The sequence below is a fragment of the Lytechinus pictus genome, chromosome 17, assembly GCF_037042905.1.
Source record: "Lytechinus pictus isolate F3 Inbred chromosome 17, Lp3.0, whole genome shotgun sequence".
In the NCBI taxonomy this organism is placed as follows: Eukaryota; Metazoa; Echinodermata; class Echinoidea; order Temnopleuroida; family Toxopneustidae; genus Lytechinus; species Lytechinus pictus.
In genome coordinates this window covers 4,000,856-4,072,944 of record NC_087261.1, presented here as the reverse complement: position 1 = coordinate 4,072,944, position 72,089 = coordinate 4,000,856, and the positions used below count along the sequence as shown (strand labels likewise).

The 72,089-nt window shown below is 35.7% G+C and overlaps 1 protein-coding gene across 2 annotated transcripts; it reads left to right on the top strand.

Moving 5' to 3' along the window:
• The first annotated feature begins 23,396 nt into the window (after positions 1 to 23,396).
• On the top strand, positions 23,397 to 71,334 carry LOC129279933 (serine/threonine-protein phosphatase 6 regulatory ankyrin repeat subunit A-like). Of its 2 annotated transcripts, XM_054915994.2 has the most exons (26): positions 23,397 to 23,492; positions 26,608 to 26,721; positions 35,098 to 35,301; positions 36,472 to 36,573; positions 37,262 to 37,462; positions 44,957 to 45,055; positions 45,754 to 45,855; positions 46,825 to 46,926; positions 48,031 to 48,129; positions 48,632 to 48,760; positions 50,719 to 50,847; positions 52,206 to 52,322; positions 53,915 to 54,013; positions 54,705 to 54,905; positions 56,018 to 56,116; positions 56,973 to 56,990; positions 58,550 to 58,651; positions 59,516 to 59,620; positions 60,080 to 60,181; positions 61,065 to 61,304; positions 61,989 to 62,096; positions 62,933 to 63,130; positions 63,766 to 63,972; positions 65,361 to 66,711; positions 67,291 to 67,440; positions 67,833 to 71,334. In XM_054915994.2, the coding sequence occupies exons 1-26, from the start codon at positions 23,442 to 23,444 to the stop codon at positions 68,054 to 68,056; spliced, it is 4,653 nt and encodes a 1,550-aa protein (XP_054771969.2). In that variant the 5' UTR covers positions 23,397 to 23,441; the 3' UTR covers positions 68,057 to 71,334. The 2 variants fall into 2 exon arrangements, with proteins under 2 accessions (XP_054771969.2, XP_063968080.1); XM_064112010.1 differs by lacking the exon at positions 56,973 to 56,990 and having other exon boundaries at positions 23,400 to 23,492.
• The last annotated feature ends 755 nt before the right edge of the window (positions 71,335 to 72,089 follow it).

Genomic DNA, 72,089 nt, shown 5'->3' with positions numbered 1-72,089 from the left:
AATTTTGTTCTCTATAGCAAGCTAAGCGTCATCCATGCCACAACTGATTAAGAAGTTATACTTCAAAGGTGTCAAGGTCTTAGCTTGAATATGATCATGAATACGATGAAGCAATAATTACTTTTGATTGTAACTATAACAATAATGTTAGTACTTCAGTCTATAATGTAATATATATATGTTTAATTCGTAGATAATGAGAGATAACCATAACAACGTAGTATACTGTCCTTTCCGAATCAAATACACAACGGCAGAGCGATGTTTTAATTTAATTTTGATTGAAAATTACGCGCGTATAAAGCGATTTGACCCTAATCGAATAAAATCGACCAGATAGCAAAGGCTTATCTGACCGACGGGTCGAGCCCCGACATTTCTTCTATAATTGAAGTTTAATTATCTAACATATTTCAATTTATGAGCGAGCAAGTCTCTTAATTTCTCTTTATGGTGTTAAACATATTAAAGGGAATATTCAGATTGGAAATTTGATGAAAAAATTACTTGAAATTAGAAGATTTTTTGGGGAAAGATCTTCATAGTTCTTAAAGGGCAAGCCCACCCCAACAAAATTTGATTTGGATACAAAGAGGAAAATCAAACAAGCATAATATGCACTGAAAAGTTCATAAAAAATATATAAGAATATTATGACACAAACTAATTCTACTAAAAGGTTATGTACCCCATAGTCTGTATACATATGAGGGGACCGATGAGATCACCCACTCACTTTTTATTCATATTTCATCATATGATTTATTTAATTATTTCATTTGATAAAATATAAAATATTTTTTTAAATCTCGTTTTCATGTGAGGCAATTTATTTTTCTTCCCTGAATATCATGAATGCATATAATTACCATAATACGGGAGATATAAGCTTTTAAACTATTATTATTTCAACAATTGAACTTTTCTTGAAATATGTTTACCAAGTAATCTGAGGACATACGTTTATATGACGGCGACGATGACGTTTTTATCAAGAGATTCAAGTAGTCTGTACAGAGGTCGGGCCCCCGTATGTTTGCAAGCAGTCTTTTGCCACATATTTTACTATCCTAATTTTATGTATGTTCCGCATATTTAAATAAAAAAATCAAATTTTTCATTTTATATTTCATCCTTAAATGTTAACTTTAATAATGAAAACAATTAATGATCATAAATGCTTCATTTCAATCTAAATTGTTACGTATAAGGTCCCATTGGAGATAAGCATATATTGGTGCCATAATCATGTCTACATGTATATCCAGCCTGTGAAACCAGCTGCAAAACTGTGTCGACTCAGAGTATTCTTGATTTTAATTCTCGTTTCCATGGTTACACCAAGCCGTCTGCTCGTTCGGCAGTCATCCTGCACGGGCTTGCATGACGTAGAGAGCGAGAGACTCATTAAATCTTAATTATCCCTCCTTTTTTTCTTTTGATAGTCACAGTGTTTGCTTGTTAATTAAAACACTGACCGTAGTATCGGCGCTTTTCGTGATTTTGCGAGAATATTTTCTTGTTGAGTTAGAATCATGCAAAGACTGCAAAGCTAGAAACTATATTTTTGGATATTCTCGTCCGAATGAGTGACTAAACTTGTTTTCTAACTTATGTCTACATTTTGCATGTCCTCCAAACGCTTTTGTTTCTGCTGACCAATCTATGCTTGGAATACATTGAAGTTTAAATGTGAAAACTCAAAGATCTGAGAAGGATTTAGTGCCCTGGCCATCAATTACAATAATGTTTTTGCCAACTTTTAAAAGATACCTCGGATCATGGATTGTTTATAAATTCATTCTTTGAACCCATTAACACCGTCGCCCCTGAAAGCACACAAACAAGCAAAAAAAAAAAAACAGAACTGAGAAAATAAACTCCATCTCTAGGCCTATAAAATATAGGCTTATTTCTTTAAGAAAATCGACTTGGGAATGAATGGACACATTCTCATTTCTCAATGTTTGTTCGGTGGATTGCATATATCATTATTTAAAGTTGAGGCCAAAAGTTTACATACAACCATGGAATTCAGGGAAATTTGTTCGCTTGTCAAACATCGTAAAATTCACTATATCTTCAGAAATACAAATACTACACTGTAAAAACTGGTATTAAAACTGACACCAGTTGGTGTTGATAGAGGACCACACCCTGAGGTGTTAAAATTACACACTATAGATTGAACATAACACCTAGAAGAGTGTAAATGTAACAACCGAAGGTGTTGTAATAACACCTATATAGGTAGTAACACTGTCAAGTTAACACCGATGTAAAATAACTGGTGTGGTCCTCTATGTACACCGGTTGACACCACAGTTTATGCTGTGTACCATAACGAATTTGGTATCAAATGAAAGAGCGTATATTAAGCTCTTTCACATGGTTTGGGATGCCGTTGGGATTGAAGCATATTTCAGGTGAAATTTTCTTTGTATAGGAAAAAAGGAATATTCGTGCCAAATGTATTATATTGTTTATTATATTTTCAAACACCGTTTCATAGAAATATATGTCAAATCTATGATTTATATTACATTTTCTGTCATTATATGTCACCACTTAACAAAAAAGTGTAATCTGAAATGTCTGTGTTAAAAAGTTGCTTGCACAGATACGAAATGTTTTTGTCAAGTTTTTATTTTCAATTTAATATGAAGAAGTTTTGGGGGAAAATGACACCTAAATATTTGTCAGCTCCTGATGACAAAACAATGTGATGAAGGGGTATGACATACTCATTATTTTGTTTGATATCAAATTTGTCATGATAGCACAAATATATTGTAAGATACAGTAAATTTTATGATGTTTGGCAAGCGTCAACTTTTCTTTGAATTTCCTGGGTGTATGTAAACTTCTGGTCTCAACTGTATAGGCTATACTGTAATTTTGTAGCAAATCTAATGATGCCCTTATATACTCAGGCAAATATGCTTACTGCTATATTGGGCAATCGATGGGATCTGTGGCATCATTCCGTGTTTATAAAATTGCATCCGGTAAAAAAATAAACATAATGTATTTTGGGAACACTGTTGGCGTTTGGTCCAAAATCTATTAACGTCAATAAAAAGCAGAAAGGCGCGAAACGCGGTTTGGCTGCAAAATATTGGAAACTTTTATTCGGATCTAAAAATGTCCGTTCCTATGATCCATCTGGCCAGAAAGTCGCTTTACATTACCATGGTAACGAAACTTATCAAATTCCCTGGTGATCTCAGAAGCGGTTCTGAATGAGGGATCGCTCATCGCGCCGTGATTGCAATCAAAAGTTCGCATACTTGAAAGCACCATATTTTGCCCCACGCATCGCGCCGTCTAAACCACAAGATAACCTTCCCTGCGTGCGCCGTACAAGGTCGATCCATCACAATACAACTTAAAAACCTAAACTTGTCGCAAACTGGTATATTGGTACTGAAATCGTGCAGTTGAACGTCGGGGATTTTCAAGCTCTGTGAAGCTGTTCCAGAAACATCTTTTGCAACAGTTTAACTTTCTTAAAACTTTTAGCACAACAATTTTGGAGTTGCGACGTTAATGATGGCCTAATATGTGATGCAAGAAGGGGCGCGTCGAGCTGGAGTTCGAAACAAATGAGGTGTCAATGGATGGAAGTTTTGGTACAATGAAAAGGAGTGCTTACGCCTAGAAAGCCAAGATGTTTATGTGCTGTTATCGTAAGCCAACGTTCTTCTCCACTGAAATGATCAAGGAACTCTGACAAGACTTGTTGTTTGCGATTATCTTTAATTTACTTTGCAGGACCACAGGAAATATCGGATACACAGCAACATGTCTGATTCTGCATCGGTGAATTCGAGTGGTAGCAGCGGTGGTGGAGGGCTATCGCAGCCTACGCCGACGTACAGCCGTCTGTTAGCCCTAAGCCTTCGGGGAGAATGGGGCAGTGTAGAGTCCCTGCTACGGGCCGTGGAGAAGGGTGACCCTGAAATAACAATAACGGATGAGGTAGGTCTCATGCAGAGAAAATAATTCTTTCTTTACCCCCTGGTCTGGGAAAGAAAATGTGGAAAGTTTCTATGGAGGAAAATGGGAGAAATGAATCCAAGAATATTTCAACTGTTTGGGAACAAACTAAGTTGTTTCCTACAGAAATCTTTAAGATTCTTACAGTACCATTTTCGCTTGATCTCCATCCTAATTAAAGAAAATGTATTCTTTTTTTTATGTAGATCAGTCATCAAATCATGAATTATTTTTTTGATTCAAATTCCTTTTTATTCTGTCATAAATATAAAGTTGGTGACCTGAGAACAAGTGAATTATTTTGTAATGACTTGTTTTCTACCGGTTTGTTTTTAATTTTAAATTTTTATTTTGCATATTTCACATTCTTTTAAAAATCCTAACTTGTCTTCTTTCGTCTTATTAGCACTAGTCAAAGTAGAAACAGATCTAATCTATGCTTAAATTACAAATCTTTGGAAATCAGAAAATGTCAATCAATATCAAAGTGATTGATTTGAGTTATTCTGCACAGCTCAACACCTCGACTGAATGGGAGTTATCTGTGATATCAGCAAGGGACATCCATTAATTGACCTCACAAACTTTAATAAAATGGGATTGAAAATATGAACTGTGCTTTAACTTTTGGCTGAACGGGGAAACGATTTGCTAGATCTCATTATTTATGTTTTTTATGTATTTTTTCATTCAACTGAATCTGTTTGTGCATCAAGTCATCGTGCATTCAACAAGTTCTTGTGTAAATTGCTCTTGAAATATCTTGGGATCAATGGGATGAACCATAGTAGTTCATATACACTTAAAAATTTACTTTCTACCTCAATCCACACTGCTGAAAACCCAACTTGTATGCCCACTGGAAGTCCACTGCCATGCAACATGGAAAGCATGTATTCAACTTTTAATAAAAATGTATATAGGCCTATATAAAAAGTAACAATAGTCCCTGTCCCCTGAAAAATGTGTTTGTTGATCAATCAATTTAGATTTATGTAGACTTGGAGCAAAGTTCATTTTCATAAAAAAATAATCAAACATATATGTCAACAAAGTGAACTAACTTTGGGTGTGTTTATGCTTCCATTGCGAGGACAGAATCAGCGTTTTCAAACGGTGTTTCAAAACACCGATCGTAAACATGGTTCTGGGAGTGCTGTTTATGCTTAACTTTTCAGAGGTGAAATCACAAACTCCAGCTGACTTCGCATGGTAATTTTCGTTGAGTAGGAAAGCGAGGTCAAATTGGGCGCGCCCTTTTTCGAAAGTTTTTTTTACGAGTGTTGTTATGGGGAATGTACGTCGACTGTTATTTAAACAATTTCCGATATTTTAGTCATTGCATGGAGCTACTTGACATAGCCATATAATTTCCACCATGGTGAGGATAATAGTGAGAAAAAATAAAGAATATGAAAGTATACATAATAAATTAATAAAACATATATTTGTTTATGCTACTGGGGCATCTGGCGATGTTTCCTCATTTTAAGTCATGTTCCAGGTTTTTTTTGTAAATCCCTCAACATTCATCATGGTGACAAATTGGAAGAGTAATGCTAGTGATACTTAAATCAATTATCACACATGCAAATGTAACAAGGGAGATGAGAGGTAACATGCGACCATGGAGCAATGCGACTGTATTTGCCCACGGATTTTCATCTCACCGGAAGCATACATGTATCAAATGACGTCATTTAAACACGTTTACGATCGTGGTTCTGTTTATACTTCCCCAGAAAGCCTGATTCTGGTCAAACAATGTTTACAAACGCACCTTTTTGTGAGTTTACGATCAGCATTTTGAAACGTCGTTTAAATGAAAGTAAGCATGGATTCAACCGTGTTTTGGACTAATCACGTATGGAAACGCTGATTCTGGCCTGAAAAGTGGAAGCATAAACACGGCCTTTACCTGATTTCTTTTGAGAAATTCCAATTGTATCATAGGCCAATAATTGATCTCTGTTAAATTGTGTTTGCTCATGAATTATTTATGTACACGTACATGTATTTGGTTATTCTTCCTGTATTCTTACAAATTTGCATGCCATCATTAGGTGGTTTCAAACCGCCTCGATCACAAGAATCCCCGTTAAATTACGAGGACTTTTTTAGTCTGGAAAATACCCATTAATTATTCCTGCATTCACACCGCCCTGAAACATACCCTTCGGGATAAGTTCCTGAAGTTACGAGCATGCGCAGTATGGTCTGATAAGCAGCAAGGCGCGAAATTCAAAATCACTAGCCCAGCAGCAACCCAACGACACGCTGGGCTAAAAGTTCCCGTAATTTGCTTTCAGACCGCCAAAATACCCACGACCTTGGAAAAATCCCCGCGAAAGTTCTCGTAATTTCGCCAAGTACCTACTATTTATCGGGTATTTTCTTTCGGGGATATTACGCGTAGTTTGCTTTCACACCGCCAAAATACCTGGTATTTTCTGATCGGGGTAAATTTCCCGATCAGAGAATACCTGGAACTGGCGAACTTCGAGGCGGTCTGAAACCACCTACTCTCTAACTTTCACATCTCATTTTCATTTCTGAAGCCATCTGAAGCTGTCATTAGATTGTTGGTAATGTTTTATTAATCTCTTATGCGATTCACAGGTGTTTACCAAGTTAAGGTCTGTTATGGTCTACCTACACCTACCCCACCTTTTGTATTTCATTTTTGATGATCTTGTTTTGTACCCTGTGGAATAATTTACAGGCTACATGTATCAATCATATTTATTGCGTTATGAAATATGAATAATATTTCAACCTGCATGCTCTTCAATTTCAATTCAGTTTCATAGGAAAAAGAAATTTATGAACACTTGATTCCGAATGATTCGTCATCATCATCATCATCATCATCATCATCATCTTCATCATCATCATCATCATCATCATCATCATCATCATCATCATCATCATCATCATCATCTTCATCATCATCATCATCATCATCATCATCATCATCATCTTCATCATCATCATCATCATCATCATCTTCATCTTCATCTTCATCATCATCATCATCTTCATCTTCATCTTCATCTTCATCTTCATCATCATCATCACCATCACCACCATCATCAGCATCATCACCATCACCACCATCATCATCATCACCATCACCACCCTCATCATCATCATCATCATCATCATCATCATCATCATCATCATCATCATCATCATCATCACCACCATCACCACCACCATCATCATCATCACGGTCACCATCACCACCATCATCATCATCATCATCATCATCATCATCATCATCATCATCATCATCATCATCATCATCATCACCACCATCATCATCATCATCATCATCATCATCATCATCATCATCATCAGTATTGTTATCACTTACAGTATCATCATAACTATCAACATGATGATCATCATGATCATGATCATGATCATCATCTTGGTTTTGGTATTAATTTAGCCATGTTAACAGGATCCTCTGGGCATCTCCTCTCCTCTCCTCTAGTCTTTCACACTTGTCATTTCATTTCCATGAAATCATCATTGCATGATTACATTAAAAAAAAGAAACATGCTGACAGCACTGATGAATAAATTACTGCATGAACTTTACCAAAATTAATGTATTTAAAGAATAAAGTCGAAACAAAAGAGTGATCTTGCTGTTGGGATCAAATCAGAAAGTCAGTTTAGAAGAGTAAGCCTAGGCTAGATGCCTATTATTGTTTTAATTTGCAGTTTCAGAATTCAGACTTTCACAAAGAATCAACAGTTGAAATAGCTTCAATGACCACAATTTAACTTAAAGATTTGAATGTTTTAGTATTTTTACATTGCTAGAATTGATGATAGAGTAATAAAAACCGCATTATCGGCACTATACCAAAGTTTTCTAGGGATTTAAAACCATGATTCTAGATTCTGGAACGAAAATCGTCGCTTGAAAAGTCTGCCCCAGTTTTTTGTAATGGGAACCTGTGAATGCTGGTATTCCCTTGGTGCTAGTCACACAGTCCTGGTGGTAAATTAAATTATGAATTTGATCTTGAACAGAGCTAGCAAGGAGCATAAAAGGCAATGATTTATATACCCCCCACTCTGCGTTAAAGAGGTAGATGTTGCTAGCAAGACTTCCCCCAGAACAAGCTGGTGTTCGGGATTTGTTGAGGAGGAGGATGTCTAAGATTTAATCTTTTGAAAACTTGAGAAAACCTGAGAGATTTCCATAGTTAGCCCAAGTTAGCCCATAGCCTACTGGAACCTGTTATTCCCTGTTCAAAGTCTATGGGAATCATAGATTTCAGTCATCAGTGGGTTAAAAAGATAACAGGTGTACATGTTAACTTGTAGATCAGTATGTTAAATAACATTAAAAATGTTTTTGGTTCGTTCTGTATAAACTTGAGGTCCTAGGCCTACTTCAAACATTGATAACACATTCCCTCCTAAGGCTGAAGTAACAACTAACAGCGGCGACCAACCGATTAAGCCCCCATCACACTTATTCCGAATCAAGCAGAATTGGCCTGAATGAAAGGACTATTGTTTGACCACCAGTTGGTCATTTAAATCTACTTCGAACACCGTTCGAAAATATCCCTCGAATGTTTGAACATGACCAAAACCTTCGGGACGGCCAAAAGAAATGACAAAAATATTTCGAATGCACTCAGAATGCAGTCAGGATTTTTAGAATGCCCCTAGAATGTCCAAGAACGTAGCACGAATTATCAATCTGACTCCATTGCGGTTCATTTTGACTAGTGTATGATGATACACATGGTCAATTTACTGAATTTCAACTCCAGTTTGGTGAATTCATAAGTTCCTCCCAAAAATTTATAGATTTTTTGAATATTTTTTTCTTTCCAGCTTCTGCTTGATTCCTGCTGATTCCGAATAAGTGTGATGGGGGCTTTAGTAGCCTGCTCGGGTGCCGCTGGAATTTAGGCATCGCCCAACGATTTTTGTAGAAGTCGAGCGTGCTGTAAAAACACTTATCGGTGGCCGAGCAGTGCCTTGTCGATTACCCGTTACTCAAGGCCAAATCTAGGTCAGGGGAACTTTTCTGTTTAGAGTCCGAGCAGTGACCGGCTGATGACCTACCGATTCCCGGGGGCAGTCTCCCACTGGCTACCGGCCTATTTTTAAGTATTCACCTGGCCAATCTTGAATTCGGCGCAATATCATCGACTGATCTCTGAGTGGCCAGCGGCCAGTGACTGCTCAACAGTCTTTGATCCAACGAGTTCAATGTTTTACCTAAATTGTTCGACGGCGACCGCTCGATTACATTGGCGCCCAGACGGTGACCACCCTGCCAGGCACCGAGCGTATTTAGGGCGGTGAGCGCTAAATCTTGAACAGCGACTGAGCGATGCCCCCAAAACCAGTGGTGCCCGGATGGCCGCCGCTCGGTGCCCAGGCGAAATTGGCTAAAAACTTGTCACCCAGTCACCAAGCAGGCTAATTTTGGGGGTTGTGACCTTTATACATGTAGCCTAATCAAGGACTTCTTGGTCACTAAAAATCCAGACCAATATCCAGTGAAAGAACACTTTAATCTTAGGAGGGAGTAACTGACCAAATTTTTTTTTTATATAGGGTTTAAACTTGGTTTGGAAATTCTGGACATTATGTTTAATGTAATGTTTAAAATAAACCACAAAAACACTGAATTTTTACTTTAAAGCTTACATGTATGTTGATAAATAGACTAATCTTTATATCGTCTAATGCTAGCCTTATATTCCAGTGTTCATTTGTTCTTTTACAGAATATATTGCTGTCTGGTGTTTTTCTTTGTATATTATGAGGAAACCCAGTTATTGTATTACTATGACAGATCAATAGGCATTGGCTGGTCAGTGAAGCTGTGGTCAGTCAGGCTGACCAGCTTTGGTTATCCAGGCTATCATATTGATTTTATTTGATTCCTTTCAAATTCTATTGTTCTTCGATACAATGGATCTTCTTGTGGTCTTACATAACTGTTATGGAGGTTTATGCATCCTTAACTTGTGGTTAAAGATATGGTGTTTTGAAGGTCTGTGAATATATTCACTATGAAATTTGATTGGCAGAGAATTGAACGTCGAATATGAAATGTCTTTAGGTGGTTTCAGACCGCCTCGAAGTTTGTCAGTTCCAGGTATTCTCTGATCGGGAAATTTACCCTGATCAGAAAATACCAGGTATTTTGGTAATGTGAAAGCAAACTACGCGTAATTTCCCCGAAAGAAAATACCCGCTAAATAGTAGGTACTTGGCGAAATTACAAGAACTTTTGCAGGGATTTTTCCAAGGTCGCAGGTATTTTGGCAATGTGAAAGCAATTTACGGGAATTTTTAGCCCAGCGTGGCGTTGGGCGCGGGCGCCGTGGGTGGCTGCTGGGCTATATATAGTGGTTTTGAATCTTGCGCCTTGCCTGCTTACTAGACCATACTGCGCATGCTCCTAACTTCAGGAATTTATCCCGAATGGTATGTTTCGGGGCGGTATGAATGCAGGAATAATTAATGGGTATTTTTTAGCCTAAAAATGTTCTCGTAATTTAACGGGGATTCTTGTGATCGAGGCGGTTTGAAACCACCTTTTGACGACTGATGAGTGTTTAAAATCTTAGACAACAAAGTTTAAATTTTTATATTTCATTCTTAATAAATTGAGCATGGTTGTTTAAACTATTAAACACCTACTGTAATGTTCATATAGATATACATGTAGTGAGCAGCATTGTATTAAACAACATTTTTACTGTGTAAATTCTTGTCTGATTTTCTGTATTTGATCAAATCAACAATTGTTGGAGAGAAAGGAATTTCACTTCCAGATCACACCACATACATGTATTTTTGCAGATCTATTCTTAGTTTGATAAAGAAATTTCAATATCGTAATGGATTAATATGCATTGATTGGAAGATTTTTATGTATCAGCTTCTTGGGCATGCCAGTCAATCATATATTTTTTAAAAACATTTAATTTGTTTATTTCATTGCTACCTCAATATTTTGTTTTACAATTTTCATTTATTGATATTTTAATGGTAATGTGAGTATTACAATGTATTTGTGGAAGCATTGCCTTATTCTTTCAGTTATACTCCTTCCATGGAGCTGCAGTATTATAGCTCCACGCTCCTTTCATGCTGATCAGTTGGATTGTAAATATATCATCCTATATTTTTTGTACACCTGTGTTAATTTTTGTTTTCCAAATAAAACTTTCACATAATAATAATAAATAATAGTCAGTTCTTGTATAGCGCATAACACATGATGAATAACGTCTCTATGCGCTTCCAAAGGACTTGAATATTATTACCCTGGCTGTAACTCAAGCAGCTTTTACGCGCTCGGCATTTCAAGGAATAAATTCCTGCCAGGTACCCATTCACCTCACCTGGGTTGAGTGCAGCACAATGTGGATTAATTTCTTGCTGAAGGAAACTACGCCATGGCTGGGATTTGAACCCACGACCCTCTGTTTCAAAGTCCGGAGACTAATCCACTGGGCCACGATGCTCCACACATTCATTGCAAGTACAGTAAAAACTTGCTTTGCATTGAATGCAGTGAATGATTATTGTTTTTCAACATATTTGTTGAAACAGTTCAGTCTTTTTACATTTAACTTTGCCTCTCTCCACCCAGGTGAATATATGTAAATGTCAATCAGAAGAAAACAAATTTGGATGACAGGATGTTTTTGGTTTCAAAATGGATGGGAGATGGGGAAGGGAGGGGGAGCGAGGGAGGGAGGCAGGGGAAGAGGGAGGGAAGGGAAGGGGAAGAGGGAGGGGTATTAAAGGGTTTGTTGTCTTTTCCACTTTCCCCAGCCCCATTCTCACAAGAATTAATGATTTTTTTTATAGCATGTAGTAATTTCTAAAAATGAGATTATCAATGCCAATCTCTCAGTAAACCCATTTTTAAAGTTAAAAAGGTACTTGAAATCTATATGCATCTTCTTTTCTGTTTGGTTTTATGCAAATTAAAGTTGTTGTTGTTGATTAATTTTGAGATGACAAATCTGTATCCAGTGCTCCAATTCTGTGCATTATTATTAATATAGCTGTGCTGTCGCATAACAAATAATGAATTCAAATATTTTTACTGAAATCAATACTATTTAATATTTCAGGAAACTGGTGTGTCTCCGTTGATGCTTGCTGTAAGAGATAATAAACTGGTGGTGGCAGAGAGACTTCTGGAACTTGGAGCTAATATCAATGAAAAAGCTAAAGTAAGTATTGATTTTCATCAATATATTTACATGTATATGTAGGTATATTTAAAAATACATAAAATGAATTGTGTGTAAATGAAAAAGAAACATGATTTTATTTAACCAACAGTTGGTAGGTGTATATTAACAACCTCATAGGTTGGTTAAAAGATTTTAGAAAGTGCAATTACATCAAGGAAAAATATATTTCATGAATGGGAGTTAATTTTCCTACTTTTGTTCATGTTGAAAATTGACACTTTCACTACTTCTCCTCTGTATTTTAAAATAGATATAATGGTAATATTTTGTTTGATAAAGAAAATGAAAGTAAAAAAGGGTGGCTTCACGTTTTAAATGTTAAGTATTTCTGGCCCATGATATATCTTGCTTGGGATGGGATGTACATTGCAACTATCTGAAAAATTATTTCATTAATTTCAAAGAAACAAATTATCACTGAGTTTATATATAAGTCAAGCAAATTCAATAAAAGTGGCAAAGATCCATGAAAACATCTGAGACTTCAGTCAATTACCGATAAGGAAACATTGAGTTAGAGTGTACAATTTATCAAGAGGAGTGCACTATTAATTCACAGTTGCATCAAGAGTGAATCAATTAATCCTGCCCAGGATTGTTTCTAGGGGAAATCGTCAAGCAGAATGTCAAGAGAGTTAATGATAACATTTAAACAGGGCTTGTGTCCCAACCAACCCAGGAGCATCTGCGCAAGCATGAAAATTTCATTAAGAGCCCGCAATCAATATATTAGCAAATCTCAGGAATCAATGGATTGGCGTAGGCTTGTCGTTGCCATGGAGATGCAGTGATTAACACCCCTGCTGCCTGTTGCATAGATTGTGTGATGCCCGGGTTCAGGCAGAAAGAGTCTGAGAGATCACCAAATTGACCAAAATACGACCTGCCTCATTGATATGATTATGATTTAAATTAATCAGACTCTAATTTCTTGCAGTAATATTTGTAATTTAACTTCTGCAGGACCAGGTAGAATATTCTTAAGTATTCCACTTATCTTTTTCGGACAAGAACATTTAGAGTGCACAGTTCAAAACACTACTACCGGTACTTTGAATTCTGCACTCTAAATTTCTGAGATAAACAAAAAATCTAAAACATTTTTATTTTCAAAAAATTAATAAGGACATTTTGATTATTAAGATTGATTTCTTGTGTTTTATTCAATTATGAATCCATATGTAATTAACTAATTATGAATTATTCCTTTGAAATAGTCTCAAGGACATTAAGTGTTCATACAAAAGACCACAAAGGAGCCTAACTTCAATGTCATTCATGCTTCGAAAACACATATTCTTTAGGAATCAATGAGAATGGTGAAATTTTGAAATTTATCTTCCGAATTGATAATGAAAACGGTTCTTTGATTACCTCACATACTAATTCTTGAAATGTTTCTGGGTCATCTCACACCAGTCCATGTTTGAAACAGAAGCACCTTTACTCTTCAAGAATGTGACATGGTCTAGAGATTGGGTAAGGCGATAGCCTCCATGCAGTGACAAGGTTCAAGACCTTTAAATTCAAACCAACTGGATTTCTCACATTGGTAGTTAGTTGCCATGGAAACATGGTATTTCAAGCTGGAAGCTAAGTAGAGTACAAGAGGGTGAGAGTTGATGTGAAGAAGGCAACTTTTTGGGAAAGTAAAGTAAATACTTATAGAAATCAGGAGTCGAACATGTCATTGTGGGAGATGGAGCCATCAAAGTCTCTTTTTTTTTGTTATTATATGTTAATCATTTGTGTCTGCTTTAGACATTCAGAAAACTTGAATTGTGAGTCATTTGTTTGTTATTGAACAGACCTTGCAACAGGTTCAAACTTAGTGTCAGCATTAGATGGTCCACTGTAGATGGTCGTTGGAAATATATTGATAAAAATATTAATGAAAAACACAAAGTTGAATGTGGAAAGTTTCATGTCCAATTTTGCATGGATGAGAATAAAGTCTTGCAATTTGTGAATCAAGACTTGGTCAATGAAAGACTTGGTCAACGTCCAGATCAGAATATATTCATCATTCATTGGTTTCCTTTTTTTAACAATTTGTCTTTAAGAATCACTCCTTCAACTGTTGAGTTGGGGTTTTTTCTCACCAGTAGGCCTAGTAGTACCTGAGAGGCTGACAAATACAGATAAATCTCTACCTAAAATATAATACAGATATAACTCTGCCTACATGTAAGTCAACCTTCTATGAGTCGAATTGCCAATAGTCAAAGCAATTTTTTTAGACAAGATCATTCAAAACGTGTGATATACAACTTCTAAGTTGAATTTCTCCTGAATCGAACATGTTTCTCTGGTTCCAAGAGGGTTGACTTACACTGTAGGCAGAGTTACCTGTATACCTGTGGGTGCGTCATGGTCTAGTGGTTCTGACTCTTGCCTTTGAAACAGAGGGTCGTGGGTTCAAATCGTAGCCATGGCGTATTTTCCTTCAGCAAGAAATTTATCCACACTGCTGCACTTGACCCAGGTGAGGTGAATGGGTACCCGGCAGGAGTAATTCCTTTCATGCACTGAGCGCCGGTGATGGTAGCTCGAGCTAAAGCCAGGGTAATAATAGCAGCGCTTTGTATCCTCTGGCAAAAAGCGCTTGATAAATCCAGCTATTATTATTATTATACCCGGTAATTCATTATTACAGACCTTCCTTCGATACAGCCCAAATGACTGGATGTATATATAGTCCTTGAATCTTAGCCTTGAAGAAAGTTTCTCATGAAACAGATCACTTGTAGAGATGGTGGGTCAGGACTAAAAACAAAGCCCTTGTGTCTTGTTGCTACAATAATAGAACTGGTCTATTTATAGAACGATTCGCCTGAGACTGTCTTACATTACAGTCTATCGTCTGGTATTTTGGAGTGTGGTCCGCTAAAACAATGAACCAATGTTGTTATCATGAATTCGAGAAAGACCCAACATAATGTATACTACGGTGCATGTGTAAGTAATGGAAGAGTGCCTACATGTAGGCCCTATAACATTACACGATACTGTCACATTAGATCATCTCTTATAATTGATAAGAATAGTTCTGTAGTGTAATGGGAGAAAAAACTACAAGCCCACAATTGGGTAAAAAAATATAAATTTGTTATAATGTTATCGTGGAAAAACTTCCCCAAATGTGGTAAAGTCTAAAGAAAACAACACAACCTTATTTATCATCATAGCGATATTCAAGTGATAGTAAACTTCATGACCTTTAGAACAAAAGGGGAAGGTTTGAGATATTAGTTTAATTTTGATGTTTTAGAGAGAGAAATTCCTTCATGTTTGGGGTGCTTAGTAATGTTATATTCTTTTGTTGGCCTCCTTGGGAGTCAGAGGCTATGTGATTTCATCTTTAAAGGGGACACTCTTGCATCACTATTGTTTTCATTTACGAAAAACTTTTTCTTTCATTTTCACAAAATATCATCTTCAGCATAAATTCATATACATATTTTGTTTTAAAATTTGCCTTGAAGGTCAAGTCCACCCCAGAGAACAGTTGATTTAAATAAATAAAGAAAAATCAAACAAGCATAACACTGAAAATTTAATTAAAATCGGATGTAAATTAAGAAAGTTATGACATTTTAAAGTTTCGCTTAATTTCACAAAACAGTTACATGTATATGCACATCCTGGTCAGTATGCAAATGAGGAGACTGATGACGTCATCCACTCACTATTTCTTTTGTATTTTATTATATGAAATATTATAATTTTCTCCTCATTATCAAATGAAACGATTATTAATTCCTCCCTGAACATGTGGAATAAATTAATACTATATGGTTCAGTCAAGTTTGACCTCATTGTCAAATCTGTAAAAAATGAAATATTGTATAATTCAAACAATAAAAAACAAAAGAAATAGTGAGTGATGGACATCATCAACTGACTCATTTGCATGTCACTGAGTTGTGCATATCACTGTTTTGTAAAAAATAGCAAAACATTAAATACTGCCTTTGACATCAAGCTGGTTTTAAAGCAAAAAATGAGAGAAACCTGTTAATTAAGGTTGATTGAATTATTGACTTAAAATGTAAAATTCCATCCGTTTTATTATTTGATGGATTTACACATAACTTTCATTAATATGTTTCTCAAATTCTCATTTAAAAAAATCACAATTTTCGGTATCAATTGATCAGTTTTCAACAAATCTTCATTGATTTGGTTTTTCTTCTCATTTTCCTGATTTTATTATTTACCAACTTGTAGTAAACTTGAAATTGGGCCAGATTTCTCTTTTGAATTTCAAGTTCATAAAAGTATGTTTAAGTATTGTAGAACATGATCCTCCCTCTCCTCAAATTTTGAAGTTCAGGAAAGTGAACTTGAGACATCATCAATACCATTTTTTCTCACTGAATGTGTATAGGCCTAATAGGTGCCAAAATAAACAATTTTCCCCCTTTTTTTTGCAAAATGGGCGTTAATTGAGATCTTGCCTTTTATACTTTGAACTCAATTAGATTATTGTTATGATTAATTATTATGTTTGTTGTTTTTGTTATTACTATAGCAACAGCAGGAATAATAATTGTAATAAGAATGATAATAATATTAATAATAGTGATTATGATAATGATAATAATAATAATAATGATAATAATAATAATAATGATAATGATAATAATAATAATAATAATAATAATAATAATAATAATAATAATGATGATAGTTATTGCTATTATTATTATTAATATTATAGGCATATCTATTCCCTTTTTTTGGGGGGGGGGGAGGGGTCCACTGGTTCTGACATTAAAAAGGATATTTCATTAAAACAAAACAAAATTTTGAATTTAAGATGATTGGTTTTAAATTTAAGAAAATAGAATGATATATATTATTATGAAATGCAGCCTGTGAATCATTGCGAATCTGCAGGAACATTCTACCAGGGAATACCAACATGAGATAAGTTTGACAGCTCATGGAAACATGTGAAGTATGAGCGACACGGTTGGATATCTACCCCTTGGATAGTTTTTATATCCCCCACGTGGTATGAGAGCCAATCAGACCAGGCAATACTCCCGTGGTCTGGCAAGCCTCAAAGTTCACATCCAACAGAATCTGTACTGTCTATGTAAGAGCTTTTACATTCTATTATGTACACTTACATCACATTCAAATAGAAAAAGCAAATTTGTATTCATACAGATCTGCCTGATACATGAAATACCCAACAAATGATGAGATCGGGGGGGGGGGGGTCAGTCAAATGTATTACTGTACACATGCGGGACCAAATTATTTCCAAACACCCCCTAAATGAGTTTTCTGCTGTGTGCAAAATAGCCCCATAAACAAGTTCTTCGCGGGCTTCATTTACCCATTTTGGCCCCTAAACAAATTGTCGCCAGAATATGACTTCGGGGGAAAAAACATACCCTAAACACGTTTGGCTAGTCTTTTAAAGAAGAAAAAAAATACCTTAAATACGTTTGACCCAGCGATTGACCATTGACCAGTCTTTCAAAACCCCCCTTTTCCTTAAAAAATAAGTGTTTTTGATACCCTTAACGAGTGCACGCACGGCCCGTGTCCAAAACTGAAAAAACACCCCTTTTTAAAATGCGTTTTTTGGTCATGCATGTGTACAGCAATATATTTGACTGCCCCCTCCCCCCCCCGGATGAGATGATAAATACTGACAATTTATGAATTAATATCTAAACTTACTGGGTGGGGGGGGGGGGCATCAAGGTGGAGTCAGACACAGAGTACCCAAATGAAGTGGGGCTATTTTGTAACATTTTCCCCACCCTTAACCCTTTGAACCCTGAATTATTAGGGGCGGTGGTGACCTATACCCTGAATTATTTGCACATATCGACCACATTCACAAACTCCCATGATTCAAGATCCAACGGCATCTTCCCCCCGCTAGTACCCGGACCGAGCCGGCTAACGTTGTTTACCTTCTCGTAGACCTAGTCTACAAACAGAAATATCAACTTTAGTGTCTGTTTTGGGCTCAAAATCACTGTTTTCACCAAAGTCAGATATACCAATTGCTTCCCCATAGTAAGAACGTGACTCGCCGCGTATTACCGCACACACGACATGAGCAACCACAAAAAAGTGGCATATTTGGGCCATTTTTTATGCTAAATCCTTCCGAAATCATCGCCAACCTTGACTGAAATTATCGACTTAATATTCCTACACGTACTAGAAAGATGATGTCATTTTGAAAAGATCACCTGACATTTAGAATCCATGTTTTTGAAGTCACATGGCTGTAGGCGGCCTATCGGGTATATGTGCATTTACTGGTGGGCCGGTATTCCGGCCTATCGGGTTCAAATGGTTAAACAATGTCTCAGATACTCTTTTTATGATAGGGTGAAATCTATAGGCCTGCAATTTCCACACCAAGCTGTTGAAAAAATAGGTCCTTTTTCTGATTTCAGCAGTTTTTATACCCTATTCACTGTAGGTATGTACATGGCCCAATTAATGATGAAAAACTACCCTATTTCAAAGGAAAAAAATGGAAGGGATGTTTCTAATGGCTTCGGATGCAGAGAGGATACTGTAAAACAGAAAAGAATCTCGCCATCCGTTGGAAAACGCTAAGTATCCGTTGTGTTCTCTGTGCATACGTGTTTCATACACTCTATATCCATCGAGAATCCGTCCACTGTGACTTAATTGTTCACCCATTTTGTCCATTGTCTGGAGCAGATGAAAATGGATGGAGCCACCCCAAAGTTTTGCTTGTCCGCTGTATCTGTTACGAATATGTTTTGTGTCCGTCGGCCAGTGGGACCAGGGGCCCGTTTCATAAACAGTTACAACTGATGTAACTTTGCCATTATGGCAACTACCATGGTATGGTAGCCTTGATTTTGATTGGCTGCTGGGCCCTGTTGCCATGGTAGTTGCCATAATGACACAGTTACATCAGTTGTAACTCTTTATGAAACGGTCCCCAGGCCTTTAGATATTTCATATGAGAGACCCAGGGGTCCAGTTTACCTTTTATCTTTAAGGATTGTGGAGAGGTAATAACACCATTAAAAACTAAATTACACATTTCGTCACCCATGTATTTTTGAAAGCAATATTTTTCAAAGTGTGATTATGTTAAAGTCAAGTTATGATCGAACAGTTAAGATCTGAAGTTGTGATCAAAGTTTGGAACATGGCCAAATGAACCCAACCTACTTCTTCACTTCATCACCTGCCTGCCTACCTACCTCCCCAAAATGATGTCCCAGGTGTGCTCATATCTGTGATGAAAATGCTGTTAAGACTGGTACAAGTTCTTAGGCGCTAAATCAGTAGCATGAAGATTATTATGTTGCACAAGAAAGGTTCACCAGTCGTGTGGTTTAAGTCATTCGGAACTAATAGCTTTATGAAACATCTACCAAGCCTGAAAACCTGATTCTTTCCCACTCAAACCAGACCCTTTCAGAATGACAAGTTCTCACAGTTATGATCATGTGCAATATGGTCATAGTTGTAGCAAGCTATCATGGCTTCCATAGCCCAATTACCATGGTCTAACTCTGTGCTAAAATTATTGGGAGCCAGAAATAAAATAAAATTCTGTTTATTTTGTATATTTCTTATGTTTACTATTTCAGTTATGATCATTCCCATACAATTATATATGAACAATTTTGGTGTCATATTAGTTAATAAATTGAATGTGTACTGTTAGGGATTTGTGCCCCAATTGGCTCTCCATAGTTAAACCACAACTTTAAACCCAAGTTCAGAATATAGGCCATTGGGTTGGGAAAGTATCGCAATTTACACTCACAGTGTTAGATTGCCAGCAAACTTGGAAGTATACCTATTGATTAGCGAGTATTTTCATTTTTTTTTTTTGGGGGGGGGAGGAAGTACAATTAGATTTCAAACTGTCAAAACTAACTATTTTCTTATCAGGCTATAATTCCTGGTTTTGGAGTGGGCTGAAAGCATCAAGGGTGTGGTCTCGCAATTGAAGTACAGTCTGATATGGATCATCTCTCTGGTGGTCAGTAGGAATCTTGACCTCTCAGTTGACCCTCTCAGTAGCTACCAATATCTAATCAGCTAGGGGATCCTCTACTTTCACCTTATTACCTCATTACTTTCAAACCCATGGGATATGTTTGGTAGTGCCTAAGTTGGTGAGATTTAATATAAATTGTTGAGCTGAGGATACCCCCTGGCGTGTTGCACTGATTGTAGCAGGTCAGAGGTCAAAGACAATATATGATTTAAAGGGATAGATCAGTCCCGGTAACCAGTATGGTATCACAGATGAATTTGATAGACTCTTTTAGAAAAGGTGCTCTGAAATACATTTTTCAGCAAATTGAGGTCACCGCAGCCCCTGGTAGAAGTACATGTAGTAGCAGTTTGCTCTAGAAAATTTGGTTTCCCATTCTCATTGATTGTTAAAGGGGAATCCAACCCAATTAAAAACTTGTTTTTATAAGAAAAAGATAAATTAGACAAGTTGATATGTGAAAGTTTGAACAATATTTGACAAACAACAAGAAAGTTATGAAATTTTAAAGTTGTAAATATTGATAATCACTATACTCATGGAGACTTCAAATTGGCCACATATGGGATGTCATAGTGATGTAAGGCAAGGACTACTCTTCCATGTACTCCACTACATATTATGGCTAAAATGTCATTTTTCCGAAAAGTTTATTTCAAATTACATTTTTCTTTCATGAGGACATTAAACAATTTACTACCTGGGTTATATTGAGATTACTGCCCCAGGGGAATGGGTACTTAGGAGAAAACCACAAATCCCTGATAATATAAAGTACATGGCCTATGGGAAAGTTGTCCTTGCCCCTTGTCATAATTTACTTACCCAGTTGCCAATTTGAAATCTACATACTATTAGTGATCCCAATTTTAAAGCAGCTATAACTTTCTTATTGCTTGTCCGATTTCTTTCAAATTTTCACCATTCTGTTTAATTTATTTTTCTCCTTCCCAACACAACATTTATGGCCAAGGCTGGATTTCCCTTTAAACAAGATCAAATGGTTGTTCATGGAGATGGAATGGGTAGTCATACATTGTACATGCCTCCTGGCTCCTAGAAAATCTGACAAAAGTGGTCATTGCTGTCTTAGAAAATTTGACAAGCCCCCCAATATAAAAATGATCAACATATTGCCTTTTTGTAATTTACTTTTCTGGCCGGGGGGGGGGGGGATGGGATGATACCAATCCAGAGTTTATCTGCTGTGAGTAATAGCAGGAGGAGGAGAAGTGCTTGTAGTTCTCGTACTCACCATCATTATCATCATGATCATCATATCATCATCCTCATCATGATCATCATCATCTTCACCATCTTCATCATCATCATCATCAATCATCATCACCATCAGTAATAGCAGGAGGAGTAGGAGTAGGAGAAGAAGTGCATAGTTGTCGTACTCACCATCATTATCATTATCATCATCATCATCCTCATCATTATCATCATGATCATCATCTTCACCATCATCTCCATCTTCCGCATCACCATCACCATCATCATCACCATCATCATCATCATCATCAATCATCATCACCATCATCATATCATCTTCGTCGCCATCGTCGTCATCAATCATCATCATCATCACCATCTCAAAAGCACTACTTTTTTCCCTCCAGTTTTTAGAGTGCCTTTCATGGGAAATGAAATTCAATCGTCTCTATGGAATCAGAGAAAGATTGAATTTTCAGTTACGATAGTACCTTTGACTTTCAAAGTGCTATAGGACACCATTTATTACACACCATAGACAAACTACAACACATTTATATATCGGCTTCTGGGATACATAAAGGAAATATTGTTAGACATTATATTTCTTAATCGCTTGGTGTTTTGTAATTTATGATAAAGAGCATGTGAACATCACCTCTTTGTGTTACATTTAAACATTATGATTACAAGATTCTTCGTTTCTTCTATATATTATTTTACAATTATCTCTTTGAAAGAAGCTGTTCATGTAACATTTTATATGATTTGAACTTTGAACCATAAAGATAAAATACACATAGAAATGAAAGAAGGAGCCAGTTTGTGTAACCATTAAAACTTTATTGGAGGGGGCTGGGGAAATTCAGTGCTATTGTTACATGAGTCTCCAATTCAAGTTTTCAAATGCAAAAAAAAAGAGAGAAAAAAAGAGCAAATGTATATGTACCGTACATGCAGGGTTTGTGAATATTGTCGCTAAAAGTAATGTCTGTTGATAGCTTATCAAATATCTTACAATCTTATTGTTTCTAGTATTGACTCGGACAATCATTTAAAATAATTCATAGGTGATTGGATACAATTTTAAACTTTCAAATGACTCTTTTGAAACTGCTAAAAAGTTACAATTTTGAAGTAACAAAGCAGGTTCTTTTTAAAATCTAACATTGAAATTGCAACTGCCACTTTTCAAGAATCGGAAGTTAGTGCAAAATGATAGTGATATCATTTTCATATTTCTTGATATTTATCACTATTATTACAGTGTGAGACTAAGATTATTCTGAGAATTAAACTACAATTTCTATGTTCGTATTATTCCATGTTTGAGTAAAATATCTTATGCAGGGGCCCCTGATTACAAGCTGTGCTTCTTTGGGGTCCCAAACCTGTCATTTGTTTTAGTTCTTTATAATGTAACCATTTATTTTGTTTGTATTTTGTTCTCCTTTGACTGGTTTGAATAAATTCAATTCAATTCAATTCAATTCAATTTTCAGTTATCAAAATTAGAACTCTTTTAATCTAAAAATGTTACCTGAACACTTTGATATCATGGGGGCGTCGTGGTCTAGTGGTTACGACTCACGTCTCTCAATCAGGGACAAGGGTTCAAATCCCAGCCATGGCATGTTTCCTTCAGCAAGAAATTTACCTACATTTTTCTGTACATGTACTCAACCCAGATGAGGCGAATGGGTTCCTAGCAGGATTAATTCCTTGAAATGCACAGAGTGCTGAAAGGCAGCTAGAGCTAAAGCTGGGGTAATAATAACATTGCGCATCGAAAAAGATTACATGTATTTCTAGATAGATGGCGCAATATATGCCTATTATTGTTATTTTTATCTTAAATTATCTTTTTTTTCACCCAGGATGGTCGAGCAGCGATACACTTTGCGGCAGGCTCAGCTAAAGATGACATGATGAAACTAATGGTTCTCAAGAAAGCTGATGCTACCATTCACGGAGGGGTAAGCAAATTATAGAAACTGTAGATTCAGATTTAAGAACACATAAGCATATGATTGCACAGGCCTATTAACAATGGAAAGGCAGAAGATATTTTTTCGAGCCAACCCATTCTCAATTTTTTTTATTTTGGTATAGCTGATTGACAAAGTGTATGAATATGATTGCCCATCTAACACTGAATCTATGGAGGGTAACTACTGAACTTCCTTTTCCCAAATTGGGAAGAAATATCACCAACTTTGGAACTTTATTTGACTGGCGGAAGGATTGGGGCTATTTTACTGTTTCAGGTGATGAATTTGATCACTCAGGAGACGTCTTCGTAAATGCAGATTTATTTTTAAAATGAGCTGGTCGAGGGACCCTTTTCTGGTCAGATATGGATTGCCAGATATCCTATACACTGGTAGTAAACATTCGCCCCCCCCCCGAATTTCATCCTTATTTTTAATGATTCTTTTAAAAACACGAGAGTCTATATGGGAAATATTTTAGGCCTGTGAGACCATATCATTGTAAACAAATGGTCATTGGTTTTCTGAGTATTTGTTCTAAGCTAGTGATTTCCCTACATATGATCATGGACCTACTAGATATTGACCCAGTGACCTAGAACAAAATTACCATTTGTTTCATAAAAACTCCTGTTTCCATCAACCCAAGTTTTCAAATTCCCTCTAGTCAAGGTTAACTAACCCAATCAAAACCAACTTACATATTTGTAATGATCAAGGAACAATTATCTCATTTTGTGGCTATTTCTTGGATTTTGTCATCTCACTGAAATGTGAATTCTGTAAATTTTCATGGAAAAGGAGGGCAATAGTAAATTGCAATCATTAAAAACTTTTTCCTTATCATTGGTGCAGCACAATAATTCAAGGTTTTCTTTTTATAACTGAAAATAAAAGAGTCATGAAATTCTGACTGCATGGTTCAATTAATGTTTGAGTTTCAAGTTGTAATTATTTCATCACAAAGGCTTTTTAATTGATTTTCTTTAGGTAAATAAAGGTGGATTTGATCTTGTGTAATGTGAAATCCACACGACAAAGCATAATCAAACATTATTACATCTTTCTTTTATTAATATACCACTATGATAGACAGGTGGTCTCTTTAATACAAAAATTTTCCAAATTTGTTCAAGCTGAACTTTGCCCACAATGTATCAGTACACGGTTAATTAATTTCATTCACTTTTCTTTCTATAACTAAATATTTTGGGCATCGATCCCACATACCCGCTCTTCCATGTCCTTTATTATATGACTCTTCATTCAACGTTGCCATGGCGTAGCAACGCTGGAACTTCTATTATTCTCCTTCGGTATGTGGATTTAACAACCTGTGAATACATGTCGATATGACAAATCATATATATTAGTTCTCCTCCTCATTGTTTACAAAACTCCTGTCGACTTTGCCTCTTCACCATGTGGGTCTAGAAACGACAAGCTTTGGAAAATTCACACACAGCGAGACGGTGGTGCATGACCGGATAAAAGGCATTGACTGAGAAAATGGTTGAAGATCCAAGTTGAAAGACCTGTGTTTGATCATGGTCTGTTCTACATAACAGGCAGATGTAATCACTGAAGCACCCCCCCCCCCCGGCCATTTCTTTTGATTAAGATTGATAAAGTTGATATGTTTCTTTCGTAATAATGCAGGAATGCTACGTGGGGATGGTAAATGGAATGGGAAGAATGTGGATCAATTTAAAGTGTGAAATTATTCAAATTAATAGATACATATTTGTAGGCCAGTATGAAAGAAATTTTGTTGGTAAAGACCTTGATTGTTTGTTCAATCATACTTATATCAAAGTTTAGTGTCTTTGGCTATTCCATGGTTTCTGAGCAGAAAGACTGTTCATTTTTTTCTTGGCCTACTACAATACATTTAAAAGTGATTTACAATAATTATGCAGATAGGATATACATCGACTGACCAATTACTCATGATTTGCCCAGGAATTCACAATTAAAGTCAGCTCAATGTAGGATAGGGGAAGTAGGAGTTCCAGTTCCCTGGTTGGATTATGGACCTTTCACCTTTAGGTCCATAGTTCATCTAGAGGTTGGCTGTTCCATTTTATGTTTCTAGGCCAGACTACAATGTAGGATAGTTTTGATACTTTTTAGTCCAGAATCATTCTTGCATTGTAAAACCCAACTGTTTGAACTGAATGCTTTTAATAGTACAAGTGTGGATTTCTAAGCTTATAGTATTGAATGAATATAAGCTCTGTTGTGTACATGTTTACAATGTAATCAGTTTGAGTGGTATCAGATTAAATATCACTCAGACACACTATGTTTGCATAGAACCAGAGCTGTAGAACGACATACCTTAATAGACCATAACGAGTCAGTTTCTTAATCGCTTGGTTGCGATTGCTACTGTATAACTCTGCAAACTAAATGCAGTGTTTGAACTCATTATCATTTTTCATGAGATACATTTTGAGATTACAGTTTATAATCAGCGTGAAGTTGAACTATACAATACATGTAGGACTATGTGTTCACTCAAAATAATTTCAATGTCAGAGCTTACACATCAGATAAGATAGTATGTTATCAAATTATATCTACTATGGACCCCCGCTGGGAATATTAGGGCTTAACAAGAACATGTTTGCAATTCACAGGTTACAATTCAAAATATATATGTATACAGTGAATTTACACAAAGAATTTATGAATAAACCAAGTCCATGATAGTCATTTTGAGTAATTTAGGAAAAGCAGACTGATTTTCCTGAATGAGTGAATTGTTGACCATCAAGGAATTTGGTATTTACTTTTCATTCATTCTTGGCACTTTTGGAAAGAAGTACATGTACATGTAAATTATGCACATTTTTTTAAAACATCAGTTTCCAATGTTTAATGTGGCTAAGAGACTAAATGGATATGATTAATATATTTCCTTTAAAAGTTTATATATTTTTTCATTACAAAGCATACATGTAAGGCCTACGGCATTATAACACATTGTACTGAAGTGTTGGCAATAACATGAATGTTCTTCGACATAAAATGGTATCATTTAACAATAATTGCTGATATTAATGTTATGTTTATTTTTTCCTTGTCTTTCTTTTAGGATCTACACCAGCTCCCCCTACACATAGCAGCATCACGAAGCAGCGGAGGTCTTTCATTGGTCCAGCAACTCCTACGCATATCAGGCAAAGAGGCGCGACTCGCTAAAGATGCGGTAAGTTGCTCGTAATGCAAAACCAATAACGTGTTGTAAATTATCATGGAGGATACACCTACATGTATGTCTGTCTTTTTGTCTCCTTTCTCCCCCCCTCTCTGTGTTTAAAGGACAAGTCCACCCCAGCAAAAAGTTGATTTGAATAAAAAGAGGAAAATCCAACAAGCATAACACTGAAAATTTCATCAAAATCGGATGTAAAATAAGGTAGTTATGACATTTTTAAGTTTTGCTTAATTTCACAAAACAGTTATATGTACATCCTGGTCAGTATGCAAATGAGGAGACTGATGACGTCAGCCACTCACTATTTCTTTTGTATTTTATTATATGAAATATGAAATATTCAAATTTTCTCCTCATTGTCAAGTGAAACAACGATTAATTCCTCCATAAACACGTGGAATTTGCATTGTTTAATACGTATGGTTCAATCAAGTTGATCCTTATTGTCAAATATGTAAAAATGAAATATTGTATAATTCAAACAATAAAAAACAAAAGAAATAGTGAGTGATGGAAATCATCAACTGACTCATTTGCATGTCACTGAGTTGTGCATATCACTGTTTTGTGAAAAATAAGCGAAACTTTAAAATGCCATAACTTTCTAATTTTACATCAAATTTTGATAACATTTTAAGCACTATGCTAGTTTGATTTTCTCTATTTCATCAAATCAACATTTTTATGAGGTGGACTTGACCTTTAAACCTTGATAGTATGTGTTAGTTTCTCACTACCAGTACCACCTCTCCTCTCACACTCTCTTCTTTTTTCACATATAGGCCTACATCCAGGCCTACTAAAGGAGACCCTATTGAAATTTTACCTTTTCGAAATACATCAAAGCTATTTTACTTGCCTCCTAAACAGTCATGCACGATCCCCGAATGTAATTTGCATCTCTTAGCCAGAATCAAATATTCACAAGGTTGTTCAATGTACTTTTTGGGGGCTATTCACCTTTCCACTCCCACCTTATGTATGTTAAATATCTTGTTGGTATGTATAAATACATGTGCATTACCCAACTTGTATAATCTTAATAATTGATAATTTGTGGTTTCTGGTTGGTAATAGTAAATGAGGAGTGAGGGAACTGCCTGGATTCACTTACATGTAGTTTAAACTTTCCAATCACTCCAATCACTTCTACCCTACTTCATTTTTTCGTCAATTACATGTATGTGGATGATAAATTACTTCTAGTTTGCATTTAACACAAGAGGTGAAATGACTTCCCAAATAAGAGAGTACCTTGAACACGGCATGTGTTCTGTGTCAGCCTATCTTTAAATTGAAGAGCGAGGGGGTAATTTGAGTGGTTAGCGCTGGTGGAAGATTTGAGAGAAATTGGCCAATCATATACCTTGAGTAAATTAATCCTGACAGTTTCCCATGTATGAAAGCTGTTCAAAGGATTCATTATGACAACTGATGTTAATCTCTGCCCTGTTCACATGATCAGTCTTGTAACCTCTTTCACATTTTGAACTTTGACTTCCTTACAAGTGTCCCCTTTCCCACAATTCTTTGTCAGTTATATTTTGAATTACATCAGTCCTTAAAGTTATCTGGAATCAAACAGGGACAAAGAAATTTTAAAGATATAAGACTGAAATAAAAAGATGATATAAAGAAGTTTTAACAAGACGAGAAAGAGCAAATCAACAGACATGCAAGGTATTTGGGGTAGAATTTCATATACAGGATATCAATTAAAAAAAAAACCTCAAACAAACTTTACCATATTTTATATTGATGTGAAAGTAACTGGAGAAGTTAAGGTTGACACCAGTGGCATACCTAGGATTTTCCAAAGGGGGGCAAAAAAAAAGGTCTTCAACCCAAAATAAAGGATTTCTTACCAATCAAAATTGACAAGCAAAAAAAAAAAAAAAAAAGGTATTCAGGTTCAAAACAGGGGGCACACATCTGTTTTTACTGCATTTTTACATTACAAATGGATCAGTTGTGACTCGTCGGGGGGGGGGGGGGGGGGCAGGGGTACGTCCCCTGCATGAGTTGTGACCCCCCTTAGGTATGCTAGTGGTTGACACTTAACACTTGACAGAGCTATACTTATGTTGCAACAACTGCTTTTTTCTTTGTCTAGGAAGTCTAGGAACACGCAACAATACGCAATACGTGCGTGAAGACTTGGAAACAAGTTCTTTTTAAACAAAAAAACTCCCCTTTTAGTATGCTAACATCCGTGTCTCTCTTTAGGCAATAATAACTTAGTCCTAAATTTCTACAATAACAACATTATCAACTACAGCAACAGAATATAGACCTAATACTCAAGTATTCAATATTGAGATCCGAAGTATTTGAATGGTCACTTATCCTGACAAGTATTATCAAGATGTATAAACACACCTGACACACTGTGTAGTCTCACTGACCTTTCACATGACCTAGATATTGATTGTTGCCATGACAACAATATAGTTTGTTCAGTCATAAAAGGCTTGACCCTTTGTCTGTCTCCTGACTGGACATGGTATACTAAAAAACAGAAATGAATTATTAGCAATGCTTTGATCCTATTGCTCTGTTGACACTGAAATGCTGTATTTATTTTTAGGGCACCTGTATGGACCTATACTCCACAAAGATTTTGATAACTATGTTCTGCTTTGCAGGACTTAAAATGAAACTGCTTGTAAATTTATTTACAATAATTTTTTAATGCATTAGACAAGAGTTAAAATGACAAGCAATTTACAATTACATCTTCTGCATTCAAGCAAATCATTGTTACCATTCAATGTAATCTTATATTTTTATTTTTGTTTCTATTTTTATTTTCGTATCTATTTACTTTGTAATATTATTATCACTATTATTCATTTATTTTATTTTATTTATTTATTTATATTGATAGATTCATTTGATATTATTAATTTTTTTTTGGGGGGTGAGGGATTCTTGCTTTCATACATGTAGCAGAATGTTAAAACCATAATAATATTCTGCTTTCATAGAGGCCTAGCCATTTCCACTGTACAGTTTAATCATGTTTTGTTATTGAGCATTGAGCATTCAGTAACGTGAGTCAATTTTGTCCCCATATCTATCATGATTTATATGCGATAAGTACAATTTTTCTTCAATTAAAAAAAAATTTCCTTTAAGTTTCTCCTGTCTGAACATCTGATATTGATCAAACTTGAAACATAAAATTTCATATTCCCTTTCAAGTTTGTCTGCAACTCTACCCATGAATATATCAATTTTGATACTTTGGGGTTATTCATAAAATAAAGAGAAATTTCTAGAAAGCTTGCGAATAATGTTCAACACAGCTCATTGCCATAGCAGTTGGAAGTGACCTTTGACATCATCTGTTCCCTATGGTTACCTCTGCTATTCACTCATTCAAAGTTAATGGTGCGTAACATGACCATGTGGGGTATCTATAGATCATGTTCAACATCATGTCACTTTTGTACCACAGCTTCTTTTTTCAACTTCAAGGAATTCATCCGTAGATTCATTTAATGATTGTGTAATAATGTTTGCTCTTGTATATTTTGATATTATGTGAATCAATAAAATGCCTTTGGAGGGCTGAAAAGTTGGAAAAAAAATCATCCGTAGATACAAAATGAGATATAAATATAGTTAAATGAAGATTGAAAATATGAACATGGATCTCGATCTTGATCTTGATCAGTTTCTCCAACAGAGAATTCAAAGATCTTTATGAACAAATGTGATGCTGATGATTCAGTGTTGCTTACTGGATTGATAGGCAAATTTTAAAGTCTTAAATTGACGAGCAGTAACTTTCAGGAAAAGAGGAAAGGACAGTGATGAAGATCGGCATTTTTAATTTTTCTTTTATCAGCCATGTTTTGTTTCTGGCAAAGATCAATCTGTGATTGAAGGGTACGGTATCATATTTAGATCTTTAAAAACTACACTTGATTGGTGTGCTTGATAGCGAAATACTGTGGATTGTATTGCAAGGAGGCATAATTAGAAACGGGACTGTCATTGCCACTAGGCTAGGTGGAAATGTCATTTACCAATTGGAGGTAATTTTGAACTGTTCCAAATTTACTGCGTTGTTTTGATGAGTTGTTACTTGAAAATATTACCTACAATAATAGTTACATGTAGGCCTAATCAAGTTCGTAAATAAAGGCCTATGTATGTAATAATAATAATAATAATAATAGGCATTTATATAGCGCCATCTATCTAGAAATATTCTATTCCGAGGCGCGTTGTTATTATTATAATTACCCCGGCTTTAGCTCTAGCTGCCTTTCAGCGCTCATGCATTCAAGGAATTATTCCTGCCGGGTAACCATTCACCTCACCTGGGTTGAGTGCAGCACGATGTGGATAAATTTCTTGCTGAAGGAAATTACGCCATGGTTGGGATTCGAACCCACGATCCTCTGTTTCAAAGTCAGAAGACTAATCCACTGGGCCACAACGCTCCACTCAATTCCTTGTTGAGATCAGGTACTTCTCCTGTCGTGGGAAGGAGTAGGCCTATATTGTGCATTGCTTTTTCCCATTTATCAAGTTTTAATTGCCCATTTTGCAAGAAAAGGTGCAACTTTTAATTTGCCTTTCTTGAAAATACAGGTGCAATTTATTCCTGTGAGAGAACTTTAGTTTTCAGAAATGCTCCTTTCCACTGATATGTGTCATCTTTGTTTGCCCTTTAAATGTTCCCCCTTTTCCTCCCAGTAAACTTTGATTTACTTTCATATTTTAGTTCCATTTTTACTTCCCTTTTGTTGCCTCATTTTTGCCCCATCTAGGTTCATAAATTGTGAGGCTTATATTATGCACATTCTATGCATTGCCCCCCTCCTTGTCCTCTCTTTGTCTGTTAGTATAGGTGTATTTAGATCGCCTCGATCAAACCTGGTCAGGCTCGAAATACCCGTTAATTATTTTCCGCATTTCATAACGACCTGAAGCAGACACTTTTCGGGTAAGTTCTTGTAGTTGCGAGCATGGGCACTACGGTCTGGGTTGAGAAAGTTCTCATAATTTACTTTCACACTGCCAAAATACCTGCGACCATGGAAAATTCTCCACAAAAGTTAATGTAATTTCAGCAAGTATCTTCTAATTTTTTTGGGGGATATTACAGGTATTTTGCTTTCACATCAATTAGCAAAAATACCCTGGTATTTTCTGATCAGGGTAAATTTTCCAATCAGAGAATATACCCTGTCATGAACTTTGGGGAGGTCTAAATATGCCAAGTGCCTGTCTGTCTTGAGCTGTGTCTCTATATTGGCCAAAATTGTCCCCCTTCCCTCTCTTTCCGTTCTTAAAGGACAAGTCCACCCCAACAAAAACTTGATTTGAATAAAAAGATAATTCAACGAGCATATACACTGAAAATTGAATTTCATCAAAATCGGATGTAAAATAAGAAAGTTATGACATTTTAAAGTTCGCTTCATTACACCAAACGGTTATATGCACTTGGTCGGTATGCAAATGAGGGAACTGATGACATCACTCACTCACTATTTCTTTTGTATTTTATTATATGAAATATTTTGATTTTCTCGTCATTGTCATGTGAAATGAAGTTTCATTCCTCCCTGAACATGTGGAATTCCATTATTTTAACATTTTGTGGTTCAGGCAAGGAGGTCCCATTCGTCAAATTCGTAAAAATTGAAATATTGTATAATTCAAACAATAAAAACAAAAGAAATAGTGAGTGAGTGACATCATCGAGTCTCTCATTTGGATGTAACTGGCTCGTTATTATAACTATTTTGTTAAAAATAAGCGAAACTTTGAAATGTCATAACTTTCTTATTCTACATCCGATTTTGATGAAATTTTCAGCAATTGTGCTTTTCTGATTTTTCTCTATTGATTCAAATCAACATTTTTCTGAGGTGGACTTGACCTTTAACTTCTTTATGAGTATTGGCATTTACTGGTATGTGGCCTAATGCTCTATGATTTAGGGACCATAATTATACTTTCACTGACATCCCTATATATCAGAAAGGTGTTTTATGCTTTGAATTGCTCTGAAACTAAGGAATTGAGAAAGGTTGTAATAAAAGTCTTTATGATAATTATAATAAATAAAATATTAAAAGTCATTCCTTTGTATCAAGGGACTTTTAATGATCAACCTTCTGTCAGAAGATAAAATAAAATGATATTGATGAATTACATCGTTTTGCAAACTGTTGTCTCAAGTAAATTAGTCTCAAGGTCAGAACAACATTTGGATATGGGGTAGAACATTTTTGCTGCTCTAGATAGATACATGTAGAAATATTTCAATGACATTCCAATAGTAAGAAGCTATGGCAGATCCAGGCTTTGGGAAATTAAAGGGGATGGAGAGAGCGAATTTGAAATTTGAGGGGATGCAGATGACAGTTTTCTTAGTTGGATACTAAAAAATATAGAGGTGGAGCACGTCCCTTATGCTCCCACCTGTATATCATATGCAAATAAGAAGGCATCAATGATATATTTGGAAAGAAGAATATTGGGACCAACAGATCAAGCTATTGTTAAATATCATATTTTCCATCTCACAAGTATATTATTCTATCACATGATGTATAACCCTGAGATATTAAGACCATGTTACCCAAATAGACCAGTCTGTTTTATCAGGAGGCTCTCAAATCTGTATTTAGCCCTCAACATATCTCAACAGACAGACACTAATCAATGTTTGGAAGGCTGAATGATCTTCCTCAGGTTTACATTAGACAAATATTATGTTTCTGATTGATCAGAGACGAGACTCAGCTTCGAAACTCATATCTCATTATTTTTTTCCCTCTTTTGACCCATCATAATTTAGGTTATCAAATTAAATCATTAATTTGCTCGTGATTGGCATCAGATGGTATGCACTCACTAAACAATAATTACACTTATGAAAAAAATGAAATGATTATACAGTTTATTTTCTGGTGGATTGTGCCAAAATCATTGTATAGCTTTGAAATGGAAGGGGTAAAAGTGTTGTGCCAGAATTTAGGTCATAGCAGTGGTGAGCAAAATTGTAATTAATATGCAACCCATAATTTTAAATCTATTTGAAGAGAGGCCATACCTCATTTGATAATAAAGTCCAAGTAATCAGATTGAGGCATAAAAACAAAGTTTAGTCAGCATAAATGTGTTTATTTTGAGACTTTCTTTCATCATCATATGCATAAATGTGTCTATTTTGAGATTTTCGTTCATCATGACTTTACATGTGCATGCTTTTTGATATATACTGTTATAATAATCTTGAAGTCGATAGAGGCAGAACTTGTTTTACAGCTTCTCCTTTTTTTTTACCATAGCACAGTTTCTAGCAAGATTGTTGCTATCTCCCTCTTTCCCTCTCTCTCCTTTTCTCTTGTTCTCTCTTTACAGACGTGCTAACTGCCATGTCTGTTATTGGAGCATCAACATGAACATACACTGTAAAAACTATTGTGTTTGAAATAAACACCGATTGGTCATCTTATTTGCTGGAAAAAGCAATGCTAGATGCAAGTAGATTTCCCCATCCAAGGATAAGCACATGAATTGAGTGGTATATAATATCATGATGATTATACACATTAAAAACATACACATAATTTCATACATGATGTGAAATAGCTACTAGATAGCGACAAGCCTACGATCAGCAGGTTGCGAGATTTTTAACAGGTGTGCAATAAAAATGTTACTAAACAACCTTTCAACAAGTACGTCGGCCTACCCATGGAGTAGGATCCATGTCCTACCATTCAAGCTTGCAATAGCTTACAAAGCTACATGTAGATGCTAGCTAGTAAGAGGCTGTTCTCACTACGTTCCTAAAACTAGTTTACTGGAAACTAGTTTAGTGGAAACTAGTTTAACGCGTAGTGAAAACGGTCGAAGCGGTCTTGGAAGCGATCTTCCAAACCAGTTTGGAAAACCACCTCGCGATGTAGTTTTCAAGATCGATTTGCCTCGTTAAACTGGTTTTAGCGTAAGTGAGGACACAACCGTTCTTCGGGAAGCGATATTCGCACATTTTGAGCGCGCTACTCCACACGACAGATGTAGAATGCCTATGCTGAGGTTTAGAATTTCGCGCGAAACGTGTCACCCCACTGAGAGCGTTTCCATAGCAACAAGAGCACTTTACGTAAAATGATTTTGAAAACCACTTTCGTGTGATCAAGTGGGAACGCTAGCAAAGCGATCTTCCAAAGTGGTTTCCTGAATCGGATTCCAGTAAACTATTTTAGAAAGCGTAATGAGAACGGCCTCTAAGTTACTAGTTAACCAGCTTACATGCTGGTTAGCATTTTTTAAAGAGAAACATCTTTCGCTAAAACCTCTGTTATTTTCATTTTCTTTTTTTCCCTGCAGGATGGCTCAATACCTCTCTTCCTAGCTGTCCTGGCATCCAACATCGCTGTTTGTAAAGAACTGCTTTCAAACTTCAAAGAGGATCAGTTAAAACATTCAAGGGACGAGGATGGGGATACGGTCCTTCATTTAGCCTGTAGAAAGAAAGATCTAGATATCATTAGATTATTTGTTGATAATGGAAGTCCTGTTGATATTCAAAATGTAAGTATACTTTTATACAAATTAAGATTTCAACATCAGGTGTCTTTTAAAAAGTGGAACGGGGGATCTTACATACTTTGATTTCAATTTTTTCATGCTTGCTTGCATCTAATGAAAATAATTATTATTATTATTTGTTTGGTATCACCTGTGCCTGGGAGGCGAAAAGCGAACTGAATCAGTATGACCCGCAGGTCTCTCCTCCCGATGTAACTTATTAGGGGAGTGCAGGTGGACCACTACACCAGATTTTCCCCCTACTCATACGAACAGTGCAGTGGGCCTGTAGGGCCTCTATTTAACGCCCTATCCGAGGGACAGAGTGTTTTCCACCGTAACATAGCCTGCATCTACGGAACATGGGAGAGACGTTTACACACAATGCACTGGCTTCAGTCATCCGCCCAGGGTGAACTCATTGGAATATATTTGGTATATGATATCAATTTCATATGGGAAGAATGTTGCTCTGCACCTTCCAGGATTTGAACCTGGAACCTGAGGTTCCAGGACCAGTGTTCTACCAACTGAACTATCCTTCAGGCAATGTACCAAGTTAACTCATTCCTTCACCCCCCCCCAAAGTGGGCAACTGGGCTGCCGAGAATCACCCCCTCTGATTACCTGTACTTAAAGGGGAAGTTCACCCTGGCAAAAAGTTTATTGTAGAAATAGCAGAAAAATGCTAGAAACTATTTGTGAAGATATGAGGATAATCCATCAGAAATTTAAGGAGTTATTAGAATTTTTTTTTTTAATTTGTGATGTTCAATGGGAGCAGCTTCACATGTATTTTGAATTTAAAAAATCAATGACATTTCAGTTTCTCAAAAAATGAAAATTGGTTTGATTGTACCTTTTATATCAACAGACAAATTTTTCACACCGCTCATGAAAGAACTTTTTTTTGTCATCATGAATCATTAAAAATATTGAAATTTATGTGGCAGCTGCTTGTAAGACATCACATATAAAACAACTTTAAACCTCTGATAAATTGATTAATCTTTAATGGATTTCGCTCAAACCTTATTTTTCCTGCTATTTTACCACAAACTTATCATCAGGGTTATTTCCCCCTTTAACTTGAAAATTCTTTGATCCATTTTTGAAAGGAATATGGAGTTATTTTTGATTGACAGTAAATGTTTATTTTTCTGTCCCTCACAGCAAGATGGCCATACACCGCTTCATATATCAGCCATGTCTGGTGACGAGAATGCCTTGAAATACCTGTATCAGATGAAAGCTAATCCAAATATCTATGACAAGGTATGTTGTTCTTAAATATTACTATCTTTATTCCTATCATTATTATTATTGTAAGATTTAAAGAGGCTGCCCACCGAATATAGTCTAAGCCCAGGTCTGTAGTATTCTTTATAAAAAAAGTGGAAATGTGTTGTTCTGGAAACTATTGTAGATCCTGTTTTTATTACCGTCCTAAAACTAGTTCATTGGAAACTAGTTTTGTTCTGTTAGTTATTTGATATCATATAGAACATGACTGTATTTGATATGTAGACACCTTTGTTTTTTCTTTTTCATGGTAATTAATTATGCGATACTTTCTTGGATTGGTAAACTGGATGATGACCGGACAAACAAAATAATTTCAATTCAATTGAAAAATTGTGTCTTTTTTATGATCAAACATGTTAATAACAATCGCACATGAAAAAACAGCCAGAGCTGAAAAATTCATGTTTACAAGTTTGTGTTGGAACAATAAATTACATAGTAATTTAAAAAGCTAATGCAATTTTAAATAAAGCATAAAAGGCAATGAATGAATGTAACATGATAATGGCTGACTGGAATGAGAGGAGACTGGCACTTTATTTTAATTCTATCCTTGTAAATCAAACATTTTCAAACCACAAACACTTTCTCGATTCGTCTGATAAAGGTTTTATATGCAATTGAATTTCTTTTGATTTCCAATTATTGTCTTTTTCAGCTTGATAGATCGCCTTTGCATATAGCAGCCGAGAGCGGTAACACTGGAGTTGTCGAGCTCCTCGTTGATAAATTCAAAGCAAATGTCTCTGCTCGAACAAAAGATGGCAGCACACTCATGCACATTGCATCCCAATGTGGTCATCCGGAAACTGCTCTGGCATTTCTTAAGAAAGGAGTTCCTCTTCACATGCCAAACAAGGTAGGCTTCTTTTTCACTTATAAGTTAAATGAATTTATCAATAATTATTGACCTATAGATAAATAGAAACACTGCAAATCTTAAAGAGGTAAAAACATAAGATTGAAAGATTAGGTGGGTGGAACTATTTTCTTTGTAAAAAATTCATGTATTTTCTAATACCACTTGATCAGAAGATGGTATTTCTTACTAGAATATCAAGTTATGTGACTTTAATCTACAAGACAATTTTGCTGCGCCTAGCTGATCCTTAAACTGTTCATTTCAACTAGTTTGCTTTTAGATGTTAGATAGATGGATTGATAGGTTGGTTGATAAATGTTGATATATTTCTTGGTTCATGAAGATAAAATGATTGATTGGTAAATAGATACATATAGATGCACATTGCAGATAGACAGATACATATACAGTGCGTATCAAAAAAAAGTTTACACTAAGAAAAAATCCTGTAAAATTATACATTTGTAATATCCTGAAGATTTTTCCATATTTTAACATTGGTACAGATCCATTTAAGCAAATGACGATATAACTGCCAAAAAATATTTCCGCTTGAGTGAGCACCACTTACTTTTGAAAAGTTAGTGAAAAATGATTTGCGCAGAACTTTGAAATAGTTATGCATATAAAAGTAGACCTTTTTAAACTTGTTTCCTTTCCCAAAACACTTCAAAGAGTGCATTGCGCCCCACCCCACTCCACCACACACCGAGGCCATCGTGACGATATTTGCTTTACACTGAGCTGTGATTTACATAGAATGGCTTAGGCTTGATTTTCATTTTGTTAATCATTGGCAAGCTTGGAAAAAGTGTGGAGAAACAAATGAAAAATGAAATGCAAACCCAATTTAAATGATAAAAACTTAGTGAAAAATGCAGGAGATGTCTGACATAAACTTTTCTTCAGATTCAGTTATGTTCTCAGATCAGCTGACACAAAAAGGGTAAAGGTTGTGCTTACTAAGTCTTAAAATTTCAATTTGGGTGGCAAAGTTGTTACAAAATGCTTGAATGTATCCGTTTGATTTCAATTGACAAAGTGCAAGGGAAATGTACGAGAAATGTTTCTCAGGGTAAGTTTGATTTCGCCCTTTTCCCTTGATACAGCGTGAAAACGAGCATTTCTGCGCAAACAGATTTCTGCGAGCTTTACAAAAATGGACAGTGCTCACTCAAGTGCAACATTCTGTCAAAACTTTTACTTTCATTGGATAGATGAGGCCCAAACCCAAGATTATATGTGAAAAAATTACCCACATGTTGTATATTTTTTAATTCCCAGGGCTTTTTCAAAGTGTAAACTTTATTTGATACGCACTGTATCTATAGATGGATGGATGGATGGATGGATGGATGGATGGATGGATGGATGGATGGATGGATGGATGGATGGATGGATGGATGGTTGGATGGATGGATGGATGGTTGGATGGATGGGTGGATGGATGGATGGATAGATAGATGCACATTGTAGATAGACAGATAGATAGACAGACAGACAGACAGACAGACAGACAGACAGACAGACAGACAGACAGACAGACAGACAGACAGACAGACAGACAGACAGACAGATAGATAGATAGATAGATAGATAGATAGATAGATAGATAGATAGATAGATAGATAGATAGATTGACTAGTGGAGATAGATAGATGAATAGTTACAGATACAGAGAGTTACATGGAGGTAGGCCAGGCCGCCAGGGAGAGAACTAGAATATTGGATGTATAATACCTGTTTGCAGGACTCGTGTTTTATTCTCTATAACTTCTTTCATTCATTGGCTTTTCATTGTACATTGAGAATATTGTCAATGAATAGAATTCTCCTAAGATTTATATTTCACCATGTCATTCAGAATTCATGCACAACTGCATAATATATTTCCAAAAAAAAAAAGATGTTCCATTATGAATATTTTCAATTTAAAATCAAAAGAGCATGTTCAATATTACCTTGTCCTTTCCCCCTGTTTCATTTGAATGACAGATGATAAAAAATGCAAAGTTTGTTACCGATTCATCATTGATCATTAGTTTATTAGAATAGTGGGGCAATTTTTTTCTCTTCCTTGTTTTCCTGGCCTAATTATTATCACATGAAAAGTCCCATCTGTTCCATGAAAAATTATGTGAAATATTCAATTTATGAAGAAGTGCCCCGAGGCTCATATTGATATGATCTCATAATTCAGCAGGCGGCTGAATAACATGATGGGAGGCCGTTGGACAGATAGGTGTCATAACAGCTTAAACGTGAATGGAGGATGATGAAGTAAAACTAGGCTAACTGTATTTAGGTCATGAGATACAATCAATTAGAACTAATTCTATTTATATTGAACGAGAGTCAACAGCTCATGAAGGGGAAATGAAATTAATTTTGTAGAAATCTGAGTTTGGTAGATGATTCTGTAGAGGTATTAAGAGTTGATACATTACTCTTTTTATTGTTGTTAGCATGCATTCTGTGATTAAAATGAGAATTTTTGCTATTTTAATTGCATTTATCATCCAAATACATGAAGGAATATGTTAACAGAAAGTTAAATGTTAATATGGTGTTTCTTTCTTTTTGTAAAGTAGTGTAGAGAATACACCACTGGGAAGTATAATGGAAAATTTTGCTTTTTTTTTGCTTTTTTTTTAATAACCAAACTGGTTTAGGACATAGTCATAAACCTTGCATCAGAATCTACAAATTTTACAAAATATGATTGGAACCAATATTCATATTTTGTTTTACGAAAGTACAGAAAAAACAACAACAATTTTTGTCTTTTCTTACTTTAGTACTTTATTTTGTTTCTTTCTGTTGATTTCTTATTTTTTTCTTTAAATTTAGTCTTTTTCAAATCGTCTCTTTAAGAGTTATGACCTCCTTGTCCTCCACAATTTGACTTAACTGTTGATCTACGTCTGATATTACAAGTCTTTATGCCTTCTGAGCTTACTATGGTTTAATCGAAAGTCTTGTTTAAATTACAGAGAAATAGCAAAATATCTTATGTAGGCCTTACCCGTTTACATCTGTTGGCAAGTGTTGATTTTTGTGGAATTGATCTAATTCAAACCCCTTAACCCATCGGCTTTGGGACTTGGTGACCCCCATACTAAGCCTATTGGAATTTAGAGTACTGTATTCAGTAGTCGATGGGTTAAGTTTCAAGTCTATACTACTTTGGGTGTAGGTATGAAGGAGAAAGCATTGGTTGAAACCTGTTTCTTGGTTGTTGTCAGATCCTGATCTCCTTGGGGATTGGTGAACGTGCAACCACAAGCATTTACTGGGACCTGATGGTGTGACCCCCCTCTGTGGCCCTGCTGCTCTTGGACTTGGGATACTAATGTGACTTTTGTTGTGTGTTGATTGGAGGTCTGAACTGAATAGGAGGGTGGAATATTTGAGGAGAATTTTGAGAACGATACTCATGGACATGATACTCATGGACATTGGTAGTGAAGATGGCGACGTACGGTGGAGGGGAAGGGGATACACTGGCTTTCTCTTTCACATTATGCATAAACAAAAAAGAAAGAGAAAGAAGAAAATGAGAAGGCATTCGATGTATAATTTAATCAAGTAAATAACTAAATAAGCCATCATCAATAAAAAAAAACGGGAGGGGGGGGGGTACTGGTAGGTAGACTTTTGGAACTTGCCCTATAGTTGTCCGACAGATCGCAGGTGCCAGTTTGCCTAGATACTTGCGCTGAAAATGTGAAAGGCAACATTCACTATGTAAATCCATTGGGATGGTAATGATAACATGGCAATGATGATGATGATGATGATGGTGATGATGAATAGATGATGATGGTGATGATGATGATGATGATGATGATAATGACAATTTTTATGAATTGCAATGATGATGGTGATGATGTGATTGGTGAGATGAATTTATCTGTGATTCATACATTGTAGAATAACGGTGTCAATCTTTCAAATAAAGTGAAGAATTCCAATGCTTCCTCTGTGGAGACAATGATTACGATACCCGACGAACTATCTATGGATGTCAGAAAGTATGTCTATTTATCTAAGTTTGATATTTGCTAAAATGCAGGTTCATTACGTTGATTATCAAATCATATTAATCTGCTACTGTGAACAGCTAATCAAGCCTGAGGGTGTAGGCTAATATTGACCAACCCTCTCAAGCCAATGAGTCGAGGTGTGTTCAGGCTCTCCTCAACATCGTTTGAAAATCGTTTCTGAAACTCTTAGAATGTGATATTTAAAGTGCTGGAGATAAGTCATCACTATTTTGTTTCTCTCCTTTTCCAATCTGTACATGACAGTCATGTTAGAATGTTCAATGAGGACATTCTTCTGTGTTCAGACTTCAGTGTACTTTTAGTGTACAGTTACAAAATGTTGCATTTTCCTGCTATAAATCTTTCAGTCCCATCTTTTTCATTAGGCTAGAACTTGTAATTATTGGAGCTATGTACATATTCCTGAGTAGGATAAGTATTATTTTAATTGGTCGGAGACAGATCAAATGATCATTAATGGAAATATTCTAATACTAGACCTTTCTATTTTATCGGGGGGATGAGATGGGATGGGGAAGTTTGTGGAAGGAGTGTTTCTTTGATATTTTTTTCCCCAAAATGTTGACAACTATTCTATCATTTTTTGACCAACTACAAATTCCTCCTTTCGCCAAAATGCAAACTTAAACTTAACCTCTCACCCCCATGTGAATATACAGCGAGTCCCTGGAATGTAATTATTTCTATGGATTATGCATAAAATTAATTGTTGATTCAAGACTTTTGAATTAAAAGAGGCATGCTGTCATGGGAACTATTGTTTCTTTTACTTTGAAACTTGCCAGCAGTGGATATAGAATCCAGGATCGGATTGGCTATTTGATAATAATGACACCATGGTCGTTGACATCAATGGCAGTGTTAACATTAATGGTATGTTTTGTGCCATGAAGCACAGATCCCCAATCCTCCAAAATTTGACCTTGAAAAGTGTGAACATCTCTTCTGATATTATTCTCAGTTTCTCTTCTAGACTAAATACTCCAAGTCTAATGCATCTCCTGTTCATATTTATCAAGTCTGAAGGGGGTCAACTTTCTCTCGCTCCGTTGATTAATGAAAAATTAATGAGTCTCTGGTTGTGTACCTTCATGCCTGATCTGTTGATTAAATCAAACAGCGGCATGTCGTCATGGAAACTATTGTTTTGGTTAAATAATCAAGAATGCGGGATGGCGCCACAAGTTCTTATGCTTTCAGTACTGCCTTTAAAACGGATAATTCAAGCTGCCCTTTCATGCTAAATTAGTTCTTTTAATTATTTTTTTAAAGATTTGCCTTTCAATTCAAAACATGTTTATTTTCTGTCAGTCCTTGACCCTTGTTTGAGCCTAGTTTGAGGCCTCACAATTTGTTTTTAATGCAACTTCCAGGTATTGTTATGGTAGTCTGCTTAAACCAAATCAAACGTGACAATTTCAGTAGATTGTTTTTTGTGTGTTTTACCTACATTATCAAGAATAGATTAAGCCTATAATATGAAGATCCAAATATAGTGGAAAATCTAAATAAAAAAATCAGGGGAGTTTTTCATCAACATTTTTGTCTGACAAGTTTTCAGATCTGACAACTTACCTTGATTGTGATTGACTGAGAAGCACCGTTACCATGGTAACTGTCGGACAAAACAGATAAATTGTCCGACAATTCCTTTCATGAAATGCTCATCTGATGTAACTTTTGTTTTGGTCTCAGCTCTTTCTCTTAAAAAAATGATTTTATACAAAATATATGATTCTTTAAAAAAATAATCGTATTTGGACTGCTGAGATTTTACTTTATGTCCTACAGCTTTACAGTTAGGCTTCGATAATGTCTGTTACTATATATTTGGTTCAATAGATTAGATGTGGTACTTAAATTTGAGGAGTTTTGTTTGTGAAGTACAGTGTCAACGTCCTAATGTATTAAGGGAATCAAAGGAGCCAATGCAGAAACTGCAATAAACACGACATTAATGTGAAACATGGGAGCGACAGGCAGTAAAATCAAAATGTGATGTTGTTTGGGTCTGACCTACATGTTAAGGGTTAAAGGTCAAAGTTAAGAGATGTAGAGAAAGTCAAGGGCAGTGTGACGTAGAATTGTGTAGGTGTAGTGATGATGATGACATAGAGAGTGCAGGAATTCCCTTTTTTTGGTTTTGAATCTCACAAACTAACAACATTATTAGATGTGAATATATTGAATTTGATGTAAATTGGCATAGTTAAGCTTTATAATTGGAACCTCATCAGATTTATTGGGTAGGAGGAGGTGGGGAAGGGGTGGGAGGGTGGGGGGAAGGGGGTTGGGAGTAGAGTAGGATGAAATGAACAGCTCTATAAGGAGAGATACATGTGCAGGGTCAGATGTGCCTCGGGAGGCAGACAGAATGAGAAAGTGAGAAATTATTCTTTGGCGGGAAGATGGAGAGGGGGTGGATTTCTCCAGAGAAGATTGGGGGAGAGACAGAGATGGAAGGAAAGAACTAAGGGGCATGCATGAATAATATAGATTCTAGGGAAAAGGTAAGAAAATATTTGATGGAGGGAGGGAGAGGGGGAGGTGGAAGGAGGGAGGGAGGGGAGAAGAAGATGAGGAGGAGGGAGATGAGGGAGGGGAGGGAGAGAGGGGAGGGCAGACTCACCAAATACATGTAGGCATACAGGAAGATTCCTGATGTCCATTGCCTGACCTATCACTATCATGTAAGGGTATTTCATTTTCAATTCCATTATGCATAGGTAGTTTCTTTGCAAATCGAATCAGAACCTTCTAAGCAATACAAATCTCTGAAAAATCTTTTCACGTAAGCGCACCATGTGGGCGTATTGTTTGTAACTTGATGAAAGGGGAATGACCCATAAATAGAGAGATTGAAGATATGATGGTTTTCAAACTTTCTTGAGAAGTACTCTGTCAGATGCCTACAAAAAAGGAAATAAAGATAAATACAACTATTTTACAATGAATGAATGTTACAGCCTGGAATATCAGACAGCTGTTGAAAAACAAATGTTGTGGGTATTTGGTGTGTGGGAGGCTCTGGAAATACATTGGATCAAAGAATTTAAGCTTTGTCAGTTTATTGACAATGGGTGTTGATCAGCAATCACTTTCTTAGATTTCCCACTAAATAACAATACGTTCAACTTTTATATAATATCCTTTTCGATTCTTAATGTGATTTCATAAAATTTATTTGCTAGATTTTTTTATTTTACTTATTATTGAACTTGTTCTGTTTGGAATGGGATGAAATGAGTTAGAATTTGCCCTTTTCCCATTCAATTAAGCCTGAGTTTTATCTTTAAATTTCAACCCTTTCACTCTTAATCAGATTTGAATAGCTTGATATTGAACTTTGAATAACACACCTCTCTCTCTCTCCCTCCCTTTCTCTCCCACCTCCCCCTCTCTCTCTTTATTAATCAATATGCAGGCTGGTGCAGTTTGTTTACATGCCGCTGCCAAGAGAGGGCACACTGGTGTTGTCAAGGCGCTGTTACAAAAGGGAGCATTAGTCGATGCTAGAACAAAGGTATGTCATTGTCAATTGTAAAAAAAAAATCTTGATATTTAGAATAATTGGTTTTATTGAATTTATTAAAGATTTGATAATTCAGACCATGGTAACAGGGCTCAGCAGCCAATAAGCGCATAGGGACGCAATTGGCAGCATGTTGGTATTATTAATATTATCAATAATAAAAACTATGATTTCTATTAAAGTACCGTAGAGGCAAACTTGTTACCATAATTACGAAGTTTGCCCCTTGTTTCAAATCTTGCCATCAGCAGGTTTGAACACTGAAACAAGATGAAGTGTTTACATAAACAAATTTGCATGAATATGAGAACAGTGCACCCAAATGATTAATTTGTTTCAGATTAGATATTAACCTTATCAATCTTGAGAGCTTTATAGTCATGGTATATTGATTAGTTTGAAAAGGTTTTATCTTCTAGTAGGTGGATCCAGGCGTGGATGCAAGGGATGCACCCTACTCTATATTTTGAGGATTATCCATTGAAAAGAAAATTGCCATCTAGCCCCTGTATTTTCATATTTGCCATTTTCACCCCCCTCCATTCCAATGTCTTGAATTCACCACTGATCGTTTATTTCTGTTGATTTTCATCTGTGATGCCACTGTACTTATAATTTCATCATGCAATTAATGAACATTTGATGAATGAATTTGATTTGGTGTAATTTGATTGATTTTCTTCATTCAGGATAACTATACAGCTCTTCATATAGCAGTCCAGCATTGTAAACCAATGGTAGTTCAAACGTTACTTGGCCATGGGGCTCAGGTTCAACTAAAAGGAGGAAAGGTATGTAATAACCCACTTTCTTATGATTATCAAGATAAGCAGAAGTAGAAAAATAGGAAAAGGGAACTTTAAATAAGTGCTTGAACATGGTCCCATGGTATTCATGTATATTATACAAGGGATGTATCACTTGGAAGTGTAATTTTTTTCAGAAAAAACCTTAGACATGACTCCTCTTATCATTGAAAAGATCTTAAGAAATAAGGTGTCATTTTTCACAAATACCCTTAGAAATGTACGCCTTTATGTGAAATGGAACCTAGATAGTGGAAATGAGTTCAACTCCATTTTATGTCTCCCTCTTGAGGCACTTTGCGTACATGCCTCACTTTACGAATGCCATTTAAATAAAATCACCACCAGAACTTTAAACTCTGGTAAAATTGCCTGGTGTTTCCTTCTTCACTCGTGCGGTGGCAGTGGTGGGATTAAATAAAGAGTTGATAGTAAACCTTGGGCCTGTTGCATAAAATTTTTGCCCCAAAAAATGAAAAAAAAAAAAAGTCAGTCTTTTTTTATGCAACAGGCCCCTTGCCTGACATCTCTTCGTGTTGCACACCCCTGTCTGACTATAATCTGGGTTTTTCCCCCATCTTGACTTTGAATCCACAAATAATATATTCAGATGGGATTTCTAGGTTTTAGGCCAACAAAGTTTGATTGTATTGTATCCGTGTAATGTGTAAACATGATGAGGTACTCTTTCAATATGGAATATTACAATGTTGAGGATACATTCTTGTAATGAAGCTTAGCAAAATATAAAAATATGAATAAAACATTTTTAGACAAAGATCATAGTAGTATCAGTTAACATTGTTTTAGGTCATAGGACTTGAAAATTCAATGAGAGATTATGTTTTTTTTTCAATGAGCCATGAACCTTGCTCAATCTTTCAATCCTTCAATCCTTCAATCAATCCTTTTAACCCCATTTCTCTGCCTGTTGACCCTTCCTCTCTCTCTCAGGCTGAAGAGACACCTCTCCATATAGCAGCCCGTATCAAGGAAGGTGAGAAGGTAGCTGAGATGTTACTCAAGAGTGGTGCTGATGTTAATGCTACTATGACGGTAAGACATTATTCTTCTGATGGTATGTCGTCTAGTGTCCTGTAATGCAATTGTTGAACCATAGTGATGGGGTATTATGAAAAACTATGATGCAAGAGCTGGGAGAGGAGGGTAATGAGAAAAAGAAAAAGAAATAGGCATGAGTGGTGCTGATGTCAATGCTACTATGACGGTAAGACTTTATTCTTCTGGGTCTTGTAACACAAAGGGTAGTGATTAATCATCGTACACTTTTTATGATTGATTGTACATTGTAGTCAATGCAATCATTCGTAGAGAAATGTTCTATGATCATTTATAAGCCTTGTGTTAAGGGCCCCTGAGGTTGGGTATCATGAAAACTTAGGAGGCAATTAAGTGGTGGGGGAGCATCATGAGAATGAGTAGTACAGTCTTCAATGATGTCAAGGCATTCTCATAGTGATACTGGGTAGCATATGTCCTCTAAAATGGTCTAATCTCCTATCCGCATTTTCTCTGAACCATAGAGATCGGGTATTATGAAGAATTAGGTGGCAAGATGTGGGGGAAAAGAATAGGAAAAAGGCATTAGTGGCGCTGATGTCAATGCTATTATGATGGTAAGACATTTTCATTCTGATGGTATGTCCTTTAGTGTTCTTTCATGTCCTCTTTGAATCAGAGAGATTGGATGAAGAACTAGGATGTGAGCTGGGAGAGGAGGTTAATGATAAAAGGATTAAGAAAGTGGCAAGAACAATGAAGAGGAGAAAGAGTAGAAGGAGGGAGAAAAAGAAAGGAAGATGAAGGATTGGGAAGAAAGACAAAAAGTGAGGGGGAGAAGGGGATGGAAAATGAAGAAATAAAGAGGAGGAAAAAAAGATGGATGAGGATGATGGAGAGGATGAAGAGGAGCATGTATGTTAAAAAACAAACTAACAAAGACCCTGTGGTATTTTGGTTTGGCCAAATCTTGCCAAGTCTGTACACTTGTTAGTATCAAAGAAAACAGTTGTAGTAAAGCAATTGCCACTGGAATATCTGTTGCAAGATTGGCAAAAACAGCTTTAATTTGTATACTGTTTTTAGTATGACTTGGCATCTGGATAAAGATAAATGGTTGATTTTTTATGTTATTTTCAGAATGGAGAGACAGCAATGCATATAGCCTGTCGACATGGTCACATCAAGATGTTACAGGCTTTATTAGAAGATGGAGCTGATGCTGTCTGCTTATCTAAGGTAAGAAACTGTATTGAACTTTATCTATTTCACGTATTATGCAAATATACAAATTGTTAGTCTTCAAGTCAGATTAAACTCTAAAAGCGATTTTTTACAGCAACTGGATGAGCACTATTTATCATCATCATCATCATCATAATCATCATCTTCATCATCATCATAGTCAGCATCACAAACATCATTATCGTCATGATAATAATCATCATCATCATAATTATCATTATCATCATCACCATTACCATCACCAACACCTTCATTCTTATTCTCATCATCATCATCATCATCATTAACACCATCAAAGGCGCCACCATCATTATAACCATTATCACTCCTACCGTCATGATCACTATCACCATCTTCTTCCCACCACTTATAACACCAATATCATTGTCACCACCATCAACATCCCCATTTCTACATTTGCGGTCATCATCATCACCATCCCCTCCATCATCATTAATATGTCGATATTAAATATAATGTATTCTTTATCTTCCAGTCAGGTGAGAATTCCATTCATATAGCAGTGCGTCACTCCCATCATCCCATCGTAAAGTTACTCATCGACTTCCTCCATAATGATATGTCAAGATTGGATGCTATCATGGCCGTCAATGAACAGAGTTCGGTAAGTTTTATGAAACATAATTCCATTTTGTGAAATACGTAAAATTGATGAGAATTTACAAATTTTTACCTTTTCAGAGAAATTTAGTGTATAGATATGTAAAAGTAAATTGTAACATGCTCAGTAGAACAAGGCAATCTACAGTTATATGTATAATATATTGGATTATGCAATTAATTTCCCCTTGTCATGTTCTTTTAAATTGTTTTTTTGCAGGCTTAACCCTATCTAGGCTGGGGTATTTTGGGAGTTCATATGGCCGAGGCCCGAGGCCCCCCCTTGAGATCTCGACCGTCGACCGTGCGATCGTGCCGAAAATTGGCACGCGGGTTGTCTGGGACATAATCTACAAAATTGTATTGTAATTTATTTCATTCGAATTGCTATTAAGTGATTATGCTAATTTATGTGAAATTAGTATGCAAAATCATACTTTTTCTTTTAACTCCCTAAATAAAGCTCCAAATTTTCTAATTTTTGGTATAGAAACTCTTTGTGGTGTTCTTAGCAAGTGTACAAGAACAAAATTGCAATATCAAATCATTTTCTTATGTATTATATTGTTTTTTGCAATTTCTTATGTATTTCTTTGGTTTTTTACCTTTTGTTTTTCATTGTTTTTTCAATGAAATTTGTTGGGGACTCTTCTGAGATAATAAAACGCAAAAAATAAATACATGTAGACCAGCAAAACTAAAATAATCATACAGTTATGATTTTTGGTTGAAAACACAATTTGCATTGACTTTGTACACAAAATCACATTTTTGGTCTGACACGTACTTACATAATGTTGCGTAATTTCGGAACCACGTACCTGGGTGACGCAAAATTGGTCTCAAAAGTTGCGCAAGACTTGAAAGTAAAAAGTCAGCGAGCGGCGCGGTCATAAAATTTCGCTCGGCAAAAATATTGCGAGTATCGTTGAGGGGGGGCCTCCGAGGCCCCCCCCCCACCGCCCCGGCCTAGATAGGGTTAAAACATGCAATTATAACAATTCTAAGATCGATTATCTGCATTCTACTTTTTCATGTGTGAATCACAATGTGAATCGTTTGTCTTTTCAATTTTCTGTGTTTACCATATTAGCTGGTGTAACTTATAGGACAAGTCCACAAAAAGTCAATTTAAATAAAAAGAAAAAAATCCAACGAGCATAGCACTGAAAATTTCATCAAAATTGGATATAAAATAAGAAAGTTATGATATTTTACATTTCGATTAATTTCACAAAACAGTTATATGCACATCCTTGTCGGTATGCAAATGAGGAGACTGATGACATCATCCACTCACTATTTCTTTTGTATTTTATTATATGAAATACTGAATATTCTAATGTTCACCTCATTGTCAAGTGAAACAAAGACCAATTCCTCCCTGAACATGTGGAATTAACATTATTTTAATACTATAGGGGTCAGTCAAGTTGGCTCTCATTGTCAAATCTGTAAAAAAAATATATATATATAATTCAGACAATAAAAAACAAAAGAAATAGTGAGTGAGTGACATCATCGACTCACTCATTTGCATGTCACTGAGTTGTGCATATCACTGTTTTGTGAAAAATATGCAAAACTTTAAAATTCTATAACTTCCTTATATTACATCCCATTTTGATCAAATTATCAGCATTATGCTAGTTTGATTTTTCTCTATTTATTCAAATCAACATTTTTCTGGGATGGACTTGACCTTTGAATTTAGGCAAAGTTGTTTAGCCATGTCGCCAATTTTTTTTTTATGAGGTTGATCGATTCCTTCTCTTCCCTACTCTTCTCCTATTCCTCCCCTTTTATTTCTTGCTTTTGAAAAATTTCGGGGTTTATTGAACAGATTATGCATGTTGATTAGAGCACAATATTATTTGCATGTTGCTAATTATTCAATCTCTACTTTGCTCTTTCTCTCTTTTTCGTTCTCTCTGTCTTTGTCCTCTCTTCCTCTCTCTCTAGGAAGGGGAAACCCCTCTTCATTACGCTGCTGAGATCACCCAAGAGATGATCCATTATCCTGGTGAAGATGCTGATATCGTCAAACTGCTTCTTGATTATGAATCTGACATCAATATCATCACAAAACTAGTGAGTTACATGTAATAGTTAAGCCCAGTGCACACCATGCGATTCGTTGCGATCCGAATTTCAAGGAAATTGTAATAACATCTGATATGAACATTCCAACCAATAAAATCTTAGCGAGTTCAGAATAGTGGTAGGACTACTGAAATCGAAATTCAGTCTAGTCCGAGCTTCCCTGCATAAGAATGAAAGCAACTTCGTATCCAAATCAGAATAACGTCATCATTGGCTGTGACTTGAAGCAGATTTGGATTTTACTACGACCACAGGGCTTACCGCAAAGCAAAATTATGAATTTATTATTTCTAACATTATGCCGAAGTTCAAATAAAATGATTTTACTTCTTGGAATTTTCACATTTAATGCAAAATGCAATTTATTTTTGTCACATAAAATTGCAAAGTGTGTACTGGGCTTTAGTCTTGTAAGCTTTATTGCTTTGATTACGATCTTCAATTGAGTGCAAACATCAGCTGTATGATCAATTGATAACTTTGTGTTACAGATGTGTAGCAGATGGTATAGTGTGTGGCAGACATTTTAAACAACATTTACTTGCAATTTTAGATGGAATCCTCATCTTGGTGTAAAATGTATGCTCTGCAAAGATGATTATTCAAGTGTTACATTGAAAAGGAAAATTCAAATACCAAAACTATTTATCAGTTAGAACAATGCGCCTAAATCTGTAATTTGAATTAGAATGGATATCAATTAACTATTTTATTTCTATTTGTGGTAAGTCCCGTAGGAACTCGGCAGGACAGCATTTTTTGCTGGTATAAAACGCCAAGCTGGAATATAACCAATTACCTTGGAAACATTTTACGTCTAGGTTAATCAGTCATAGTGGCTGACGTAATAGACGACAGATATCACTCTTGGGCCTTTTTATCAAAGTGGAGACAATGGCAGAGTTGGGATTCGAACTCACAACCTTGCGATTATGATTCCAATGCTCTAACCACTGGACCACACGACCCGTGTGTTGAGAGCTGTATGTTTATGGAGTACATGTATTTATTAGTTTGAATACGTTCTCTACTAGTAGATCTATTGTTAATAATATTTTACACAGTTCAGTTCCAAAAGCTGTTCTCCCAGCAGGCCCGGAATAACATACCCGGCTTTAGCATGGCTACCTTTATCAGGTGCCTGAGCATTCCTGGAAATTCTTCCTACCAGGTACCTATTTACTTCACCTGGGTGGAGAGTGGCAAATGTAGATAAGTGCCTTGCCAAAGGATGGAAGTGCTGAATTGGGTGTATATCTGTTTGATGATATGTTGATTTTCATCTGTGATGCCTCTTTACCTAAATTCAGCTTTAACTGGATGATTTTCATTGTTACCTTGTATAGACCCATGAGACCCCATTGCATTACTGTGCCCGAGCTGGGAATGCCAACATCCTACTCAAAATGGTGGAACACCTTGGACCAAACATGACACAACTAGCTGTTAATAAACAAAGCAAGGTGAGTCTATAGTGCAGTAAAGTGCGAAGTTGGTATGGTGTAGATACAGTTTTGAGTAGATGCCAATGATGATGTGATAAGATACATGTATCTGCATTTGAGATGCAAATATCATATTGAAGATTATGTTTAATTTTGTATGAACATTACTTGATCATCTTAATCATCACATTCATTTTTTAAATGTTTTTGTCTCACCTGCATAGCAGAGTGAGACTATAGGCGCCGCTTTTCCGACGGCGACGGCGGCGGCGGCGGCGGCGTCAACACCAAATCTTAACCTGAGGTTAAGTTTTTGAAATGACAGCATAACTTAGAAAGTATATGGACCTAGTTCATGAAACTTGGCCATAAGGTTAATCAAGTATTACTGAACATCCTGCCTGAGTTTCATGTCACATGACCAAGGTCAAAGGTCATTTAGGGTCAATGAACTTAGACCATGTTGGGGGAATCAACATCAAAATCTTAACCTAAGGTTAAGTTTTTGAAATGTCATCATAACTTAGAAAATATATGGACCTAGTTCATGAAACTTATACATAAGGTTAATCAAGTATCACTGAACATCCTGCATGAGTTTCACATCACATGACCAAGGTCAAAGGTCATTTAGGGTCAATGAACTTTGGCCGAATTGGGGGTATCTGTTGAATTACCATCATAACTTTGAAAGTTTATGGATCTGATTCATGAAACTTGGACATAATAGTAATCAAGTATTACTGAACATCCTGTGCAAGTTTCAGGTCACATGAATAAGGTCAAAGGTCATTTAGGGTCAATAAACTTTGGCCAAATTGGGGTTTTTGTTGAATTACAGCCATAAATTTGAAAGTGTGTTGGTCTAGTTCATAAAACTTGGACATAATAGTAATCAAGTATCACTGAACATCCTGTGCGAGTTTCAGGTCACATGATCAAGGTCAAAGGTCATGTAAGGTCAAAGAACTTTGGCCACGTTGGGGGTATTTGTTGAATTGCCATCATATCTCTATAAGTGTATTGGTCTAGTTCATAAAACGTGGAAATAAGGGTAACCAAGTATCACTGAACATCTTGTGCGAGTTATAGTAGTTTTCAAAATCAGCACTGCTGCTATATTGAATCGCGTGATGCAGGTGAGACGGCCAGAGGCATTCCACTTGTTTTTTATTAGGGATACCTTTGACAAAGAGAATGCTCACTTGACAATTATTTGATTATAATAATAATATAGGATTTGTATAGCGCACATATATTAACCCAGCTAAGCTAGTCTGGTGCACACAGCTTTTTGAGGAATTACTTCCTGCCGGTACCCATTTGCCTAACCTGGGTCAAGTGCAGCACAGTGTGGATGAAATTTTTGCTGAAGGAAAACACGCCATGGCTAGGATTCGAACCCACGACCCTCTGTTTGAAAGGCGAGAGTCAGAACCACTACACCACGATGCGCCCACGCGTATTATGCTAATACAAGTAGTTAATTTCTCAAATTGAATGGCCAATTTGTGCCGAGAGCTACATCCAGTATCAACTATCGGTTATTTTCGATAGCGAGAAGTAAAGTATTAACATTACTGTATATCTGTGTTCTTTCTTTCCTGTAGAATGGTTGGTCACCTTTACTAGTAGCTGCTGAAGAAGGGCATGAGGAGAGTGTGAGGATACTACTACAACAGAATGCAAGAGTGGATGTCTTTGATGAGGTAAGAATACAAATCCAGTTTCTTTGTTTATAATAATTATTAATAATAATGATTATACTAACTTGTATTGTGCTTATCACTTAACTTTATCAGAAGTCTCTAAGTGGTCAATGATAATGCTGTGTAATTACCCTTTCCTGTATTCTGAAGTCGGGTTTAATATAAATTCTGGTTTAAATTGCTGGTTTAACAATGGAAGTTGTGACATGATCTCTCTAACAGTAGAGATTGAATGTATCAGCTTCTTTGGCTCTCAAATTATTCTTAACTGTTTGGGAAGGATAAATAAGATAGCCGTCTTCACCATTTAGCAATCAAAGAGAACAGTATATATGAGAATACAATGTAAACAACATTTTGACATATTTGGCTTCCCATAATTTTAGCACAGAGTTAGACCATGGTCTCAGTTAAACCTGACTTCAGAAAATGAGCCCTGTCTTTAGTAGAGCAGCTGTCAGGCGTTCTTCATTTCAAGGAATAAATTCATGCTAGTCGTTTGTAATCTATTTTTATTTTTTGATCTGGAGTTACTTGCTGATGACTGAGAATAGATGCAGTGTCCACCTGATATATCTTGCATGGATGTGAGGATGAGGGTCGAAAGATAGCTGATATTCATGAATAGTGAGAATGACCCTGTGGATCACCATACGTCAATTATCAATTATCCAATGATTTTCTTTTCCAGCATGGTAAGGCAGCGCTTCATCTAGCAGCTGAGAATGGCCATCAGGTGGTAGCGGACATCATGCTCTGGCATAAAGCTTTTGTAAATGCCAAGTCAAAGATAGGAGTGACACCCCTTCATCTAGCGGCTCACAATGGTCATAATGATTTGGTTAATCTCCTCATTCACAGTCATGGGGCTGCTATCGATGCTCTCTCATTGGTGAGTTGTTATCATTACTATCATCATTATTCATTTCGGCAGTGAAAAAAAATGCATCATATACAACAAAATAATAAACATTACAGAGTATAGATCGTGCAGCCACTGGACTGCCAGAGTCAAATAAAATTAACTGAATTACTGTTGTCAATAAAAACTTTTGGACCCTATCCAGTGGATGCTAACAAAAAGGAGAAAATCAGATAAGATCATTAAATATCAGCAAAGACGTTAATGAAAAATATATAATATCACTTTGAATTTAGCTTCAATAAATTTAGCTAAAAATGGTCCTTGAAAAGTATGTACAATAATTGTGGAGTAGGTTAATGACATTGCTAAGTTGTTAATGTAAATGTTGTGCTGCATATCTTCTAATATCATTAATATTGATCATGATAATTTTTTTGTTGACAAGTTAAAAAAAGAGGTCTGACATTAATCAAGTAATTGCTTGAAATTTTATATTGATAAATGACTCCCCCTCCCTTTTGAGGAATATCTGGATATTATTTCACATGTTTTATGAAGAATTAAGTGTGGTTTTAAGTCGCTCGTAAATTCCTTATTGCATGCTGTGTGACTATCTCCATTTTGTTGGGATCATACTCAGGAAATAGTGAATTATTATTGGTATTATTATTATTATTACCTAGTTAAAGCATAAATTTACATCCCATCCACTAAATGCTCCAAAAAAACTTGAAGTATACTCTTTGAGTCTTTTCTCATTCATTGGAGAATTTTGGATATAAAAATATTTGATAAAGGTAAATATCTAAAAAATTACCAGTCTTATATCAAGATATCATCTTAGTAATATATATATATATTACTTTTAAAAAATGTTTTGAAGCCATTTCTGACTGAAAATGGTTTTAAAGACATATCTTGAATCTAAAATGCCACTAAGAAAAGTTCAAGGAGATTTAGCTTCAAGTCACTCCATTGCACTGGAATATGAACTGCCTCCACGGGACCTTTGCAGAAAGAGATTTAATCAAACGTGACTCTATTTAACACAGCTTGACTATCAACCAATGTAAAGCGCATGGTCAGGACTTGCACTTAGTCCTTGGACCTTTGTCAATTTTGTGACCCTTTCATTTCAGGCTAAGAGAACTGCCCTTCATTTGGCTGCTCAAAACGGTAAACTACAAGTGTGTGAGACTCTGCTCAAGCTCAAATCAGACTCCAATGCTGCTGATATAGTAAGTATTTTATAGTAAAATATATGGCCATTTTGATTATTGGTTCATTGTAGGACTTGTGACTCTGCTTAAGTCTAATCTCTTAGCACCACAGAAATATGTTCCGCTTAGGCTCTATTCTACATGTACTTACAAGCTATTTACACACTTTTTGTATATTCAGGTCTGAAATAATGCTTCTAGTTAGACGATTATTAAACTTACGGAAGTATGGCTTATACAGAGTCTACTATTTATCTTCTTCATGCAATTGAAGTAATGATTCGTCATAGAGTTAGGCTGAGAACTATCTCATATATAGAGAAACTTTGACTAAAGACTCATAGTTTAAAATGTGGTAATTTAGAGTAGTTTAGTCATGCTTCTTCTTTTTACAAACTATGCCTCCTGCATGCATGAATAAGATCACATTTTACCATTTCATTATTACAATGTAACTCTCCTGCTAACTTAAGCCTGTTGTCCTAAAAAATAAATTTGTATAAAGTAGATAGAGAAATGAAACACCAGCGTGGAAAGGGATTGTTTGTAAAATTCTATTCACAGATTGTATTAGTGAATAAATTTTAAATAGACCTACAGAAGGAATGTTCTATGGCAATGGAAAAATGAAAATAGCAATTCAAAAGTAGATAGTGATTCATAAGTTAGAAATGTATCTAATCTGCATCTATTATTTTTATCTTAGTGCATGCTAATAAAGTATAGCCATAACATTTAAATAGTTTCATAGATATGAAATAATCTATATGCAATGTATAAATACTGCTATCTACCAGGAGCTCATTCCATTCCAGCTACTGACATGCACTAACTAGTAATTTGTCTTGCTATGTTTTCATCTCGAAAATACCAGATCAAAATAGACGACATTGTAAGTTTGAGATATATATAGAGTGTTAGTGTATATGTAATGTACATGTATGTTGATGTTTCAATCATTCCTTTTTCAATCATATGTTTTTTTTGTGTGTTATGGTATATTTCATCTTGCAATCTGTATTCATTTTTATGAGTGAATGGCAGTTTACAGAGTATATTAAAGTTTTTGTAAACAAGGTAGATAAATACATGCATTTGCATTTGGTTTTATACCACAGGAAGAGTCCAAACAGTAATGCTGAATGATCATTTATTAGTAATGAGAATTATTTGGTATTTGCATGTATTGGAATCCCATTCAATTACTGAAGGATAACAAGTGGATAATTGATCATTATACACATTTACGCCGGTGATGGTAGCTCGAGCTAAAGCCGGGGTAATAATAGCAGCGCTTTGTATCCTCTGGCAAAAAGCGCTTTATAAATCCAACTATTATTATTATTATTATTATTTACATCTGTACAGGGTAATCTCTAAGAAAAACAATATTAATATAATTATCATGTAATGACAGTCTTCTAATCATGACATTTTTTTGAATATTTTAGTTGAAGAAATCCATTATTCCACAGAATCCAATATTAAATCTAGTATATGGCCTTATGAAAAGAAGTTTGCTAAAACAAGGAACTGCAACTTTGAGGCTATCTTGTTTGCAGATAGTGATATTAATCGTGATCACTGAAAAAGAAATGCTTATCCCCCACAAGCCCCTTTGCCAATTTGTTCAACGTAATTGAGAGTAACAACCATTACCAGCATGCAATCCCAATTTTAGACTTGAATAAATAAATAATTTATTCATATTTTGTTTGTCATGTGTTTATCCATGTATACATTTCCTCCATTGCATCATCATCCATGGTCTTCCATTTCTTCATTTTGCATGGAATTCATTTACCCATCATCTTTCCATTAAGTATTCATCTTCAATCCTTGTGACTTAGTGGATTATTTTTTTTATCTCCCTTGCTTGGTTAGCATTATACTTACATGACAGAAAAATTTGATTTCAATATAAATATTTATCTTTGATGGTTACATTCTATCGAATGGAATTATTTTCCTTTTGTAAACTTTGGTGGACATGCATGATGCAAGCAATATATTCCTATGTAGCGTGTTATAAATGTAATGACCATGACCTTGAAATTTGTCAATACTTATTTTTAAAAAAAAGCCAACGAAAACACCAAAAGGAACACCAGGGAAGTAGGTTCCATAGATTATAGATCTGTTGATCATGATCCCATCTATATTGCTAAAGAGGATAATGAATAGCATGGACCAAGCTGATCATTCTGAGGTGTTGGATCAATTGTTTTAGCTAGTAGTGGCCCAAACATGGAGTAGTGTGTGCAGCACTTTGTTACTGAAAGGAAAAGGCACTATATAAAATGACTGTTCGATTCGATTGAATGTTATTGGATTCCTTATATACTTGCAAATTAAAATAACTCTTCTTTTTCTCCTAAAAGTATCATTAAAATCATGTTTGAAAATAGATTTCCTTGCGTCTAATATTGACCATTTTCCTTTCTTTGACAGCATGGACAAACACCTCTCCATCTAGCAGCAGAGAATGATCACGCTGATATTGTTAAACTTTTCCTTAAACATAAGTCAGAACTTGTCTCTATGGCTAATTCTGTAAGTATATATGGTGTGACATACCTGGTGGGTGTTTCATAAAGCTGTTCGTAAGTTACGAATGACTTTACAAACAACTGGTGATCCTTTCTTGTGGTAATTGATATACTGCAAATTTTCATTGGTATTGATTTTGCTTCTAAGAGAGGAACCCCAGTCGTTTGTAAATTCACTTACAAACAACTTTATGAAACACCCACCTGTTGTTGGAATCCAGTAGTGGATCCAGACTGGGGCAGGGACATCGCCCCCTTAAATCTAAGAAAATTGTCATCTCCATTCCTTCTATTTTCAAATTCTTAAATTTTCTCCTTCTAGCCCCCTCTATTTAAGACCCTGGATCTACCGCTGTAACATATACTTATTTCATATTTTTACATTCTAACATTATTTTCATCCTTAAGTCTGTACACTCAATCTAAAGGCACATTGCTTCTTTTCATTCAGTCATCTCTTCTGTACTTATTTAGTTTATTTAAAGTGGGACTGTTCAGAAAGAATGTTACATTTGTCTTATAGCTGGGTAGTTGAAATTTTGTTAAAAATGGATTAGCAATTCACTGTGATCTATGCATGCTTTGGTACATATTGTTTTATAATTTAATTTGTTAATATTATTCATTAATTCAAAGTTAAGGCTGAATATTTTGATACTTTGCAAGTAAATTCAACATGAATTTTTTCACCCAATTGTAACCTATACCAAATCTGTATGTGATACAATCGTGCAATATCTTGGTCCTGTTCTAGTGACCAGAAAACCCCCCTCATTGTATTGCTTGTTGGTCCATGTTACAGTCTTATGAATAAATGATGCAATATTCAACAGAATTTCTCACATTTTGTTGTTGTTTCAATATTCAGGAGGGTAATACGTGTGCTCATATAGCAGCTTCCAAAGGGAGCGTTGCTGTCGTCAAGGAACTATTGAGGTTCAACAGGAGCGGGGTGTGTGCTACCAAGAATAAAGTATGTATCTAGACCTATATGTATATTATTCATTTTCATCTTATTACAGGAATGTCAATAATGGATGATCGGTAGTATAACATGCTATGATCAGAAAGACCATAAAATATGAAATTTGCTTTGATCAATATTCAATTGGGAATCTTGTTCTCATTTGTACAGTTTGGGAAATAATTAGAAGACAATTTTCCTACTAAGTGCCTATACAGTATGGTCTAATCATTGACCAAGCTGTACAGTATATTATGCAAACTATGATTTATCAAAATGAAAGGAGGGATAGTTGATGCTTCTTTTATGTCATATGATGTTTGTCATTCTAATTTTATGTCTTTGCAAAGATTATTGGTGTTGAATTTCCTGCTTATTCAAATTGTTTCAGTACTTTGTGCTCAGTGATACTCATATCCGAATGTCTGGTGAAACGGATGAATTTTATGTATTTTTCTTCTTTTCCAGACAAATGACTCTACAGCCTTACACCTTGCAGCTGGTGGAGGTCATAAGGAGGTCGTAAGGGTTCTCTTAGATCATGGAGCATCACCAACAGAAGAAAATGCTGTAAGTCTTCTTGCAATCCTCTTTAACCCATCTTACACTTATCTTACACTCGTCTGACACACATATTACACTTACCTTACTCTCATCTTACACCCATCGTACACCATCTTACACCCATCTTACACTCATCTGACACTCATCTTGCACTAATCTTACACTCACCTTACACTCATTTTACACCCATCTTACACTCATCTTACTCTCATCTTGCACTAATCTTACACTCACTTTACACTTATCTTACACCCATCGTACACTCATCTTACACTCACCTTACACTCATCTTACACCCATCTTGCACTAATCTTACACTCACCTAACACTTACCTTGCACGTACCTTACACTTACCTTACACTTACCTTATGCTCATCTTACACTCACCTTACACCCATCTTACACTTACCTTGCACTCATCTTACACTCATCTTATACACCTTAGAAACATTCATCTCTATGTTATTACCAAATTACATTTAAATATCGATTGAAAGGTTTGAAAAATGAGTGAAACTATTTTGTTTTATCAAGGACAGCTAGTGTATATATCACATGCTATGTGTGAGGATTTTCTTTTTCTCATAGTATGTAATATAACATCAATGTACTACAAGCTTTTAGTCAAGGGAAAAAAATCATGTAGCTGTATTCAAGACAATGGATGCTGTCTCAGAAGGATAATAACTTGTATGATCTTGTAATAAGCCTAAAGTAGTCAATGCAATGATGATAGGATAATAAATTCTTCATATTCAGTCATTTGTGATTTCATATTTGTTTATTTATTTGTCCCAAAAATTCAAAATGAAAAATTGGAAAATGAAAAATGATGTTTTCAAATGTTGATATTTTAATTTTCATGTTTGTTTATTTTCCACCTTCAAGGATGGTATGACAGTAATCCATCTCGCAGCAAGGAACGGCCATGTTGGAATCCTAGAAGCTTTGAAAGGCAAGGTATCGTGGAAGGCACCTAGTGTTAAGATTGGTCTTACCGCTCTGCACATCGCAGCTCACCATGGTCAGATTGACTTTGTACGTGAAATGCTTCTCAAAGTTCCCGCTACCATCCGAAGCGAACCTGCCTCGGAACACTGCAGTATCAAAGAAATCTTTGCTCAAGACGTAAGTAACGTTTTGGACCCCTTTCTTTCACTTGTCGATGGGACCATGGGCTAATTTTTTGTATAAAATTGTAATAATGAAAGATCAGGGGCCAGAATGGTCTGCATTATTAAAACAGATATGGTTAGACAACTTAGCGAATGTTTGTGCCCGTCTATTAGCAGGAATCCTGCTGTAAGGATCTATGTGTCTTTTCATAGCAGCTTACCTGCATCCCTCATTGTTTTGTCTATGGTGTATGTGATGATTTGTAATGAAAAGCTGCTTGAAGGATCTTGTAGAAGAGACATTGCTCTGACTTTTGCCAGGTGCTTTATTGTATCTTTTCCATTCAAATTCCGTGGTAAAGTTCATGGAATCCTTGATTTTGATAAGGCGACGAACATTAATTCCACGGTAACTACCATTTGCTTGCCAAGTTACCATTGTAACCTTCATGCAACAGTCCCTATCCAGTGACCAAACAAAGCTATGACAAATGCCTCTACAAGTACTGCATAAGTGAGCCATCTGTTTCAGCTCATACCTTGCTACTCCATTGAAAGCATGTATCTTCACCTTCATGCTTGATAAGGGTAACCTCTTGACTCCTGAATCCTGTGATTCTCATAGGCTTTGGACAGGGACCACTCGGTTCCGGCAGGTAATGGGTTAACACCTAAATTTGATTTACTCTTTCCACAGCATGGTTTGACACCCCTTCACCTAGCTTCTCATTCTGGTCATGAAGGTTTGGTTCGTTTGTTACTCAACTCAACAGGAGTACAGCCAGACGTCCCGGCAGCAATACAGGTATGGATCTTTGTTTGTGTCGTGTAAGACTGTGCATGGTGAATACATACTGGTAGGTAAAATAATGCACTTAGTAAACAATTGTATGATGTTAAGGATGATATTTGAACAAAAAGACTTGAAAACAAACGAGGAATGCAATATAATTGCAAAGACTGGAGTTTTCTTGTGTTCATCCTTTTAAAGTGTGACAATATCTATTGGGTAAAGAAAATATAGAAATAAGGGAATTATTCTTTTTGTTTTGTGTAGAGTGTCACTGTAAGTGTTCTCTCAATGTCATAATGCAAATAATAACAACAATATTCTGTTCTTGTACAGCCTTCATTATGTTGTAATCTAACATCTCTATGCGCTTCCAAAGGACTTAGGACATTAAGTCTAGCTGGCAGCACAGCGATTCCTAGTTGGTACCCACATACCTCAACTGGGTCTAATGTGGAAACGAAATGGTAGATGTTTTGCCAAATGACATTAGTGCTGCTGCAGGGATTTGTACCTGGCACTTTGTGGTTCGAAATCCGGGAGCATTTCATCAACATTTTCATCTGACAGGTTGTCAGACCTGACAACTTTCCTTGATTCTGATTGGCTGAGAAGCAACGTTACTATGGTAACTGTCATACAAAACAGTACATGTCAGATAAAACGTCTGACAACTCCTTTCATGAAATGCCCCCCTGAAGTCTAATGCACTGGACCAAAACAACTATTTTGTGAGTCTCTTTTTATGACTATTATTGAATTCTAGAGCTTGCCTCACTTTGGGAACAGATTATTAAGAATCATTTGAAATAATTCATCAATTTAATTTTCTTCTTTTTGGTTTTTTGAAGGGCACCATACCTCTTCATCTTGCTGCCCAGAATGGTCACACTGCAGTTGTAGGTCTACTTCTCAGCAAGTCAACAACACAACTACACGTCAAGGACAAGAGAGGGCGCACTGGTCTTCATCAAGCTGCCGCTAATGGTCACTATGATATGGTAGCTCTTCTTCTTGGTCAAGGCTCAGATATAAATACTTGTGACAAGGTTTGTATTCATGTGAAGTAGCACTTGAGGTATCTTCCTGAAATTAGATATTTTCTATTACCCAAATCACCAAGGCTTTTTCTTTCTTGATTTACTGGTATGTACATATATGTCTGTCAAAATGTGATACCGGTGCTGTGCCACTTGGTGGATTTTTAAGAATTTTAAGGAGTTAATTCCTACAGGGGTCTTGTAACATCATTTTTAGTTATTGATTGTAGGATTGAATTTATGATTGATGGCAGGCTCATATAAATCAATCACTAGGCTTTTTCTTATGGGACTTAATCTCCATTTACATCACTTTGGTTGTTTGCACACAATATCAACACATTATTTATCATTTCCGTAAAATAATCTGCTTTGAACAAAATCAATTTTGGACCTCATGGTCGTATTGCCCAGAGACTTGTCCACTGAATATTATACAGTTAACTAAAATTTAATGTTTTGGTATAGTATCTGTTAATCATGATACAAATGTATTTCTCATTCACATTTTAGAGCATCAGTGTTTCGATTGCATTTCTTGATACTAATATTTGAGCAAAGTACCATCAATCTTATTGCATTGCTATAGACCGATACCTTAACCACATTTGAGTTTCATTCAAAATATATAATTCATTTTGCAGAATGGATGGACTGCTCTTCATTTTGCATCTAAGGCTGGATACCAAGATGTAGTGACCCTACTGGTTGACAGTGGAGCTTCCCCTAAATTTGAGACCAAGGATGGGAAAGTCCCTATTTGTTTCTCTGCTAGTTCCAACCATCATGGTGTTCTAAGCTACCTGATGAAGAAAGATCACAATACAACGCACCTCATGGATGATAAGAAGGTAGATTGACTTATTCCATCGATAACAAAAATCAATTCACATTGGCTTTTAATAGGAAATTGTTGCGTAAAACTTCTAACTGAAGAAAACTCACAGTATCTTGTAACATAGTCAATGGCAAAAATGTTCAATCCTGAGTTTTGCAGTTTGTACTGGGGTTTTTAGGTAAAATGTTCATTGATATAGGCCACAGGTTCCATCAGTTAATGCAGACATAAGGTGGTACACTCCAAAGACCACCTCTCTCTCTCTCTCTCTCTCTAAGGTATTATGATACGTATGTTAGAGGAAATCTTTGTCCTCAGACAATATCAGGCTCAATTTTAGGCTTAGAAAAGACAGTTCTAGCAATACCTGTGCAGATCGTACAATATATATTTTTTACAATTAAATTTTGATTCATTTCATTAAATCATTTAAATATCAATATACATGTATATACAAATCATACATGAATAAAACTCATTATAAATCGAATTTAAATGATTAGGGTGCCCCTGAAAGCAGATTCTTGATGAATTGGACATCCAGTACATAATGCATAAAATTACATATAAGTGTAACAATGTATGAATATATTAGATTAATTTAAATGCATTTAAATGAATTTATTCATTTAGATGAATAAATCATCTCAGGCAAATTTTTTTTGTTATTAGACTGAAGTAAGCTTCATATGTGCAATTTAATGTCTAAAAAGCAGATGAAAATGTAGAAATAGAAATATGAAATCCAGTATACATATTTAACGATTTGTGATATTTCATCCCACCGCTGCCACCATATTATGCTACAGTCACACCAGACTGACCAATGATATCCCATTGGTAATTATGTAATAGCCATGGTAAGTCTGTAGTCACATTCATCAGTTTTGACTGTAGCATAAACCAGCAAATGATTGACAAAACATATGAACAATTCAAATTTATTTCTGCATCTGATTAAAGAGGCAAGTCCAAATTCATATGCGGATATACATACAATTTAATAAAAGTTAAAATGAAACATATTCAGTTCGAAATCATAATGTGGGAATTGACAGAGGCCGAAGGCCTGTCAAGGTTGTTCTCAAAGGTAATTCAATTTACATAAAATGTTTCTTAAATATATAGCAACGTTACTTATTTTCAAGCTTGCATTTGTGGTTGATACCAATCAAGTGGCAGGTATGTGTAGGCCTATACTCTGTATAACAGATGCTGAACTGACTGATTACGAGATAATATGAATGAAAATGGATTGATCATTCCCATATTGATATACAACTTTTATAGTCTGGATTTTGTCTTTTTACAAATTGGTTATTCTAATTCATGAAGTGATTAATATTTAGAATCATAATTTTCTGTGATGATTGAGTTTTATCATTCTATTTATCTTTTCAGTTTGTGTTCGACTTGATGGTATGTGGTAGATTCAACAACAATGCTTCTGTCCGAGAGTTTGTTCTGCGATCACCAGCTCCCATCGACACTGCGGTCAAGCTTGCCAAGAACTTTAGACATCAATCTGTGAAAGAGAAAGAGAGGGCCAGGGATCTTCTGGAGGCTTGTTCATTTTGTGAGACAATGGCTGTGGATCTTATTTCAATCACATCAAGCACCACTAGTCCTGGTGTCTTGCTCAGGGCTGTAGATGAAAGGAACATTCCATTCCTCGATGTTCTCATGGAATGCCAGCAGAAGGATGTCGTTGCTCACCCATCAGTCCAGAAGTACCTCTCAGATGTATGGGTGGGTAATCTCAACTGGGCCAGCTGGAAGATAGTTCTACTCTTCTTTGTCCTGGTGATATTCCCTCCAATTTGGGTCTTCTTCTCACTCCCGCTGAAACACCGCTTCAACAAGCTTCCCATCATTAAGTTTATGACATACCTTGTCTCTCACATCTATCTTATCATCCTTCTCATCCTTACGACTGTCATTACACCATTCATAGAGAGCTTCATTGAAAACCCGAGTCTCGTACCAACCTGGTATGAATGGCTTCTTCTCCTGTGGCTCTCTGGGTTGTTGGTCACAGAGGTCACCAACCCTGGAGACAGACAAGGGCTTGGTTGGATACGTGTCATCATCCTGGCATTTTCCTCCGTTGCCTGCATGCTGCATCTGGTGGCTTTACCGTTTGACGACAACACCAAGCGACTGCTGGTCTACATCCGCAACCAGTTCTTTGCCTGGTGTGTCCTCTTCTGCTTCGCCCACATCCTTGAGTTCTTGTCCTTCCATCATCTGTTTGGTCCTTGGGCGATCATCATCAGAGACCTTATCAAGGATCTTGTCAGGTTCATGGTGATCCTTCTCATCTTCTTAGTTGGATTCATGCTTCATCTTGCTGCTGTCTACCAACCCGTCTACCCTAAAGCAACAAACAGCACCGCTGCGGACAATATCATCCAGACCCCGGCAGACACCTTCGCCATTCTTTTCTTCTCGCTCTTCGGACTAGTCGAGCCTGAGGCCTTACCGGCCATCACTCGGCACCCGACCTTCACCTTGACTCTGATAAAGATCGTTTTTGGTACATACCTGATTGTGACTCTGATTGTTCTGATCAATCTGCTCATTGCTATGATGTCTGATACCTACCAGCGTATCCAAGCACAGTCCGACAAGGAGTGGAAGTATGGTAGAGCTCAGCTCATCAGGAAGATGAACAAGACCTCAGCAACACCATCACCGCTTAACCTCTTCACCAAGCTCTACTGGTATATCAAGGCAGCATTTAAACACAAAGGTTAGTCTGTGTTTATCTTCATGGCAGTCACAACTGTCCTTTTTATATGGCATTAAGAAAATTTCTATTTTCCCCAAATAATTTGAGAATAAATATGCATACTACTACAACTTTCAAAGAACTCAATGATTCCCCCCAAAATAGATGCCAAGCCGACTCAATCGATAGATGAATACTAAAAAAAGTTGGTATCAGCTGAGGTCCTTGAGTTAATGATTCCATATGTTTTGAGGCTTTAGATCTAGAGATTGCAGGAGTCTCTGCATTGTTTGTATGATCAAGATAAATGTACAACACATGATCATAATACATATGGGATAATGTAGTACAATACAATGTGACAGATTTATAATAGATCAGATATAACAGAGTTAACCAATATTTTTTTACAAGATTATTCCAGAAAGTCAGCACTTATGGCCTTCAAGTCAAAGGAGAATGTGATTTTAATCCAGAGGCCTCCACCACAGAAACGATCATCAGATTTTCAACTCTAATATCTGATAGATTGCATTGTTTGGGAACTCATCTATGGACTTGATACTGATTGTAAAATGTGTTTAAATTTATTTTTTCCAGGTAAAATCTGCTCAGCCCAAGTCCGAGATCTGATCAACGAAGAGGAGGAGCTAGATGCACTCTCAGATTCCAAATCAGTAGACATGTTTGGCCATTCCTCACATTGGCTTCGGAATGTTGTCAGGAGGAATACTCAAGTTGCTCCCGAAGGTAAATAAAAGTTTTAGACAATCAAGCAAAGGAATTGATAATACTTACATGTATTCTAACCGCAACTTTAACAATCTCTTAAAACGTTTTGTAGAATTTATTCTCTTCAAAGCAATGTCGATTAAAAAAAAGGTATATGTAACTGTTCATGAACTTAGTTGAATATGCATTTTTCACAATAATAGATTTCATAGATAAAAAAGGAAACTGTGAAATCTCCACCAGAAAAATGAAATTTTTAATACATACAAATTTTTCTTAAAAATCTGAAATCTAATGTGCAAGGCTGTGCCAAATTCATATTAGTGGTATATTCAGTGCTATCTGGAAGGCTATCGTTTCATTTGTTAACTATGTTTGGTTTTGTTTTACTTTATATCTTTAACTCTCAGATGGCTATCTACGTCAGAACCAAAATGACGGTCCAGTCAGGATCGAGAACATTGTGGACTGGGACTCGGTGGTCCATCGCTATCTGGCTATCAAAGGTCAAGAAGAGGATGGTGACCTTGGAATGACCTTCGATGAGGAGGAGAGGTCACATGATATCAAAGTGACCAATCAGAATGAACACACTCCAAAGACCAATGGCATCAAATCTAACCATGTTGCATGAGGTCACATGATGGAGGTTAACCAATCATGATAATAGTTTTTTTATAAGTCAACTTGGCAAGATAGTGTTTCTCGCCATCTCGACAAGTTGATAGCACTGTACAGCTTCCGTACGGTCCCATGCATACAGTGTTCATTTTTAGGCATTGATATTGTTGCGCAAGGAGCTCCGAGCTCTAGCCAGGGCCCTTTACCATTAATGTCACTACTAGCGAAATTACCCTAATGTGAACAAAGCTATTATGCAGTGTGTCATCCAATCCAACTTGGCATGTGGTTATTCCTGGAAATGCCTTCCTGATAATAGTTATTTTCATCATTTTGTGGATCCCTTGACTAGTAAAGAACAAAATAAAATAGTTGTCAGAAGAGCTTCGAGCAGTTTAAAAATTGATTTGTTCAAAATGAGCAAAGAATAATTGATTTGTTCAAGATGAGCAAAGAATGATTTATTTGTTTGGATCAAGTGATTTTTCTTTTCATATCTAATTCCTCCTCCTTCGCGCTCTCTCTCACTCGCTCTTTTTCTTTCTCTCCTTTTTTTTGCTTGTAAATACTTTGATCTGACCAATAAGCGAAAACAGGTAGAAGATAAGAAAATGTATTCAACAAATGCAAATTGAATATATCAGGTGTGTATGAGCTGAATAATTAAAATGACAGATGATGAATTTCACCAAGTGTTGTATAACTAGGTCACGATTACTTTCATAGAACAAAACAATTATGCAGGTAAATGATGGTTATGATGTTTATTGATTTAAGATAATATGCTTGATATGATCATGAATCTGCATAAATTTATGCAAATGAGAAACTGTAATTATGCATAGAAGAAAATATGCAAGATTTAATTTTGATATATATAATGTAAAAAGAAGGATATGCAATATTATTTTTTTGCAGCAGCAAAGTTTATATTTGTGCATTTATGATTATAACTTCCATAGCATGTGTAGGATTAAGTGTTTAATTGATGTTATTCAGCTTTTGTATCTATCATATATTTACATATATATTATTATTGTATGCTGCTTCTGTACCAGCTTTATGTGAAACAAAATGTGCTCTATTTTTATACAAGTTATGTAGGCGTAGAATAGGCATGGCAATGTATAATGTACTTTGTGTAATTTAGAAGTAATTAAGGTTTCTCATGGGAAATTATGTGATGGTAGCATTTGGCATCCCAACAATGTTTATTTTGGAATTGAAATATAGTATGTCCTTAGTAATTTAATTCAGGCTTGTCCTAGCGAGATATCCGCACTTTATCCACTCCTTGGGTTGCAGTTCAGTAAGATGTACAAGTTCAATTTGCAAGCATACATTAATGAAGTTTGCTTTTGGATGATATTCATTTCAAATAATTTTTTTTTATTGTTAACCATCAAGTCAATTTCAAAAACATGAGTAGTTGGCATATGAACTGTTCTTAAATGTATTGAGTTACTTCAAATATTGCTGAAGGCCAAGTCCACTCCAACAATAGGTTGATTCAATTTAAAAAGAACAAATCAAACAAACTTATGACTGAAAACTTCTTCAAAATTTAAACATATAAGAATGGTATCGAAATTTAGATATTTCAATATGATCGTGAATAAATTTTGTTGATCGCGGTTGGACAGCAGTATAAAATCATCAATATTGAAACTTGATAAATGGAGAGATTCTTTATAATCAAATCTATGAAAATTAAAATACTGAAATTTCATATAATGAAAAGAATAGTATTTGAAATCATCAGCATTTCCATTTACAAACTGTATCACATTTTGTGTGAAGTTATACAAAGTTTTAAAATGCCTTTTTCCATCCAGTCTGATGAAAATGGCATAGTTTTTTCTCTTTATTTGAATAAAGCTATTGTTGGGTTGAACTCTGCTTTTACTGTGGCCTTAACTGTGTTAAAGATTTGTCAGGTAAAATGTAGTGAAACAGTATTTTTGTTGTTATTCGTTGTCTTAAATATTAATTAAGAGCAATGACTCTTGAGGTATCATATGTGTGCTTTTTAGAAGGTGTATGCCTCCCTTTTCTTGCCTTATAAACATGGTCATTCATGTTGTTAACTTTTGAATTTGTGATCTTTAAAGGATGTTACGGAATCTACACATCAGTAATACTGTTCCAAGAAATTTGCTCTAGTGTAAAAGATTTATTTATTTTAAGTGGAATATTAACACTACATCATGCCGTAAATGTAATACCTTAATACATTAACCTAAACATAATCATTCTAACTTAGAAGAAAAGAATTGGAAAGTTAAATGTGCTGGACCCCTGTTTCAATACAATATTTATGTTCTTTCTTGATAATTTAGTATACTCTATGTTACTCTTTCCCCTTTTGAGAGCAAGATTACCTCCTCTTTTGCAGTTATATAAGTTAGAGGGTCTTCATTTAAAGGACCCTGCACATGTTCACATGGTAAGTCACATAATATACTGTATAGAACACACACAATCAAATTCTTCATTACATCATGAAACGTAGAAATGAGGAAGAGTTGTAATTTTGATGACAACTAAATCATACTGTCCTGTCTTTTCACATTATGAATTCTTTTGAATATAGAATGGGTTCAGTGGCGATGCGAATGCATCACTGGCCAAACTTGACCCTGGTATAATGTTTGTTTCACCCCTTCAAAGGTTGTTTTGGATGATTTTTAAAACATTGTATTTTGGAATTTAGAAGTAAATTTAGGCGCATGCCTGACCTTTCCTTTATTTATTGCAGATGAAATATACAATATGCATCATATTATTCAAAGTAGCTGTATGAAACAGAATGTGCATCTAATCCGTTGCATCTACATATTATGTATTTGATAACAAATTCCTTTAAATGAACAAATAAGTGCTATATTAGAAGAATGCAGTCTAGTAGAGTGTTTTTCTATAAAGATCTCTTATAATTTTATGGCTACCAATTATTCAAACTAGTGGCTAAACTTATTGATATAAAAAAGTGACTACATGTTATAAAAATAAAAATGGTCTTGCCCTTAGAATATCATAAATAGCGCCATATTGACTTTGAAATAACCATGCAGCCATAGTAAATAAAATATTAAACTTTAAGTGTAGATAGTAGGATGTCTTATTTATTGCTTAGCAAAGTAGAGTATTTTTTTTTGTGAACGTACAAGGCCAGTCGTACAAGACAAAGTGATCTTATGATCCTGCTATTATGTCTATGATTTTTCCTTGTCTCTATTACAATGTTTACATGGTATATGTATATCTATTAAATAAATTGTCAAATTATAATCCAACAGAACACATTTCTTGTTGTGAATGAATTTGAATTACTTTTATTACTTTGTATTTCAGTATTCAAATCATAGTTGACATTAATGTAGATTGAGGGAAAATGGGCAATAGATTATTGAAGTGATTAGGTTACATAATAATTTTTTGCATTTTAGCATTTTTTATACCATATTTTGGTAGAACATAATACCTCCACTACCAAAATGTGATGCGAATCGGTCAATAGGGGCCTGGGATATGACCTGAATATGTAACTAACCCCTCTGAAGTCAATGTATTATTGGCCAGGTTCTAACTGTTAGGAACCAGGCTAATAATACATTGACTTCAATGGGGCTAATTGTGTATTCATGAGGTCATATCTCAGGCCCCAATTGACCGATTCTCACCATATTTCAATAGTGGAGGTATTTCATCATGCTCTACCAAAATATGGTGTCAAACATGCCGAAATGCAAAATTGGAAAATTGATGGCATCACAATTTTGTACTATACAGAATTAACATTGTTGACATAAAATTTTGTCATCAAGTGTAACTTTTATGACCTCATTACTCATAGGCCAATCAAAATGAAAGTTAACATAGCCAACCATTTGAAATGGTTAATTTCAATGGAAGATTGTATCATTGGCTGCCAAGCCATTCAAAACCATTTTTGCTCCGACTTTGCCTGAGCTGACGTATATCGGCTCTGTGATTGTCACACCACACAACTGAATCCAGGGGCTTTTTGCATAAAAGAAAAACTG

Bases quoted from the DNA above. Each gene is read 5' to 3' on its own strand.
- LOC129279933 (XM_054915994.2), top strand. From the start codon at position 23,442: ATGATGAAACTAATGGTTCTCAAGAAAGCTGATGCTACCATTCACGGA. The intron at 59,621-60,079 runs GTATGTATCTAG...CTTCTTTTCCAG, and splicing joins TGTGTGCTACCAAGAATAAA to ACAAATGACTCTACAGCCTT. The intron at 62,097-62,932 runs GTATGGATCTTT...GGTTTTTTGAAG, and splicing joins ACGTCCCGGCAGCAATACAG to GGCACCATACCTCTTCATCT.